The sequence below is a fragment of the Hemiscyllium ocellatum genome, chromosome 30 (assembly GCF_020745735.1).
Source record: "Hemiscyllium ocellatum isolate sHemOce1 chromosome 30, sHemOce1.pat.X.cur, whole genome shotgun sequence".
Lineage (NCBI taxonomy): Eukaryota > Metazoa > Chordata > Chondrichthyes > Orectolobiformes > Hemiscylliidae > Hemiscyllium > Hemiscyllium ocellatum.
Window position 1 is genome coordinate 52,620,154 of NC_083430.1, and position 72,089 is coordinate 52,692,242.

The 72,089-nt window shown below is 42.2% G+C and overlaps 2 protein-coding genes across 3 annotated transcripts; one reads left to right on the top strand and one right to left on the bottom strand.

The window, feature by feature from the left end:
• Positions 1-2,772: 2,772 nt before the first annotated feature.
• Positions 2,773-7,758, bottom strand: LOC132830055 (uncharacterized). Its single transcript, XM_060847521.1, has 3 exons — positions 7,697-7,758; positions 7,521-7,597; positions 2,773-6,592 (listed from the first exon to the last, which is right to left on the bottom strand). The coding sequence occupies exons 1-3, from the start codon at positions 7,756-7,758 to the stop codon at positions 4,173-4,175; spliced, it is 2,559 nt and encodes an 852-aa protein (XP_060703504.1). The 3' UTR covers positions 2,773-4,172.
• srsf10b (serine and arginine rich splicing factor 10b) lies at positions 7,728-28,899 on the top strand. 2 transcript variants are annotated; one of them, XM_060847459.1, is made up of 6 exons: positions 7,728-7,821; positions 12,234-12,338; positions 21,084-21,187; positions 21,646-21,817; positions 21,900-21,959; positions 27,116-28,899. In XM_060847459.1, exons 1-6 carry the CDS (start codon positions 7,757-7,759, stop codon positions 27,336-27,338), a joined length of 729 nt encoding a protein of 242 aa, XP_060703442.1. In that variant the 5' UTR covers positions 7,728-7,756; the 3' UTR covers positions 27,339-28,899. The 2 variants fall into 2 exon arrangements, with proteins under 2 accessions (XP_060703442.1, XP_060703443.1); XM_060847460.1 differs by lacking the exon at positions 21,900-21,959.
• The last annotated feature ends 43,190 nt before the right edge of the window (positions 28,900-72,089 follow it).

Consider the following 72,089-nt stretch of genomic DNA (forward strand, 5'->3'; position numbering starts at 1 on the left):
TATGCCCTCTAGTTTTAGACTCCCCTACCATGGGGAAAAGCTGTTAGCTATCTACCTTATCTATGCCTCTCGTGATTTTATAGACTTCCATAATGTCACATCTCAGTCTCCTACACTCCAAGGCAAAATATTCCAGCCTATCCAACCTCTCCTTATAACTTAAAACTTCCAATCCAGGTAACATCATGGTAAATCTTTTCTGCACTCTTTCTAGTTTAATAATACCCTTCTATAATCGGGCAACCAGAACTGCATGCAGTACTCTAAATATGGCCTTACTAACATCATGTACAGCTGCAACAGACGTCCTGACTCCCACACCCAATGCTCTGACTGTTGAAAACAAGCATACTGAAAGCCTTCTTCACCACTCTGTGTACCTGACTCCACTTTCAGAGCTATGAATCTTGTAGGTGAGAGATAATTAAGGACAATGCCATGCAGCAATTTTAAATACTTATTTTAAAATTGCAATCAATGCATGTCAGTTAGAACAAGGGTGCTCGGTGAATGAGAATTTGTCCAAGACACAAGCAAAATATTTTGAATGATTTGGATGAGAAGGCAAACATTGATACAATTGAGTTTGGAGATAACAAAAGCTTTGTTGAAGATTTCCACAGCAGATAGGCAGGGGTTTTGGTGAGTGATAGGTCAGAGTTGCAAGTAGATGATCTCTGAATATGGAGTTAAAATCTTGTTTCAGCTGAGGCTTTGATCACTCTGGTTCTGCCTAAAACACTGGCTCGGAGGGAGATGGAACCGACAGCCAAGTATCAGAATTTAAGATGAAGGAAACCAAAATCAATTGGTTTGGTCTTACAAAATACTTAATTACAGTAACGCTGCACCTGTAATCCTGACATTAAAACGCCTAGTTTAGATAGAGCACTGAGATTATCTCACACGGTATGAAGTGCAGGAAACTATTTTCTGCATTTTTTTTCATGGCTAACCAACTGTAAAAGCATAAATATGATTTGGTAAAAAATATATTAAGGCAAAAAAAAATGTATTGAAGTTCATATAATTTCCTGATACGAACAAAGTTTTCCATGATATTTTAAAAAGTCAAGTGACACCATGATCATCACATATTAAACATGGACTAGACACTAATGAAGAAATTATGTTTATTGTCGCACACGATAAATGAGTAAAGCGAGAAGTGTCAAAAGTCGCCATTTCCGGCGCCATTTTAGGTACAAAGATACCTGGGTGCAACATCTTAGGTATAAATTTTTAAAAATGAAAAAATAAAGTTAAAAGATCAGCATTATAAAAAGTTCATTTCAGTCCTAAAGTTCTAAAGCAGGGAATGCACACTCTGCTTCCTCATGGCCAAGAGTCCACTGAGTCCATAACCGGGCGTATTGAAATTATTGAATGATACTAAGTAATAATAGAAAACAAAACAGCAAGAACAATGTGATCCAAGGAGAGAAAAAAAACAAGCATCATGCAATTATGAGAAAACAAGGAAAAACAGTGGAAGCTGACAACACAGTAACAACTGCCTTTTTAAGAATTAAAAATAGGACATACATAATGTATATTGTTATTGAAAATATCACATTTGTGGGATATCTCATGCTTTGCTATCACAAATTTCAAATTTCTATATTAATAGTTCTGCAAATGATGTTTTAAAAATAATTTATTGTTCTCGTAACAGACACTAAAAAAAGTACCCAATCCAAATCTTTCAATGGATTTTGCCCTTACAAAATTTAAAATCAGCATGAGAACAAAAATAAGTTCTGCCTGTAGTAACTCTAGAATATCAGGCTGCATTTCAGTCCCAGCTCGGTGAACATACCCACAACAATTGCAACCGGTACTGAGCTACAAATCTTTACACAACCTTGAATACATAAAATTGCAGTATGAATTCAGCTAAAAAAAGGGAGAAATTAAAGTATGGGAGAAAACTTTACTCATAATATATATGAAATAACTTTCAACAGCTATTTGAAAAGGAAAACTGTAAGTAAAGAGAGTAATGATCCTCCAGAAAGAGTTTAAAAGAATGAGAAGTGTTCTCATTGAAACTAATAGGATTCTTAAGGGTAAATACTGAGAGGATGCTTCCCCTCATGGGAAAATCGAGGACCAGAGGACATTCTCAGAATAAAAAGGGCACCAAATTAAACTAGGAGGAGGAATTTCTTCTCTTGTTGTGGTTCTGCTCGCCGAGCTGGAAGTTTTTGCTGCAAACGTTTCGTTCCCTGGCTAGGGAACATCATCAGGTCTGTTGGAGCCTCGTGTGAAGCGCTGCTTTGATGTTTCTTCCGGTATTTATATTGGTTTGTTCTTGCCGCTTCCGGGTGTCAGTTTCAGCTGCAGTGATTTGTATGTGGGGTCCAGGTCGATGTGTCTGTTGATGGATGTTCTTGCCGTTTCCGGGTGTCAGTTTCAGCTGTAGTGGATTGTATATGGTGTCCAGGTCAATGTGTCTGTTGATGGAGTTTGGGGATGAATGCCATTCATCCCCAAACTCCATCAACAGACACATTGACCTGGACACCATATACAAACCACTACAGCTGAAACTGACACCCGGAAACGGCAAGAACATCCATCAACAGACACATCGACCTGGACCCCACATACAAATCACTGCAGCTGAAACTGACACCCGGAAGCGGCAAGAACAAACCAATATAAATACCGGAAGAAACATCAAAGCAGCGCTTCACACGAGGCTCCAACAGACCTGATGATGTTCCCTAGCCAGGGAACGAAACGTTTGCAGCAAAAACTTCCAGCTCGGCGAGCAGAACCACAACAACGGATACCCGAGCTACAAATCTTCAATCAGATTTTAAAAATTTCTTCTCTTTGGATCTCCTTGTCACAGACAGCTGTGGAGACAGAGACCTTGTGTATATTTAAGGCTGAGATAGATAGATTCTTGATCAGAAGGGGAATCAAGCAGTTCGCAAAAATGGCAGGAAAACGGCAGTGAGGAATGTTGAATCAGCCATGATCCTATTGAATGGCACAGCAGGCGCAAGGGATTGAACAGTCTACTCCTATTTCTCAATATCTCACAAACTGTGTTTTCTCTCCCCACAGATACTGCCAGACCTGCTGAGTTTCCAGTAATTTCTGTTTTTATTTAAGACCTTCAGCCTCAGCAGTTCCTTTTATTGTAAATTTCCCCCAGAGTCTGAGGTGGGACAGGTTGGATTATTTATTACTGTCATATGCACCGAGATACAGTGAGGGTATTATTTTGCGTGCTATTCAGACAGATCATACCATACATAAATAATCAGATAATTTAACAGAATACAGTATTACAGCTGCAGAGAGAAATGAATGTAAGTATTGCAGTGGTCCATTCAAAGGGCTGATAACAACAGGGAAGAAGTTATTTTTGAATCTGTTGGTACATGTTTTAAAACTTTTGTATTTTCTCTCTAACAGAAAAGGTGGAAGCAAATGTAACAAGGGTGGGACCGGTCTTTAATTATATTGGCTCCCTTCCAGATGCAGCAGCGTGTATAGATAGAGTCAATGGATGGAAGGCTGGTTTATGTAATGAACTGGGCTATGTTCACAACTCTAATTTCTTGTGGTCTTGGGGAAGAGTAGTTGCTGTACCACGTGGTGATGCAACCAGAAAGGATGCTTACTATGGCACATCTATAAAATTCAGAGTCCTTTCAGAGATGCTGAATTTCCTTAGCCTTCTGAGGAGGTCGAGGTGTTGTTGTGCCTTCAGACACAGTAAGATAGATTATTATTGATCAACACTCAGGAACGTGACACTCTCAACCATCTCCACCTGGGCTCCACTGACGCAGACAGGGGAGTATCTTCCACTCTGCTTCCTGAATTCAATGAGTAGCCCTTTCATTTTGTTAACATTGACAGACAGATTGCTGTCTTTAGACTAAGCCCTTGTTTTCCTGTACTCTGTCTCGTTATTTGAGATCGAACCTAAAATGATCATGTCATCAGCAAACTTGTAAATGGAGGTAAAACAGAATTTGGCCACACAGTCATGAGCGTATAAGAAGTATAGTAAGGGGCTGAGTACACAGCCTTGTGGGATACTGGTGTTGAAGATTATGAAAGAGAATCATTGCCTATCCTTTACTGATTGTGGTCTGTGGGTGAGGAAGTCGAGGATCCAATTAGAGGGAGGAACAGAGTGCTACGTCTCAGAGTTTAGACAGGAGTTTGATTGGAATTATGGTGTTGAAGGCTGGCCTGTAGTCAATAAGTCTGATATAGTTATCTAGACGTTCAAGGGGTGAGTGTAGGCCCAAGGGGGCGGCATCTGGCGTGGGCCTGTTGCGATGATAGATGAATTGTAAAGGATCAAGGCAATCTGGGAGGCTGGAGTTGATGTGAGCCATGACTAACCTCTCAAAGCACTTCATAACTACGGATGTCAGTGTCACCGGGTGGTAGTCATTGACACATGCTGCTTCATTTTCCTTTGGCATTGGGGTGACAGTGGTCTTCTTGAAGCAGGTGGGGATTTCAGATTGTAGCAAGGAAAGGTTAAAGATGTCTGCAAATACTCCCGCAAGTTGGTCTGCACAAGATGTGAGTGCACGGCCAGGGATTCCATCGGGGCCAGTCACTTTCTGTGGGTTCACTTTTAAAAAGGCTGATCTAACGTCTGCAGCAGTGATTGTGGGTACAGGTGCACCTGAGACTATCGGTGCAGTGGACAGTGTTTCACAGATCTTCTGTTCAGAACCAGCATAAAATGCATTATGTTCATTGGAAAGGGATGTATTGCTGCTAGCAATTCTATTTGACTTTGCTTTGTAGCCTATTAAGTCATGTAGGCCTTGCCACAAATTTGAAATGTTCATGTGGTTAGTTTGGGACTCTAGCTTAGTCTGATATTGTCTCTTGGCATCTCTGATGGCTTTACGAAGGTCATACCTTGATTTCTTGTATAGGTCAGGGTCACCAGATTTGAACGCCTCAGACCTGGACTTCAGTAGAGAGTGGATCTCCGAATTCATCCATGGTTTCTGATTGGGGAACACTCGGATTAACTTCTTTGGCACGCAGTCTTCTACACACTTACTGATGAAGTCTGTAACAGTAGTGGCATACTCATTAAGGCTGGTCGCTGAGTTCTTGAATATGGACCAGTCCACTGATTCGAAGCAGTCCTGTAAGAGCTCATCCGTCCCATCAGACCAGCACTGTACGACTTTCTGCACTGGGTCCTCACGCTTCAGTTTCTGCTTGTAAGCTGGGAGAAGGTACACAGCGGTACGGTCTGATTTTCCAAAATGTGGGCGGGGTATGGAACGGTAAGCATCTTTGATGTTTGTGTAGCAATGGTCAAGGATGTTTGGACCTTTGGTGGGACAGGAGACGTGTTGGTGGTATTTTGGTAGGACACTTTTGAGATTGGCCTGGTTGAAGTCACCAGCTATGATGAACAAGGCCTCGGGGTATTTCGTGCTAAGTCTATTTGTAACGGTGTATATTTCATGAAGTGCACTCTGCACTTCTGCATGGGGTGGGATGTAAACTGCTGTCAGGATAGCACAGGTGAACTCCCGTGGCAGGTAGTAGGGACGGCACTTCACCGTTAAATATTCCAGGTCTGGGGAGCAGTAACTCGCTAGGGTCGCCACGTCTGAGCACCAAGAATTATTAATTAGGAGGCAGACTCCTCCGCCCCTTGCCTTGCCAGAGGACATCTTGCGGTCCATCCGGTGAACTGAGAAACCCTCAGGTTGTAAGGCACAGTCAGATATAGCAGGACTGAGCCATGTCTCTGTGAAACAGAGCACACAGCAGTCTCTCAATTCTCTTTGGTAGATGAGTCTAGCTTTAAGTTCATCTAGCTTGCTTTCAATAGCTTGGATATTTGTCAGGAATATACTGGGGAGGGGAGACTTGAAACCACGTTGTTTCAGTCTCACCTGTAGACCAGCACGTTTTCCCCGTTTCCTGGGTTGGTGGCTGCTTCTGGTCAAGTCTGTGAATTGGTGAGGGCTGTCTACCATTCCAGAAGATAAGTGAGTGCATTTGGTGGGGTCTTGGGAATTGGTCGCAGCCGCTAGTGCTCCAGGGGGCCTTGCAGTTTGTCTGGTCGGGTTTCCTCCATGTCGGGTCTCTGTGAGGTCAAGTCTTGTTCCCGAAGTGGTCAGGCCTCGGTATCTGTCGAGTTGGTTGGGTCTCCGACAAGCCTGTAGATGTCTGGTCCCTCGAGTCACTGTGAGGTCAGGTCTTGCTCCCGGACTGGTCAGGCTTTGGTGATGGTTCTCTATGCGGTTGAGTTGGTTCAGCCTTTGAGAAGCAGGTAAGCATCTGGTCCCTCGGGTCACTGCAAGGTCAGATGTTGTTCCCAGGCTGGTCGGGTCTGCTTTATGTGGGGTCCTCGTGAGGTCAAGTCTTGACCCTGAACTGGTTGGGCCACCTTGAATTCGGCTTTCCGTGTCGCCAGGTCTTATTCCCAGTCTGGCTGGGCCTCGATGTCTGTTCTCCACGTGGTCCAGTAATTCGGATCTTCGAGAAGCCGGTAAATGTCTAGCCCCTCCAGGCTTGCGGTAACAGTTCCAATGTTGGCTGTTGGGCTCCATCAGTCGAAGGACCTCCAGACCTAAAAGGAGATTTAACAGAATATTGTTAGTAATTCTGACAAACTTAGAATTGCGGTTTTAAAAGGTTGAATGACTATAACAGAAGAAAGAACAAGATGTCATCCAACTGTATGGGGAGATGGTATGTGTACACTTGTTGAAGCACCACATGGAGTCCAGACTATGATTTCTAACAAACGGCTGCCTGAAAGTGCTCCCTCTAATCCTTTCCAATGCTCAGCTAGGATTTACGAACCGATATAGAAATAATTTGGAGTATAAAAACTAAAAGAACTGCAGATACTGTGAATCTGAAACAAAAATAGAAATTCCTGGAAAAGCTCGGCAGCATCTGTGGAGAGAAATGAGAGTTAATGTTTCTGGTCCAGAGACCCTTTCTTTGAACACGATTGCAGTATCACTGCCCAGAAGAGCAAATGGAAAGGTGTAATCACCAGTAAGGATCAACGGCCACCTGGAGTTGCCTGTTAAGAGGCTGGCGCCCACACTGGCCCAGGGCTATGACCCACTCCAGCTCGGACACGGAGGCTGCAGGGGAGGAGGCGACGTAACCCTGAACCAAAACTTTGGCCGATATCCAACAGCAGCAGCACCTGGAGGAGCATGAGGTGAGGCACGAGAGGAGGAAGAAGAAAAATAAATAAAAACAACTTGTCACAGAGAAGAAAAATAAAATGATGGACTGCTGGACCAAAAATACTAAAGTTATTGCAGTAATATAAACACATCCAAAATGGCGCCAGAGAATAACACGCAAAACAATATTTTTCACTGTACTTCAGTACATGTGACAATAATTAATATAATCTAGAACCTGCTGGAGACAACTCACAGAGTCACCTCATTTCACTTTGAAGCGGGTTGAATGTATGTTTTGATTCCTGGGTCTGAGGGGAAGAGAGCCGAGTAAAACCAAGGGTTAGTTACCGCTTTCTCTCAAACACTCGGCTTTCTCTGGAGCTCTCACCAAATGGCGGCCGCGCCGTCCAGCCCCATCCCCGCGCCTGCACCAACATGGCGGCAAGGAGCTGCGCCCTCATTGGTCAACGTGCCCTTGTGACGCGGCTTCTAGTGGGTTCTATGGGCGGGGTCCACATCCTCGCGCCTGCGCAGTGGTCGCGCGGCGTCGCAGCCCGCCTCTTTCTCTCGGTGCTGCCGCCGCCATGTCTCGGTACGCTCGCCCGCCCAACAGCTCTCTCTTCGTCAGGAATGTCGGCGATTGCACCAGGTGAGACAGTGTGGTGAGGATGCTAAACGAACCGAGGGCCGGACTCGGGGATTTATTTTGGTCGAGCGCGGGGTGGGGGGGAAGGGGTCTGCCTCCGCGTGAAGGCCGCGGGCCTCGGCCCCTGTCAGACAGCGCGCCAGCCTCGGGTGGTGCGGGGAGAGGGAGCCCGCGCCGACTTCGACCGGCGGGCCTCCTTGATTTCCACCACCTTCGCCGGACTCAGTAAGATTGCTGATGGCCGGGCCGGAGATCCGGGGGCAGCGTCTCACCGAGTGACTGCTTAGCCCCGGATCTTTCCCGCTTTTGGAAAAGTAACTGGGTCACGGAGGATGCTGAAGTTATTCCAGCCGTCGCTAGGGCTTAATGCGGTTTATATTTGCTTCAAGTAACGTGGGACAATTTAGGCCGCGCTTTTCTGAAAGCCTCCTCGCTCCACATTTGGGTAATTACAAGTAAAAGGCAAAGAAATTGCAAACGCTTAAAACAAAGAAGAAACACTTAAAAGTGCATTCAATGTGCCCGAATAAAGGTTTTTCATATTAGGATTATAAAGCAAAATTTGACACATTCAGGGGCATTAGGATAGTTGACGAAAACTTTGACTAATGAGGTGGATTTTAAAGCATGTATATTTTTTTTTAAGAAGGAAAGGGAGAGAGAAATTCTGCAGTTTACGGGTGAGGCGTAACACTAGACATGTCCGCCAATGCTGGAGCAAAGTCAATTGGGATTAGGAAGAGGCCAGGATTGGAGAGGAGTGCAGAAATCTTGCAGAGTTGCGGAGTCGGAAGAGTTTAATGAAACGGAAGGGGGTGAATTGAACATGATGAGAATTTTTATAGTTGAGCTTATGCAGGTCATCGAATACAAGGGGGCAGGACTTGATGTCAAAGTTAAGGACACAGCAGAATTTCAGATAGTTTAAAATTTGCAATGTAGAATGTGGGGGAAGTTCGAAAAATTGTGTATAGGTACTAAGTGAATGGATGAAGAATGCATCTTGAGATGCTTTGAAAAGTTATGATTTTTATGTTAAGCATTTGATGTTGCTCATTTAATTAAATCTGTCGTGTAATCTGAGGACTGATTTATCCATCAAAATATTTGCAATAGATTTGAGTTTACAGTACATGTAAACATTTTTGGCAGAGTGTCAGAGGCTGAGGAGTGACCTTATAAACGTCTATTAAACCATAGGGCACATGGGTAGGGTAATAGACAGTCTTTTACCTGGGCTGGGGGAGTCCAGAACTAGGGGCATAGGTTTAGGGTGAGAAGGGAAAGATTTAAAAGAAACCTTAGGGGCAGCTTTTTCATGCAAAGGATGGTGTGTGTATGGAATGAGCTGCTAGAGGAAGTGGTGGAGGCTGGTACAATTGTATTTAAAAGGCAATGGATGGTTATACAAATAAGGAAAGGTTTAGAAGGATATGGGCCAAATGGGACTAGATTAACTTAGGGCATCTGGTAGGCGTGGACGAGTTGAACTAACGGGTCTGTTTCTGTGCCGTACATCTCTTGACTCTATATACATCTATAACTCGAGCAAAAATTCCCAAGATCTCACGCTGTTGAAAAATTAAACTGATATGCTTCATGGGTTTTTAAAACTTTGCTTGGTTTGCGATACTTTTACAAAGTTCTTGAAAATAAACAATTTGTGCTCGAAGGTTTTGTCTTTTTTAGAAATTTAACGCAGTGAGTGTCAGTAAACTTGCTGAAAGTATCAGCCTATGGAAAGAGGAATGGATTTTTAGGCTTCTGATTAATGACTGGTGTTATTGATCATTACGATGGGGCTCTATCATTCAATGTTTTTTAATGTTGGGTTTTGGGTAATGTCTATTCTTTAAACACAAGTGTCTTCTGTTTATTGTCACAAAACAGAAGTATAAATCACTAATTACTGAGTTAGTAAGAGTCTGTTAAGTCTTCCATTCCACAGAATTATTGAACTTATTTGCGCCAAAAGTTATGTGATGTTGACTTAAGTTGAAATGTTAGAAAACACATTTTTAGATGCCAAGTGTGTAAATGCATAAATTTAGTGCTGTAAAGTCTGCAAGATCGACAAATTGAATAGTTATAATTAATATGTATTCATCTGTTTAAATAATTTCCAATGACTGAGGTTGAATTGTCTTCTCTGAATTTGTCGGAATATTCTATGTATTCACATCAAGCTAAATGTATCTGATGTCCAGTGCCACTGAACTATTTACATGTAATGTCATTTTGAAGTTGTAGAGGTCATGAGTGAGACCTCTTCTGGAGTATTTAGTTTAGTTCTGGTCACGCTGGTATAGGGGCAATATTATTAAATTAGGGGGTTCAGAAAAGATTTACCAGAATGTTGCCAGGAGTGGCAGGTTTGACTTATAGGCTGGGAATTTTTCACTGGAGCATAGGAGGTTGAAGGGGTGACTTTATAGAGGTTTATAAAATCATGAGGGACATAGATATGATGCAAAACAAGGTCTTTTCCCTAGGTGAGGGAATTCCAAACTATAGGACATGTTTTTAAGATGAGAAAGTTTTAAAAAGGACATGGGGGCCCATTTTTTTTTTAACAAGGTGGGCTTGTGTGTGAAATGAACTGCCAGAGGAAATTGGATGCAGGTACAGTTACAACATTTAAAGGGCATCTGAATGAGTACATTCCAAATGCAGGCAAGTGGGGCTAATTTAGTTTGAGCGTGGACTAGTTGGATGAAGAGTCGATTTGTATGCCATATGACTGATTCGAATTGCACAAATAATTCACACGAGGCTTTTAATATTATTTTTCTTATTGAGGGTTTGTGATTTTCATTTTAGTTGTATGACTTGACTTGTTAAATTGGTATTGTCTGCCAGTCTGTTTCTGAGAGCAAACTGTTCAGCTTCAACTGCTGTGACACAAATACTTAACTCTGTTAAGCCATTCCTGTATTTAGCTGACATTTGCACACGTGTTCTCCAGTGCAACCAGTAGTGGTGATTTGAGTTTAGCCATAGTCTGAAACATACCAGCTGCTTGCTTGCTGCCGAGCTAATGTTTATTGACTAAATGCAGATGTAAAGGTTAAACTAGCCTTTATAGTACTGCTCTGTGGCAGTTTTTGTATTGTTATTATGGGAGCTCTTTTGCGTTTGATTCAACCTGGAAACAGCATAGTACCATACTGAAATATAATGCAATAGTATTTCTACAAATAATTTCAGCCAGAAATGAATGTGTTGAATGTTGCTCCTAAAAACATAGAAATGCTTTGTAAAATAAAAATAATATTGGGTAAAATCATTTGGCATGTTCAGAGCAATTTGTACATTTATGTAATCTCTTAATAACTATTTATAATATGCGCAAGTATTATATCCCATTTCCAAAGAGCCTGACTAATGAGTGAGGAGCAATGTGTCAGCCTTTGAAAAACGCTGAATAGAACCCTAATATTGTAAAGTGAAGTCTTATTACTAAATCTTTGGCACAAAGGAATGCAATACAGTTTTAGAATGTTAGTTTTTTAAACTAAATATGTCACTTTCTACTTGGAAAATAGGGATAAGTAAGATGGTAAGCTAAATTATTCTGTTTAATAGTCAGTGTTATTGCTTTTTGATTTGAACTAAATTAGACCAAAGGCTATAATGAATTTAATTGTGAAACTTCTTAAATTTGCAGTAATGAATGATTTGGACTTCTTCAAATTTAGGGGCATTTACTTTGAATCAAATGGAGATGGTGCTAAATGCTCCTTAAATTGGGAATAGAAAATTGATTGAAATAAAATGGATATGGGTTTGAAGGGTCCAGGAAATGATATGTAGACTTAAAATTAATTAGTTTTATAGCAACTAATCTAATTCAGTTCAATTCTTTTAAAGTACGCATCAGTGACACAAGATGCTAAACTGTGGACAGGCTGGAAATTCTGGGAGAGGCAGCAGGAACCGAGTGGCTAGAAAGAGTCAATTGTACGATCTTGGTAAAACACTGAAGAGGCAATTTGAGAAACTTGTTTAGGTTACATTGGATGCATCTTCATATTTAGTTCAGAAGAATATGAAGCCAAATATTTTGGGTTATAAATTCATTTTCACTGGAATATTTATTCTGGATAATATTTTAAATAATTGGAGAGAGTTGAAGAACTGTAAATCTTTACTAAAATTGAGGCATAACTAAGTCTCCCATTTCTTAAAATGGGATGCATCTAGCCATTTCGCTCACCTGAGTACCACCAACTTGACTGATCCTATTCCTGACATCCTGTGGACAGTTTACAAGTTGATTTGATGTTCCAGAGCAAGATCTTGATGGTTATAGAATCTCCTTTTCAGATGGTTTAATGTCGATAATTTGGACTCTTCACATGCACAGTGGGAAGTTTGTGTTTCAAATCACCTGTATCGTTTTTATGGTACTTTAGGCCTGAGGATTTACGTCGTGAGTTTGGTCGCTATGGCCCAATAGTAGATGTTTACGTTCCCCTTGACTTCTACACTCGTCGTCCAAGAGGATTTGCATATATACAATATCCTTTCTTCAGCAGTTCTCCTAAACAAGTGAAGCAGACATACCAAGGTCTTTTCATCCTATGATTTGAATGTCAAGTTCAATCTGGTTCATTGTGGCTCTATATTTTTAGAAATTACTGCTTGGGGACAGGGATGATATTTAAGGTATAACTCCAAGTTTGTATGTTGCTAAATACAGTCCCCACTTCTTATAGTGGTCACACGTTTCCACATGATTTACCTGTTATACTCAGTGGCTATAACAGATGATGCGGTCATATGGTTGTAAAGGTCCCTTTTCGTTTGCTTGGTGACAATTTTAACTAAGCTCTCATTGAATTTTGGGTTGATGTTAATCTACTTAATTAGTTTAATTAAAGTATTAATATTGTAACACAGGAGCACTTGTCCGCTTTAATCCGTTATCCTGTTTGTGTAACAACAGTTGAGTGGTTTAGATCATGATTACACTCAAATTGATAAGCTCCTCCACCTTCATCACCCAAGTTCCATGATTAATAACTTCACAGATCAAATAGTTAAAGTTATTCTCACTGTAGAGAAACTGATTCAACACTGTTGTGGGAATTAATCAATCCCTTAAGACATGGAGTCTGCTTAAGTTAAATTGATGTAATCTGTTTTAGTGGAATAAAGTTCCACAATGATCATTATCCAAAAAAAGTCATTAGAGACCCTTTATACAGTGTCTGTGCATAAAGTAAATGGAGCACTTGATGCTGTGACCCACAACTTTAAAATTGACATTGGTGCAAATAAATAGTTTTCACGTTTTGAATCGTGTTTGAAATGTGGACATTTTAAGTGGTGGGGACTGTACTGGGGACTTGCATGTGTGAAAAATTGTATTGAAATTATAAGCTGAAAATGTGTTGCTGGAAAAGCGCAGCAGGTCAGGCAGCATCCAAGGAACAGGAGAAATCGACGTTTCGGGCATAAGCCCTTCTTCTTTCGGGCTTATGCCCAAAACGTCGATTCTCCTGTTCCTTGGATGCTGCCTGACCTGCTGCGCTTTTCCAGCAACACATTTTCAGCTCTGATCTCTAGCATCTGCAGTCCTCACTTTCTCTTTGAAATTATAAGCTTCAGCCTTACTGGATAAGATGACAGTTTGTTGAATATTACTGAAAAGATGCATAATAATCAAAGCTTCTCAGTTTGTACCCAGTTCAATCAGGCCAAATGCAAGATTGGCAAATCTAAAACAATCGCCATTTATACTACAGGAGAAAGGGTTACTGATTGCTTTCTCCACAGCAATGACTCAGCCAATGGGAATTTATGGCCTTCCAAACATTTCTGAAAATTCACAAAAAAGGCTAAGGTCTTCGATGTATTCCTTTTTGGCAGAGATTGGGCCCTTGTAGGTGATTGCTTTTAAAACCATGCTACAAGTTCAAATGGTTCTATTAAATTTGTTGTTAATGTCTCTCTTCAGCAATATTCAAAGTCTGTGCTACCAAACAACAATTACATCTGGAAAATCTGAAAGCTTTTGAGAATAGCAGTTTGAACTAAAGCCGAATGAAGCACTAGGGTGAATATACATAACTATTAGCATGTGAATACTGGCAAAAAATTTAGCACAAATTTGCAGCAGTGTAATATCATATGGCTGCTTAGCAATTGGAGTTTTAAATGCTGTACCACAGTGATGGAGTCGATTTTTCTTTTACATTACCAATTTATCAGGAGTAAATACCAAAAACTTAATTGCAAATAAAGTAATTTACTCAGGTTTGATTTCCATTGTAATTGTAATTAATTATAATATAGAAGAAAACTATTAATTAGAGTACATAACCAATCATTCTAATGTCTTTTCCATCAGCACATTTAATTTGTTTTTTAGTACATACCTAACATAACATCAAAATTAGTAATCAAAATGTCTTAAAGCAGACATTTGTAAATAAAAGTAAAACACCCTTCATAGCTTGCATCACCATTTGATCTAGCTTTTAAAAGTGTTTTATGGGAAAAACACATGCTACGTATTATGTGGTGTCCATGTAATTTTGATTTTTCAGCTTCGTGCCCTGAGATGTCAGATTGACATTCTGAATTTTAGCATTAAATGTTATTTGATCATGCAAAATTCATGGTATCATTATTTGTTCCTAATTTTCAAAATGTCCTACATTAAGTATAGAGTGCTACATTTCATTTGCCATCTGAGTAATTTCAGTACCCTGAAATGTCTGGAATTCAAGCAGGTTGTCAGAATAAAAGATACTTTGTAGAAATCTGGTATAATCAATACGTTAAAAAGACGTGACTTTTACCCTTCATAACCACCAAAGGTTATAAGCACTTCAGTTAATGATTCCTTTTTAAAATGTGGACACTTGTAGACAAGTGTGTTGTAGGAAATACAGCAATCGATTTGCAAAACACTTGCAGACAACAATGTGCTGATGACTAGATCAGGTTTTTGTTGTTTTGAGGGACAACATGGGCCACAACACCAAGGATATCTCCGTGCTCCTTGTCAAATAATGCCATGGGATGTTTTGTCAGTCTGAGGGGGCAGATAGAGTCTTGGTTTAACGACTCGATGGTAATATAGCACCCCTGACTGTGAAATACATGTAATGCTGCACTGTAATCGCTTAGGTTGTTTTATTCCGTTCTTAGGATGGACAGTGATCCACAATCATCTGACTCAGTGAGTGCTACAGACTGAATTAAAGAGAATGGTTGTTTGGACTTCCTCACTCTAAAAGCGTTGATGGACTTGATACGTCTTGCACTGAATACCAATGTAAATATCTCTCAAGACAGGTTGCTAGAGCAACTCAGATCTTCAGGGTCACCTGGGCTTGAAACACTAATTCTGCTTTCTGTCCACATGATGCTGCCAGACTGCTGAGTTCTCCAGCAATTTCTGTTTTCAAAATTTCAGCATCCGCTGTCCTTTGTTTTATATATACCTCAAAATCCTTGATGCATGCTGCTGATGAGGCCAGCATTTACTGCCCATCTCCAGTTACTCTTGAGTAAGATGGTGATCTGCCTAAAGGTTTGAATATAAAAAGTGAAAGTCAACCACATTGCTTGGGCCTGACTATCATAAGTAGGCCAGACCGGGTAAGGATAGCAGATTTGCTCCCCTGAAGGACATTAAGGCCAAGTGGATTTTTAATGATAATCTGCTGGTTTCATGATAATTGATTTTAAATTTCTCTACTTGGTTTATTGTGATTTTTAATTTGAGCCTCTGAGACATTAATCCTGGCTTCTGGATGTATGCTGGGTAATTTTATCACTATTCTGTGGTTCCCAGATTCTTTCAGTTAAAAACCTTTTCACATTTACTATTGCAGAAGCAAACTTTTATGGGTTTATCAGTTGTCAAGTGAAGAAAGCTGATTCTGCAGCACAAATATCAGGCTTTGGCACGTGGCTGTGATATCTGAATTAAAACCGCTTTACTTTTCTGGCTATATGAGAAAGCTAGGTTTCAGTAATGGGCTGCACACTTTTTAAAACATTAAAAATATGGTGATCTCTTTGCTTGAACAGCATTAATCCTGAAAATATTGTTTCCTGAATGTTGTTCACAAAATTGATTAGAATTAGATGTAATATGCTATGACAGCCAGCATGTGTACTATTGTAAACAAATTTCCTGAAGGAGCATTGCACATCTATTAGAGAACCTTTACCAAGTTTGGCTATATTGCATGTTTTATTGATTGGACATTGATGTGCTGAGTCTAACAGCAAATTTTCACTCAGTGACCTAAACTGAGCTAGCTTTAATAAATGCTTCTTTGGAAAGTTCATTTGACTGATACTGCATGGCTAGTTATATGCATATTTGTAATAATTTCCTAACATCTAAACATTTAAATTTAGAATGAGCAGAAAGTCTGAATATTTCAAATGGGGATTTAAAAACCAGTGAATGTCTAAGCAGTTGGAACCCAAATTTCCAGCAGTAGATGTCTAGTCACGGGGGTGTGCAAGTTAGCAGCAATATCTCCATGTACTGCACCTGTTGTCCTTGCCCTGAGTAGTGAAGTTAAAAGTGTTGGCATTAATCCACAGTTTTTTTTAGCACATCCTGTAGATAGAATACACTGCAGCCGATATTGCAAACAGTGAATGTTTAGGTTAGTTGATTAGGTGTCAATTAAACTGGAAGTTGTCAATGTTCTTGGCTTTTGCAGTTTAATCCTTCTGATGGGATCAGTGCATCACATTGATTCCTACCTTGTGATGATACTTCCCACAGTCCCCAGCATCAGACCTGAAGCAATCAACACTTCTGTGACTGATCACCCTTGGTTTAAACATGCATGATTTCCCCCAAGCATATGATTGCTAACTGGTAATTCAGCAGCATTCAGACCTTTACTCATTCACTATCTGAGGAATTTGGAGATGAGCATTGCAATTGTCAGGCCTGTTTCCTGTTGTTTTTTTTTAAATGGCACATTTTATGTAACAGTTCAATATGATAACATCTAATACACAGTTCCAAGGAACCTTGCAATGATTATCTGAAGCTGTTGATTGATCTCCAAACAAGTGCAACTACTTTTTGTGCCAGATATAACATTAGCCTTTGAAGAATTTTTCTCTGAGCCCATTAACTTGAATTTTTGTGAGGCAGCTTGGTTCCCTGCTTGTTTGAATAATGTTTAGATGTGATATTAGACTTTAGCTCATGTCCACTTTGGACCAAGGCTGCAATGAGCTCGAAGTCAGAAATCTCAACACCAGATTATAGTCCAACAGGTTTACTTGAAATCACATGCTTTTGGAGCGCTCTCTTTCATTAGGTGTCTGGAAAAAGACCTGACGAAGGAACAGCACGCAGAAAGTGTATGATATTCAAATAAACCTAAACTGAGCCCAAGTGAGTGTGTTATTGGTGAGCTTTTGCCAGTTGATAAAACTGATAATTATACTCAAGTGATTAAAAGATTTGCTGCATCTTAATTGGCTAGGTTTACTTGTCCTTTTTGTTGTGCTGGGGTCTTGTGCAATGGTACTATCCCTATTTCTCTCTGCACAAGTTTTATTTTCTTTCTGGGTACATTGTGCAAAAGTGCCAAAATAGTTTCAAATGAGGATTTTCAATAGATTTCCTTAATTGACTCCAGGGATGAAGGAGTTGTCTTATAACAAAAGGCTGGGCCTCTATTCATTGGAGTTTAGAAGAATGAGGTGATCTTATTGAAACATGAGGCAACTTAGCTGAGTTAATAATGAAAGGATGCTTCCTTCTCCACAAGAAATTAGAATTAGGGGCATAGTTTAAACAGAAGACATCTCCGATTTCATGCAGAGATGAGAGTTTATTCCTGTTGGGTCTGTGAAATTCTCTTCCTCAGAGGTGGTGGGATCATTGAATATTTTTAAGGTATGGGTAGATAGGTAGAATTAATGCTGCACTCATTGGGGAATAGTTAGAAATGAGTAGTTAAAGCCACAATCAGATCTTCTCAAAATAGTGGAACAGGTTTAAGGGCCGAATGGTTTATTCTTGCTCAATTCTGATATGATATTGTAAAATTAGTTTGGATGATCTGATACTGTATTGCATTACAGCTACTGGTCTGAATTAAATAGTCGCAACTCTTCTCATTACCTGGCTCAAACCTCTACGTTGCCCAGACGCAAGCTATCATCATTTTTTTATGGGTTTAGTTAATGTACACCAGTAATAAATGCTTGCATTGCCAATGAATTATATATAAGTGTTGCAAGCACTATCCCACTTTTGTGCGAAGTTGCGTTGAATTAAATTCGAACCTTAAATCATTAAGTTTTTGAGCTCATATTCCAACATATTTTTAGAATCTGTTATTTTATCCAGTGGTTTTTCTTTCCTAAAATTGGAAGGAAATCATTTCTGGCAGGTCCTTTTCATGCTAAGCAGGCATGAATACCAAAAGCAAATTGATTTTTTAACTCCACAGAAATCCACACCTATACTTTTAAATCAGTATATATTGTATGGCTAATTTGTGACCTAAAAGAAATCAAAATCAGAGTCCAGTTAAAAACATAAAGTTTGAATTTAGTTTGAAATTTAAACTGCACTTTTTTTTGTAATGACTTATCATACTTTCATACCTGTAAATATTTATATGCATTGGATGCAATAAATTAGCTACAAATGTAAAATAGACAAAGCAGATTCCTTTTCTATAACTTTATAGTCCTAATTTCATTTATGGAAATTCAGCTTTATCACTAAATTCCTGTTTAGTGTTTTATTTGCATTCATATTATTGAATAATTTAATGTTAAGCACCTGGCAGTAAATTGCATTGTAAGATGGGAGGTGATTTATCCTTTCACTACAATCCTTGGAAGAATCTGAAAATGATGCATACTGCACTATTGAAAATTATTAGTTTGCAATTCAAATTTGCACATAGCAAATTTTAAAATTCAAATTAAATACTTTTATCAATTTTACTTGTGCAGTTTAACTTTGGAATGCTGATCTTCTGCACATTTGGGTCACTTGAGGCTTGCGCAAATGCATATTTTGAGCTGGAAATTTAAATGTAGTTTTCATTCCTCCTTCCCCTCAATTTTTATTTAATTTGCTTATTTTTGAGACTTTTGATAGTCTGAGACCTGCATATTTGTCTAAGGAAAGCTACTATGGCAAATGTAATTTTCAGAAAATTTAGGTCCCACATTTAACCGAATTTGTGACCACAAGGTCATCTAATCTGAAATGAATTTTCATTTTACTTATGACTTCATGAACTGTGCACAATATTCCTTTATGTGAAAACTATAAGCTCAAGTTACATTAATATTTAAATTGAAGCTTGTATGCTCCATTGCACAACTAAATATGTGTGTCACCTGGTAAGTATTTTGGTATAATCTGGCTATTAACTGTAAACATTGACACAATCAGAGTTGGTGTACTCTCTAATATTCCTGTTAATACGAATGCATGTTGGCAGGACGAGGAAGCTTACTGAATAAAATGCTGCTCTTTGCTTCCAGTAGAAAAAAGACCTGCTCTGCTTTGTTTAATTAATGTGCTGTTTGAGTTGGTTGCTGCAGGGATTTGCTGGTTCTGGGTTCATATAGTGCACCCCACTGTTGCTTGTCTAACTTTTTTTTCCTTTTTATATTCTGCTCTAAGGTATGTATTTCTTGTCTGATCACAAGTTCATCTAAATGGAAAATGTGACACAATTTTTAGCTGTTTTTAAAAAAAAATACTTGCTGGTGTCTTTTTTGGCTAATTTTGGTGGTAGTCAAAAAAGTGATTTCAAACCCTGCATGTTTGTCTTTTTATACTCATCCCCTGACATAACCTTTTTGTTGTTGTTGCCTCAGAAAATTTAAAGCAATCCGCTGTAACTGGCGAACCCACAAAGAAAGTATGAAAGAGCCTTTTAGATAGAACCCAAGCATAAGACAAGCAGACAAGCCAAAGACCTCTTAAGGATCAGGCTTGAAGAAAAGAGAGGGAGGGTGAAAAAGATTAAAGCTTGAAGAGGGAAAAAGTCAAGGCTTCGATTTGTCTGCAATTGGAAAAAAGGTTGTTTTGTCAAAGTCAAAGCCAAGTGTCTTATTTGGGCCAGCGCCTCATGTCAAGTCCTTCTGGCAAGCACTTAAAGAGTTAAAGGTCAAGCTGACGGTGCAAGGTCAAGTTTACAGCCAAATTTAAGGTAACCAGCAAAGTCCTGATATTGTATCCTACCATAGTGAAACAGTTCATTTTGCTCTTAAATATTGTTATTAACTGTGATTTTGCAAACTTAAATGATCCATATTTAATACAAGTATATATTAAACCGTTTATGACTGAAATTGTAGTCTGTGCTGCAGATAAATTCATTCCTTTTATTTCTTTTCAAAAATTGGTTTTGAGTCTAGTGTTTTTGATGCGCTTTTGTTTCCAGTTGCTGACTCAACAGAAGACCAGTACAGAAATAGACTTTTTTTAAGGTTTAGAATACTTTTATATTTTATTCAACTTTTTTCTTGTCACTTCTGTCGAGGTCATCTGTCACTTTTTGCACAAAAAGTCCCATATTTGTCTTCCTTCATGATTTCAATTAGATGCTGCAGATTTATAGTTGCAGGCACTACTGGGTGTCTTATTTTAGTGAATTAAAACAGGGCTTGACATTCATTAAAGGATGCCTGCAAGCTGTGGGAAGGCACTTGCTAAATGAGCAGGCCTTTGTTCTGTCCTTGTCCAGTGGCTACAATTGTAGCACATTATTATAATTTACTCCTCCACGGTAGAATACATCCTACTGGAGTGATACACTTGAGTGTTATTTTGTTTTTTGACAAGCAATGTGACATTTATTTGTTAATTTACAAGTCACTATTGAATTGTTTGCAGCATTTTGTTAAATGTGATTTTATTAATGAATGGGACCAGACTGAGATCAGAAATAATTCTAGATTGAATTTCATGTGGTAATGGGGTAGTTACGACCTAATAATATTTTGCATCAGGATTTAATGCTGTCTTTATTGCTGTTCTGCATTTATTACTTGCATTATGATTCACTTAGAAAATTTGAATGAAAACCCTATTTTATTAATATTAAACCTGCATAGTTTTTGTAATAAGCTATTTGATGTATTTTTGACATCTTATGCAACTTAATATAACACACAAACAAATTTTCTAAGTTTTGGCAAAACAATGTTGTGGTTGAAAATGTGTATTGAAGATTGTAGGATGTGTTCGAAACCTGTGAAAGTGAAAAGCCCCCTTAACAGCTTAGCATGTTTGAAGATGTTCGTGATGCAGAAGATGCACTCCACAACCTGGACCGGAAATGGGTCTGTGGCCGCCAGATCGAAATCCAGTTCGCTCAAGGTGATCGCAAAAGTAAGTATAATTAATCTAAATTAAATTGTATACTTGTGGAAATGGTCTGTTTTGTGTATGAACAGTAGTGAATGTGATAGAAGCCAGTGCTTTTATACCTATTGAATCTGCACGTGCTGTTCTTTGTACTGAGGTATTAACCATGTTTAAGTTGAAGAATTTAATGACAAGACATTTATAGCTAAGCAAATATATTGAATGTGTAGTTTTCTCTGAGTGAAAGTTTCCATATGGGATTGATACATTCTAGAATATGTTTGAGGGGTGCTGGCTTTGGTGCAGGGGCAACATAAAACTAACAGTATGTGTTCACTGAAAGCTGCTAGAGTTTTTGCAGAATTGTTTGTTTTGTGTGAAGCTAAGTTTTGGAAGTCACTGATAGGGGGAAAAAAAGATATATTCAATAAACGATCGATGTTCTGGATGATGGTGTGATATTTTTGTCTTTGTAATTGCAGCACCTGGTCAGATGAAATCAAAGGAACGAAGATCTTCACGAAGTTCCCCACGATATGATCGGTATGATGACTATGATAGGAGGAGAAGGTCCAGGAGTCGAAGTTATGATCGGAGGAGATCAAGAAGTCGTTCTTACGATCGAAGTCGCAGGAGATCTGATAGCCCTAAAAAGTATGTAACACTGGCATCTACAATGCATTTTGTTCTCCAGTTCAGTGAATTTTATTTCACTGGTCTTTTATTTTTTGTGCAGTTCACGGAGCAGATCAAGTGGAAAGCGTAGACGTAGCCGTAGCAACTCTTTCAATGACAGGTAGGGCCAAGCAGAATGCATTGGCTGTCATTCATATTCAATCATCAGCGTGAAGTTTCTGAAATTGAAGGGAATGCTGTGGGAGTTTTCTAAGTAATAGGAAAATGTGCAGATAGCGTGATAGAATTGTTAACTTGGAATACCTAGTATAGGATGAATTTTTGATAAGTTGATGAGTTTGACTCTTTTTCACATGTCTACAGATTATGCTATCCAGCAAGGAAAGATATCCTCTGATTTTAGAGTTTGCATTCACTGAAACTGCAGTTCTGATTGTTGCCTTCCCCAGTTCAACTGTCGTTAAATGCCTATGAATGATGCTTTGAATTCTCTTTATAAACAACGGCATTCCACTTTGCTGCCTTTGTCATCTCATGTTATGGTTGCTAAATTTGCAATTAACACAGAATAGAAACATAAGGTATGAAGAGAATATAAGGGGTTATGGATAGATCGAGTGGGCAGCAGTCTAGTAAATGGAGTATATAGTGGGATATTGACCTCTTTGGTATGAAACTGAGTCTAAATGGTGAGAGATTGCAGAGGGATTTGAGGCATCAATCACAAAAGGCATTTTGGTACAAGAAGTGATTAGGAAAGCTAACTTTTTGCCTTTTAAAAATATTATCATCTGTTGCGAGGCCATGGAATACAAACTTCCGGAAGTATGTATGCTTTAGTTAAATAAGGTACTAGTAAGACCACATCTGGAATACCATGTACAGCATTGGTCAGCTTATTTAAGAAAGATTGTAAATGTGTTTGAGGCAGTTCAGAGAAGGTTTACTAGACTGCTGCTGAGAATGGACAGATTGCTTTTTAAGGAAATGTTGGACGTATTAGATTTGTATTCACTGGAGTTTAGAAGAGTAAGAGGTGATTTAATTGAAACACGGAAGATCCTGAGGGGTTTTGACAAGTTGCATGTGATCAGGATTTTTTTGTGGGAGAATCTAGCACTAACGGTCAAGATTTAAAAATAAAGGGTCACCTATTTAACTCTAGAAGCTATATTTTTTTGAGAGTCTAAGTATTTGGAGCTCTCTGTGGAAAAAGTGATTGAAGAAGAGTCTTTGAATACTTTTTTAAAGCAAAGTTAGATTCTTCATTACTTTGTAGCCCTGATAAGCAATGGGTGCAATAAGACACTAATTTAGTCAAACAATTTTAACATATACCAACCTAGATTCTATTCTACTAACTGTGACATGCCTTTATTAAAATACTATGTCCTTATTGCACTGGTTGCTCAGAGGGTCCTGAGGGTCCGGCTTTGTCTCAGGTAGTTAATCCTCTGAGGGAACACTGGCCTAGTAGTATTATTGCTGGACTGCTAATCCAGAGATCCAGGTAATGTTCTAAGGTGCTGGATTTGAAACTGCCCAGGCATAGAGTGAGAATTGAATTCAATAAAAGCCTGGAATTCAGAGTCTCATGACCATGAAACCATTAAGTGTCAGGAAAAATGCATTTGATTCAGTAATGTCCTTTAGGTAACAAAGCAGATCTTTACCTGGGCTGGATTACTTGTGACTGCAGACCCACAACATTGCGATTGACACTTAACTACTCTCTGGGATGGGCAATAAATGCTGGCCAGCCAGCAATGTCCTCATCCTTTAAATGAATGTTTTGTAAAACTCCCAGATTATCTTCGGAGGAGACCCAGTTGTTCTACTTTTCTGTAGCGAGTTGTCTCCATTTTCTTGTATACCTAATAAAAACCAAAAGAGTTGTACATGCTGTAAATCAGAAACAAACATAAAAACTGCTGGAAAAATGTAGCAGGTCTGGCAGTATCTTTGAAAGGAAATCGGTTCTGAAGGTCACTCGACCCAAAAGATTAACTCTGATTTCTCTCCACAGATGCTAACAGACCTGCTGAGCTTTTCTACTAATTTTTTTTCTCTTTTGTATACCTTTTTTTCCTTAATGACTGTTTGCCATTCCTACATTTGACCCATTTAGTTTTTTAAAATTACATCATCGCTTTCATAGCTGTTGTTGGATATATGTTCGCTGAGTCCCCCTCAAGGTTTTGTTTGAAGAAACATAAGCAATTGTCTAGGTTATTATCTTCAAAACTCATATCAGTTTCCAATGCTAGCGTGAATGAGATATTTTTATGGTTTCAGAAACAATGGGCTACAGTTTGCTTAGCTCCAGCACAGTTTAAACATTTACTTGGCAAACTTCAGTAAGATTTTCCTCAACAATGATTACCCATGCTGTCTTCCTATTCTGACCCCACATGCATTTCTTCAGCTAAAGTTACATTTCTTCACCGTTCATTTTCACCATCCTGGAAATAATTCAACACACAGACCTCCTCCACAACCCATTTATATTATTTATAAGAAAGAAATGAAAACACAAGTACATATTTGAGTTGATTAAGACATAGAAGCAGAGGTAGACCTTTTGGCTAATCAAGTCTTTGCCATTCATGGGGATCATAGCTGATGTAATAATTCTGAACATCACTTTCCGGCCTTTTCCTCGTAACCGTTGATTCCCTTGCTGATTAGAAGTTTCTCAGCCTTGAATAAACCTAATTGCCCAGCTGCTTCAACCCTTTGAGTAATGTCATAAGTCATCAACCTCAGAAGCAATTCCTACTCATGTCTGTTTTAAATAGCTGACCACATGTTCTCTGTTCTCAGGTTCTCCTCTTTGATTATGTACTCTTCCCACACACAAATTCTTGCTACCTACCCTGTCAAGCCATCTAACAATCTTGAATGTTTCAGTAAGGCCATCTCTCATTCTTCCAAATTCCAGTGAGTACAGGCCCAACCTACTTGACCTCTCACTAGAAAGTCAATCCATATCTGTGATCAGCCTAGTGAACCTTCTGTGGAATGCCTCCAATGTCTGTATATGTTTCCTTAGATGAAGTATCCAAACTATTCACTATATTTTCAAAGTGGGCTAACTAGTATCTTATATTATTTTAACAAGACTTACCTGTTGAACTTTGATACTAGCTCTTTTTAGCTGTGCAGAAGGAATCCATGTGTTGCAGTTTTTGGCAATGTTTCTCCATTTTCATAATAATCTCCTCCTCTTGCCAAATGCATGATCACCTATTTTTCCACATTATAGTCCATCTGCCAAGTTTTTGTCCATTCACAGAACCTAATAGTATTCTCTGTCATTCTTGCCACTCACTTTCCATGTATTTGTTTCCTGCGCAAAGTTGACAATAAAGCATTCACTTTCGTCACCAAAATCATTTTGAATATATTGCAAATGGTTGTGGCTGCAGCACTGATCCCTCTGCACTCCACTAGCTACAAGTTGCCATCCTGAAATTGCCCTGTAGTCCCAAATGTCTTCTTTGAGTTGAGCATTCCTCTCTTCATGCAAGCTCATAACCTCACTTCTCTTTTGGAAGCCCAGATATATTCCATCTAATATTTCCCTTTATATCCTGCTTGTTACCTCCTGAAAGAATTCTAATAAGTTTGTTGAGCATGGAGGTTTCCCTTTCGTGTAGCCATGTTGATTCTGCTTGATGATAATATTATGTATTTCTAAATGCTCTGTCAGTACATCCTTTTAGATTCTGGAGGATTTCTAGATTAAGATTTCTTGAAAGATTACTACCAATGGATCCACTATCTCTAGCTATTTATCCTAGAATTTATCCTAGAAGTCCATGGGAGTTATATGCCTTTAACCCCATTTGCTTTCCTAGTACTTTTATTCTAGTGATAGTTGTATTTATTTTCTCTACTCCTTTTGTCCCTTGATTCATTTAGTATTTTTGGATGCTACTAGTGTCTTGTGAAGATTAATGTGATTTTCTTGCTCCCGTTATTATATCTCTGGCTTCATTTGCTATGGGGCTTTTGTTCACTTTGGCCTCCCTCTGTCTTCCTTTTTAAACAGCCACATGCTGTCTGTTTTGATGCTACTTGTGAGCTTACCCTCCAAGTTTCTTTTCTCCCCATTTTAGTCATCTTTCAACTTCTCATCCTCTGGGTTACCACTAATATTTGCCACTTTGTATATGTTTTTTCATTCAATTTGATATCCTTAACCTCTTTGGTTAGCTATAGTTGGTTTACCTTCTTACAAGAATCCTTCCTTTATATAGCTTTGTGAGCCATGACCTATTTTCTTAACTGTCCGCTATTGTTCAACAGCTGCCTTTTCTGCTGAACTCTCTTCCAGGTCCTGTCCAGTTGACTCAGTCCTCATCTTTATGTAATTACCTTTAGTGTTGTTATTTCTGACCCAAATTTCTCGCAGTCAGGCTGAATGTTAAATTCTCCTATGTATGGTCACTGTTCCCAAAACAATCTTTTACTCTGTTTATTTTTGCTTCATTATGCAACCCCAATCCAAAATGGCCTGACACCGAGTTACTGTACCTATGTCACCTGAAATCTCACATTCCTGTCCTTGATCATGGCCAAATTTGAATTACCTAATATATAGACGTGAGTGCTCCCTGAAGTGTCCAGGTAACCCCCCCCCCCCCCCCATCCCCCTCCAAAACCTCCAGTGTACAGGAGGTCTATACCCAAGACTCTGGTGTCTCAACTCTGATCAGAAGTTTGAGCCGTGAATACACACTACAAATACATTCTCCCTGGATCACCTTGGTGTCCAGCAGCTCTGACATGCTGCAGCAGGAACATGCCATCTGTTCTGCCATACCTTGTTTTATTTAATTTGTTTGTTATTCTTGATTCCCTGCTCCTTACATGTTGTAATTAATACAAGGATAAGTGGCACATTGCCTTACAGTTGTTGAAGTTGTGGTTACAATTTGATCACCCATGACCTTATTCAATTATGATGCAGGTTTGAGGCACCAAGTGGCTTTATCTTGTTCCTGACTTGTACAGCTGTTTGTGTACTTAGTTAAGCTGTTTACCATACGTTCTGTGTCCCATATTCCTGCATGCTTTATTATATACTCTTGCCTCTTCCGCCATTCTTATTTTTCTCTGTCTCCTTGTTTTTTCCTGATTTGGTTTCTAAATACTCAGCTTTGTACAATGATAAATTATACACGAACCAGCAAAAGATAGACGGAAAGCAGAATCAAGAGATGCCTTTTTATTTCCTGCGAAATTGATTTGATTTGTTTTCCTTAAATGTAATCTCGTGCTTGTCTTAATTACATTTGCAATTATTTATAGGCACAGACGTCGCCATCGTTCCTATTCTAGATCAAGATCCAGGTCACGATCTCGATCCCGATCAAGATCCAGATCAAAATCCGTATCAAGATCAAAATCAGCATCCAGAAAGGATTCTAAGACACGTTCACAATCGAGGTCATGCAGCCATTCAAGGTCCAGATCTAGATCTAAATCCAGGTCACTGAGTGGCCACAAGTCTGATAGTCACCATGAGGACTGAAGCGATGGATGGTCGTTCATCAACTTGCAGCTTCCATTTGTGCTTTTCTTTTTGTTTTTGGGGTCTTGTAGTTAAGAGAAGGTGGGTACTGTTTTATGACTACAGGAAAACTTAGTGTGCAAGGATAATTTGTTGATGGTGCTTGAAAGATTTTAAACTGAATGATGCAGTAACTACAACTGACCAGTTAGTAAGGTTCAAAGTGCCATTAACATTAATGTTACTCATTGGTTCATTGAAAGTCAACTTGTTCACTATTGTTTTTAGGCAAATTTAGAAAGGTATATTTGATTCGCGGCTATGTTACTGTTAGTAATTCTTTTATAAAGCAGTGCCCTCTATACTAATTGTCCAAAAAGATACTAAATTGTTTTCCCAGTTTAATATTCTGATGGATTAATAAAGCTGCTGGTACAAATCAAAACTGTGTGAATTCAAACTTTGTATATTCTACTGTTAACAAAGAACATGTCATCAGTGCAGTGCTGTATTAACATAACTTCAGTGTGGGGTTTTACATAATTCATAATTGCCTGAAACACTCTGCTTGGGGGATTGGTTTATAGAAATTCTCCTTATTTTACCCAACTGGTCACATTAAGCACAATCAAAAAGTATTGGCAATTTGTTGCCCACAACCTTATGTTCTGTTCATGTGTGTTTATGCAATGCAGTAGTCTGGCATGCTTTCCGTAGTATTGATTTGTGCATTTTGCATGAATATTTCTTTTCATTCTTGGCTGTAAAGATATAATTTGCTAATGCTGTTAGACAAATTACCTGCATTTTTTTATTGTAAGATAAATGCAGGAACTTGTATCTTATGCGGAATTGGACGTTTTTCCAAAACAGATTTATCTCGTGCTGAAACATTTTTTCATGTAGAAGCTTGTAAAAACAAAAGGGATTTTTATACCACGTCTTTTTAATAAAAGCTGTTTGTAAAAGTTCATCTATATTAGAAATGTTTTCAGTTTAAGCTTCAAAATGCTAAGTTGTCTAGGTCTTTGCATGACTAGAAAAATGTGACGTTTGAAATCAAGTAATAATAGTATATTCTGAAGATTAAGAACATTGGCCCCTAGAGTGGTCATATTTAGCCATTCATCTTGTGAATTTGGATAAGCAGAACTGGGAATAAAATTGTCTGTAATCTGATGTAAGTGACTTAATTAACTGTGTTCAATCACATTAGGGTTATGTGACAAGTCTTGCTTAAACTTATTTTAATTCTTGCCAGTTTTAGGTCTTGCCTACTGTTTGAGCCAGGGTAGGTTCAGTGTGTCTTGGTTTTACAGTCCAGTTTGTTTCTTGCTTTTCCTCAAAAGTGATAAGATTCTTCACTTAACAATGTATACAGGGTATGCCTTTTCATAACTTTTGCAGGATTCAGTTCAAGATATGCAGTGCAAACAAACACTTGCAGACTTCGCACCAGTTATCACTAAATCTATATCATTTGGGTTTTTTCAGTCAGATATGGATGTTGTGTTCATCCTTTTTGTTCATGATAGCTGATTGTAACTTCATACTTGTAAATAAATCTGTGCTGTAAAATTAAGCATCTCAGGTGTGTTTTCTTAAAGGAATGACTTACTTTTCAGTCAGAACCCTATGTGCACTAACACCAAAATGTAAAAGCTGAATTGTATCTGTGCGTTATACGGAAGAAACCGATTATCTGAAAATGGGACCATCCGGCAAGATCACAATGATCTGATGTTTGGCTAGATTGTTATCCAGAATTCAATTAACCAAATAAAATACTCCCTCCCCATGTCCTTTAGATAATCGAGGTTCCTCTGCTGGTTAAAACTGCACAAAAGTCCCATGGCTGTTGAACCTGTATTGGTTTCTTCAAAGAACAATCTGCTTAATCTTGTTCCCCTGTATTTTTTTCCCATTTATCTAAATTCCTTTTGTAAGATATATTCTTCTGGGTCCTGCATAAGGTTGGGCAGCCTGTAAGTGACAGCATGCTTAGTGACTGATGACAGTATAATTTTTCTCCCACTCATTGACAAATTGTAGTTATGTGCAGTTTGTTCAGTGCTCATGGTATAAGTTACTTGCTAGTTTTCCCCTGATGTTGCTGAGTCAAGGTTTCAGGGATACTGTTGTTCTGGCTTTTAGTTATACTGATATGCCAATAATCAAATGACAACTGTTTTCATGTCAAGTACATTCTCAAAGAGTAGAAATTAGAGAAAAGCAACATTTATATTGCATGAGGAGACTGCTCATTGACGGGCAAGTGAACTCTGTACAAGACATTACCATGGAGAAGGTATCCATTAATGCTGACTGATATACAGCCAAGTTGTGCTCAATGTTAAATGAAATAGATTGATTCTGGACCTGAGAAATGAACAAGGAAGTAACTCAATGTATATGCTCTTTGTTTCTTTGATAATCCTAAATTAGTTGAAATAATTCCAAGATTATCCAGCAATTATTGTCCAATTCAGAATTACATCTAATAGAGATTTAGCAGGAAAAAAAACTACACATCTAAAAGATTTTGATCAGAAACCATCTCAATAAATCCCATGCTGTTTGTCTGCTACACAAATATACTATGCCATAGTAATGAGTGACATTTACCACCACCATATGCTGCTGTCAAGCCAAGAAGACACCCTATCTCAAATGTTACCTGATTTGTGCCATTGTGATACCAGTTGTGTAACTGAACTTTAAAAATGGCAGTTAGTATCAAGCTGTATTTCCTTCAACAAAAACAAATTGCTGGAAAATCTCCAACAGTTTGGCAGCATCAGTGGAGAAAAATCCATATTTTGGTGTAGCTCTTTCAGAACATAGTTAAAATATTTTTTTTGTACAGATGAGGGAGAAGTGTAAGGTGAAGATAGAGCCCAAAAAGAAACAGTTGAACAAAGTATGGGAAATGGTTAGTTTGGGGGATGACTAACTACTCTTGGGAACTATTAGAGATTGACAATGGGTAGTGTGTGGTAGCAGCCAGTGTGTTGACAAGTCCTGGGTTATGAGAGGGGGGAAAGGTACTTATGCCCTAAACAGTTGATATAGTTCAGAAGGTTGAGGGGTTCCTAAATGGACAATGATGTGTTCTAGCTTGTGCTGACTTTTGCCAGAGCACACTAGTAATAACTAAGACACAGATTTGGCCAGACAACACTGTTGAAGTGGCAAGCAACTAAAAGCTCACTTAGGCAGAATAGTGGGCGGCACAGTGGTTAGCACTGCTGCCTCACAGCGCCTGAGACCTGGGTTCAATTCCCGACTCAGGCGACTGACTGTGTGGAGTTTGCACGTTCTCCCCGTGTCTGCGTGGGTTTCCTCCGGGTGCTCCGGTTTCCTCCCACAGTCCAAAGATGTGCGGGTCAGGTGAATTGACCGTGCTAAATTGCCTGTAGTGTTAGGTAAGGGGTAAATGTAGGGGTATGGGTGGGTTGCGCTTCGGTGTGGACTTGTTGGGCCAAAGGGCCTGTTGCCACACTGTGTAATCTAATCTAAAGGTGTTCTGTGAAGCAGTCACCCATAAACTGTTTCTTAAACAAGATACTAACCATATTCAATCAATCAGTCTCAGCTTGCAAGTATCTTAAATGTGATTCTGTATTTGGACGTTTGCTTCTCATGAAAAGAATTACATTGACTACTAACTTCAGTGTGTCAGTTGGGCTTACTTGCATGTACTGGCAACATTTGTACCAATCAATGTGCACTTAAAAGATTAAGTATTGGGTTTGCCTTTTGAATTAGTATAATTACAAAACATGCAGATGAATGTAAGGTTTCCTACCCCAGTGATACTACATCTAAAAAAAAAAAGTCAGAACTAAATCATGGACACTCATTCACTTTTACCTGGGTAAAGACTAGGAGCTGAAAATGTGTTGCTGGTTAAAGCACAGCAGGTTAGGCAGCATCTCAGGAATAAGCCCTTCATCAGGAATGAGAGAGAGTAGCCAAGCAGGCTAAGATAAAAGGTAGGGAGGAGGGGCGATGGATGTGGGATAGGTGGAAGGAGGTCAAGGTGAGGGTGATAGGCCGGAGTGGGGTGGGGGCAGAGGGGTCAGTAAGGAGATTGCAGGTTAGGAGGGCGGTGCTGAGTTGAGGGAACCGACTGAGACAAGGTGGGGGGAGGGGAAATGAGGAAACTGGAGAAATCGGAATTCATACCTTGTGGTTGGAGGGTTCCCAGGCGGAAGATGAGGCGCTCCTCCTCCAGCCGTCATGTTGTTATGTTCTGGCGATGGAGGAGTCCAAGGACCTGCATGTCCTCGGTGGAGTGGGAGGGGGAGTTAAAGTGTTGAGCCATGGGTTGGTTGGTCCGAGCAGCCCAGAGGTGTTCTCTGAAGCGTTCCACGAGTAAGCGGCCTGTCTCCCCAATATAGAGGAGGCCACATCGGGTGCAGTGGATGCAATAGATGATGTGTGTGGAGGTACAGGTGAACTTGTGGCGGATATGGAAGGATCCCTTGGGGCCTTGGAGGGAAGCGAGTGTGGAGGTGTGGGCGCAAGTTTTACATTTCCTGCGGTTGCAGGGGAAGGTGCCGGGGTGGAGGTTGGGTTGGTGGGGGGGGGTGTGAATCTGACGAGGGAGTCACGAAGGGAGTGGTCCTTGCGGAACGCTGATAGGGGAGGGGAATATATCCTTGGTGGGGTCCGTTTGGAGGTGGCGGAAATGACGGCGGATGATACGTTGTATGCGGAGGTTGGTGGGGTGGTAGGTGAGAACCAGTGGGGTTCTGTCTTGGTGGCGGTTGGAGGAGCGGGGCTCAAGGGCGGAGGAGCGGGAAGTGGAGGAGATGCGGTGGAGGGCATCGTCGATCACGTCTGGGGGGAATCTGCAGTCCTTGAAGAAGGAGGCCATCTGGGCTGTGCGGTGTTGGAACTGGTCCTCCTGGGAGCAGATGCGGCAGAGATGAAGGAATTGGGAATATGGGATGGAGTTTTTGCAGGGGGCAGGGTGGGAGGATTAGGAGCACATCCCTAAAGGAAGTAGTCTAAATTTCAGCTTGTATCAGTATCGCATCGGACATTGAAGTGGTTAAAAGAAATGTGTCAACGGGAGTTAAATCTACAACTGAGCAAATGTTTTGGTTAATTCTTGAGCTCATTGTAGTTTCTCAGGCTGTCAAAAATCTCATCCATCAACTGAATGGCATCTTTGCAACAGGGTACTCAATTGATTCCGTTCCAATTTCAGTAAAAAAAAGGTGTGGGGAAAGTTAGGCAAGGGAAGTCAATACACTAATTGTGAATAGTCCAGAATGATTTCAGCACTGTAGCTCCTAAATGGAGCAACAGAAATAAAGCAAGTGTTCCTAGATGCAAATTACAACTTGGTCTATATTTAGCATCTATTGTCTGCACTGAAAAATGGGTGATAGGGCCTGTTTCCACACTTCGGCCCAACAAGTCCACACCGACCCGCCGAAGCGCAACCCACCCATACCCCCACACTTACCCCTTACCTAACACTATGGGCAATTTAGCATAGCCAATTCACCTGACCCGCACATCTTTGGACTGTGGGAGGAAACCGGAGCACCCGGAGGAAACCCACGCAGACACGGGGAGAACGTGCAAACTCCACACAGTCTGTCGCCTGAGTCGGGAATTGAACCCGGCTCTCAGGCACTGACAGATAGCAGTGCTAACCACTGTGCCGCCCATGTTTATCTATATCCAAAGTTCAACTTTCCTTGAAGTCGCATATTTTGCATTGGATTTCCAAATTCCTATGTATGAGTAGACATAGCAACAGCTGAAGGTTTATCACCAGCTAATCAAAAAAGGGTCTTGACAAATTAGAGGTTGTGTAGTTTACTTTTCATTTGAATTGTTCCACATCTCAGCTGCAACTGAAGTTATATTCTTAGAGGGACAAAGAATTGTAAAAGTGAAGAGGGGATAAAAATCAATTTACAACCCTGGAATGCAGATTTAAGTCAATTTATTTGGGAATTTGTTCCAAAAAACCAAGTAATTATTTCACAATTATTTTAGCTGTTAAACAATTCAAAGCCACAGTTGTATTAAGATGAATTTTGTTGAAAACATAGGGCTGCTAATTAAAAAGAGCACATATTTCTAGGGCAATACAACATTATAGATTTATGCAGGTGAATCTTACTCTTCAGATGTTACCTGAGACGAGAACAAAATTATAAACAAGAATGATATTTATTTGTTTCATTAGCTTGGTCAATTGAGGTCCAAATGGCTGTACACTCCTCCCCAACAAAATTGTGATCATATAGAAGTGATAGCCATAAGAATGCATAAGCCAATTCATAATTTATCATGATTGCTATTAACCAAGTCTGGTACATGAGGAGAAAAAAAATAGGAGACATTGGTAACAGAATAAACACCACTTTCTGGACCACCACTGCTGAAACAAACTTTACAGATGAGATGGTGTTCTTAAAGCAGGTTATACAGTGCAGTCAGTACAAGTGTGCCAACATCAGAATGCTGTCAGTCATCAGATTAGTCACACAATCCTAATATTACAAGGTTACAAGACATCAGTGGGGGGAAAACTGGATTAAGTGCAAATAGCAGTACTATTGGATTGCTCATTTCTGTTAATTTAAAATCAAATGGTATGACCATTTCAGGATATGCAGCAACCATAAAATTTTTCACATAGAAAATACACTTTCTATAACTTTTATCCCCTTACACCAAAGTGAAAATAGTCAGTCATTCCTTTTTAAAAACATGCAAGCTCACTGCAACACATGTAGCATCTTGAAATACTTGTGCTTTTTCTTATTCTTAAGAAAAAATATTCTTAGGTTTGACACACCAAGAAACAGGTGGTATTTATACATTTAGCTATTGTACTAAAATACTTTCTTCAGCAGGTATGTCCTGCTTTAATATACATATGCTACAAGTTTTACACTTGTGGCTCTTTCTACAGGTTAAAAAGGTTATTTTTTAAAAACTGGCCAAGAGTTCATAACTTGCACATCAATTTTAAATAGCTTAATTATATAATCTGAAATTCAACCAGACCTTTGTCTTCTGCATAAATTTTCTTCTTGAAGACAAAAATTAAGCCAACTGAGTTTTGTATTCCAGTTTTACATTAAAGCATGGTGAGTACAATGATTTAAAAAGTCTAATTTTAATCTCAGTAGCAGGCAATGTATGCTCAATTTTTAAATAAAACTGAGTATTAAATGGTTGCCTTTACAGTACACTTACCTTAAGTTGGTTTTGCTTCAAAGATTAAAACAAAGCCTCCTAACAATATGGTAGCATATGTACCACCAGCAGTTGTGATTTCATCTTTTAGAAAACATTCTTCATTGGGTATGGCATCATAAGAGTTGCCCTTTGTAACACAGGCAAAACCAATTTCATATCAGAAGTTCCAAAAAAAGTAATGAAATTTTTCTAAACAGGAAGAAACACACATTGGGCAAATGCAAGGTGGTCAACATAATTTCTGATTCAACATTTTTTGGGTAGAACCAAAGACATCTAAAGTCAGAAATATCCTGCACTCAAATACAGGTCTTTCTGCTATAATGCAGGTGTCATTAATGAGAATTTGGTACAACACAATTGACCAATTGGATACTTTCTAAAGCATATATTGATTATAGTGAGATTCTGGCCCCATTAGTTTAAATGGTGCTGCTATTAAGCAATTTTCTTATAACAGGATTTTATGAGAATGGAACTATCATGTTACAGCAGAACTGACTGTACACAATTATACTAGAATTGAACTTTTTCCTATTCACAGGAAAAGGACAAAGGCAAAACAGGAGAAGGAAACAAATTTCCAATAGGCAACTGCCAGTCACAAAACTGGGCCAATAAAAACCAAGCATACATCCGGCTTGGAAGGATATCAAAGGCAGTGCTTTTAAAAACAATTCAAAACTATTGTTTTATATAGTAGAATTAGAAACTTTGTTGTTTCCAGCAGTGTGGTCCTTTTATATTTTAAGCCTAAAGTCATCTATGCCTGCACTTTTAGCATGGTCTTCAACTGAAAGGCCATTTCACTGTGGTCAGAAGACTCTAGAGGCATATGTACCCAATGGCTTGGAGGCTTGGGTAGTACACTTGGTGATGGTGGCTCACTGAACTTGGCTCCAGCATAATTTTGATCAGACCTTAACAGTGTATTTGAGCTGCTCAGAACTGCCTCCCAACTCTGTTCGTTTGCAGTAAAGTGCATAACATTTTTTCCTTCTTTCTGTACAACCTGACACGTTTCAGAAATAAATGGATATCGTCCGTGTCCTTTCTCGCCTTTCTTGTATATTGTCTTCACATGAGAGAGATCACCCTCCTTGTTTCTTTGTCTGCTATTGTTTAAGTGCTGGTTCCTCTTTGGAGTTCCATGGCTTGGTTGGGATATTGGAATGTTTAATCTTTCCACACCTCCCATTTTTCTTTTCCAAATGGACTATCACCTGTACAAAGAAACAAAAAAAGGCCAATTTTAAATTCCAGCTGTTAAGTTCACCAAATAAGTTTAGAATTAAAATGGGGACCCTGGAGGGAAAAAAACATACCACAATATTTCAATGTGGGCCTAGACATAATTTTTGCATATTTTAAAATACTTGAAGCAATGCAGTTGTTTTTAGACTACAAACTGCATCTATTGTACATTAGCCACATACTGGGACACAACCTTGCATTGCTGCATTTGTGATCAGTAAAAATGGCACTATTATCCTTTCCTCAAAAAAAACTTTTCAATTAATTCTTAGTCACCCAGTGTTCAGATACAATTAAACTAAAGTCTCTGGATTTCAAAAGGGAGCTGTAACTTTATAAGTCGTGCATTGGAATGATGTTATTTAAACTGACAACGTAAAGCCCATGAAACAACTGAAGGTTTACAGCCACTGGACTGGAGACAATTAAGGCATCAAAATTGATTTTAAAACGTGTTGTAATGAATACACTACCAAGTCTAAAAGATTCCAACTGCAATTCCAAGGTAAGATTTTCCAGACAAAAACATTAGTACTGTTGGAACAATGATTTTCAATGAGAACAAATTGAAAAATACAAACTAATTTCTCCAGTTACTTCCATATCCTGTGAAAGATCGAAGGCCACTAACGAATGTAACCAACCATCTGATAGTTTCTATTCCATTTTTAACAACCATTCAAGCTAGAGAAAGGATTACTTTGATGAGTTAAACAGATTAACAACTTTTAACAGGAACGCTGAGTTTATTCAGTCCTTGTCTCTGTGCAGGCGTGTTTCCTCCCCTTCCCACCTACCTCAGACTCACACCTACCTCTTCGTTGAAAAATCCCAAAACTCGTCGATCTTGTCCAAAGTTTTCTGGGAACTTCGGCTCCAGGGTATCGGAAGCCTCTCACTTCTGGTGAATCTCGCTGATTTTTCCCAACCAGGAATTTGCATGAGCAGAACTCCGACAGAAGATGGTGCAGCCAAGCACAACATGGGTCTGCTCGGCACACAAGGCTCTGTGTAAGTCACACCCTTCGGAAGCAAGAAGAAAGCTTAGAAAACAAAGCACTGAACAAAAAAAATAACAAAGCTACAGGAAATATTCGACCACAGAAACAGATTTTTAAAAATACTGATAACTGCGTACAGGTTTCAACATTCCCCTCCCCCTTTTGCGGCGGAATTTCCTGATCACGGGACTAGAAAACGGCCATTTAACATCACCGAATTCTTTCCTACTTTTCAGGAGCATTTGAGCTCCTGACAAGTGGAGCAAGCAATACTCGCACTCCTAGTCAAGCCAGGCGACCTGAACAGAAGAAAATTTCCCCGATCGAGACAAACGGGTAGGTTGGACGAAAGAGAGAGAGGAAACAAAAGACAGAGCCTAGATCTGGGGCAGAGGGAGATAAAGAGGATCATTAACCCTCCCAGACACAGATTCTCACCCACTTGGTGCTCACACAACCCTCGGCACTGTCTGACTTGAAAATCCACACACAGAGCTGGGTCCCCGGTCACTCTGCCCATCAGTTGCCGACAGTGAAACTGCCCCAAGCTCCGCCCCCTCGATGTAGCAGAAAATGGAACCTGGCGACAAGCAGCCGCCTGGCAGCCAATCAGAACCGCTCCGGCTTCGATTCGCTTTACCGTCCCATCCAATCACCGCGCACGTAGCTGCCAACGGATACACCGCCCTAACCAATCAGCGCCCGAGCCAAGAACGGAGACATCACGGTGGCCAATCCGTTCCCGGGCTGGAGCGGCGGCCGCTGGTATTTGAGTTGTTTTTCTTGTATTTTATGATCGTTCCTACCATCAGGCTGCTCCTTAGGTCCTTTCGCGATATCATTTCCTTCCTTTTCACGATCCAAAATGGCTCTTCTCCTTATTGACCGAGCTGTTGAATTTATTTTAACCTGTTCAATCTCATTGGTTAGTTTAAAATAGGAACAGCATCTCATTAAACTGCCACCAATCAGCGGAAACCACAAACGTTAAGACTGTGTCAGACGTGAGCTGTAAGAGTGGAACATTCCCTGCAGGGCATTTCCTGTCAGTGAGAGGCTTTGCTGCATTACCAGGCAAATATAAACTTGCACTTTATTATCGTTTTCATATCCTCAGCATAGCCCACTACTTATTATTTATTGCTGAAAAGTCTGTTGCTGGAAAAGCGCAGCAGGCCAGGCAGCATCCAAGGAGCAGGAGAATCGACGTTTCGGGCATAAGTCCTTCTTCAGGAAGGGCTTATACCTGAACATTGATTCTCCTGTTCCTTGGATGCTGCCTGACCTGCTGCGCTTTTCCAGCAACACATTTTCAGCTCTGATCTCCAGCATCTGCAGTCCTCGCTTTCTCCTACTTATTATTTATTGCAGTGTACCAAGGTGGTTATGAAGTCAATTATTACAGCCTTATTAAAGAATGAGAATCCACAAACAAGATACTTGATTTATTCATAATATTGTTGCAAAATTACGCAAGCAGGGTCTTTTTTGGATTCCGTTATAGCTGTCTTTTTTTCACTTATAAACGAACCACCCAATTGCCACGATAAATGGCAATCGCATATTTAAAATAAATCAGTGCTCACTTCATTGATAACCTGTAACCAAAAATGTAAGTACTGTGTGCAGTTTTGGTCTCATTGACTCACTTCAAGAAACTGTCAGTGGTGTAGGGAGGAAAACAAAATAATTTCTTTTGAGTCTGCAGTTCAAACAACGAAACAATTTGCAGGCTGCAGCCTTTAGAATCCCTGACCCAACAAGTCTACACTGATCCATCCAGACCCTCGACCCTACATTTACCCCTAATGTACCTAACCTACACATCCCTGAACACTACAGGCAATGGCCAACTCACCTGACCTGCACATATTTGGACTGTGGGAGGAAACCGGAGGGAACCCACGTAGACACGGGGAGAGTAGTGATTCTATGATTCTATTCCTTCAGTTTGTTCATTTCCAGGTCATACTATCCAAAACATGCTGGACACAGGATCCGCTTAAAAACGCAACATTTCTTGTAGCTGTCAGCTGTCTGGATTGATTATTTATAGGAATCCCTGAAATAGCACGGGTCTAACACAGCCTTGTGTTTGAGTCAGGAAGCGATAGGACGAAGCGTTACAATCCATGTTGCTGCGCCAGCTTTTTTCAAAACATTTCCCATCGGTGTTTATTTATATATGCGTGTATTTTCTCATTTCTCCCTTTCCTGGGCTCATTAACTGGAGATCTTTTCCCCGTTTCCTAAATCCAGGCCGCTTGCTGCCTTCCTGTCAACCTGCAGAAAGATTTGCATCTGGTTCTGGTCTGAATTGGTAATACTGACATGGATTGGCCAGAAGCTTTTTGAAACAACGACAAGAACATATTTATACAGCACTTCTAACTAATTACATGAGGCAAATGTAAGAAATCAGAGGTAGGGAAGATTCTTTATATTGTCAACAAAGGCTGAGATCAAGAAAGACGGGAAGGTGTAAAAAAACAAACAGCAGCAAAAAAAATCAACAACTGTCCTGCAAATCCTTAAACAGAAATCCAATAAGATGCGTGCCAGATTTCTCTGAATGATGTCAATTATGCAGCAATTCCTTCCGACTTTATGCTGGTGTATGACATTGTGGATACACCCAGTCTGATGAATTCTTGATGAAGGGCTGAAATGTCAATTCTCCTGCTCCTCGGATGCTGCCTGACCTGCTGTGCTTTTCCAGCATCACACTCTCCACTCTACACCCAGCCTCAGTCTTTCATTCATTGATTGAGAACTCACCTTTTCAATTTCTCTGATAATGGTTTACCCTTTTCCTTTCAACTGGGGATTCCCAGACAGAGCAGCTGAAGAAGAATAGTTGGTTGCTAGGACTTTTATTTTCCATTCCCATAACAGAAGGAAGAGAAAGATAGTTGGAGGCTTTCTTTTTGCAGGTTAAATGTTCCTACTGTAGGTACATACACAAGGCCGGGAGTTTCCTGCCAGGGACCAATCATAGAACAGATATCAGTCCTCGATGTGGCGCCAAACTTTTATCCTATTCTAAGATCAGACTAACGATCGATTGCTGAGCTCTCTTAACCGCACCTCCCCCCCCCCCCCCTCATAACTAGTATCAATTCAGAAGCCACTCTAAAATTGTCCCTGGGCAGAATTGCCCAGAACATACAGTTGGTGTCAATCTATTTAGACCTCTGCCTCACAGCACTAATAAAGTAATATGATACATACAACCCACTACGCGAGTCATTTTTTTTCCAATCTTGCAAGCATCTTCCTACTTGGTTTAAAACAATATAGGAGTATAGAGACAACATTCAGTAAGACCTGTCGCCTAGCTTTGGGCCTCATATCTATTGTTGAATAAAATTTTATCTTCAAAGTTTTTGAGAAGATTTGTAGCTCGGGCGCTCGTTGCATGGGATTTTGTACACTACGTTGGTTTTGCTCATGCTGGGTATTGGGTCCTTTGTCCTGGTGAGTTATTGTCTGAGCGTGGCTGTTGATTTGTGTGCTGTTATGAGTCCTAGTGGTCGCAGTAGTCTGGCTGTCAGTTCAGAAATGCTCCTGATGTATGGGAGTGTGGCCAGTCCTTTGGGTTGCAGCATGTCCTCGTTCCGTTTCGTTGACAACTACACAGGACAAACAGGAAGACAGCTAACAACCCGCATCCATGAATACCAACTAGCCACGAAATGACACAACCAGCTATCCTTAGTAGCCATACATACAGACGACAAACAACATGAATTTGACTGGGACAACACTACTATTATAGCGCAAGCCAAACAGAGAACAGCTAGGGAATTCCTAGAGGCATGGCACTCATCCTCAAATTCTATCAACAAATACATCAACCTAGACCCAATATACCGGCCACTGCAGCGGACAGCAACTGACAACCGGAAGTGGCAGAGACAAACCACTATAAATGCCGGAGGAATCAGCACAGAAGCACTTCACAGGAGGCTCCCAAGCACTGAGGATGTCACCTAGAAAGGGGACAAAACGTTTGCACCAAAAACTCCCAGCTCGGCGAACAGAACCACAACAAAATTTTATCTATATCAGATTCAGATTTGCCAGTTGAATTAGTATTGATCGCGATTTGAGTGTTCTGAACCTCCATCACCCTGTGCATGTCAAAATGCTTTCTAACATCTCTCCAGAATGACTTGGCCCTAATTCTTAGACTCTGCCCTGGTTCTTTATCTAACCTGGAGACAGTGAAGTCTACAGATTCTGGAGGTCAGAGTTGAGAGCGTGGTGCTGGAAAGGCACAGCAGGTCAGGCAGCATCCGAGGAGCAGGAAAATCGACATTTCAGGCAGGAGCCCTTCATCAGGAATAAGCCTCGGGGGTGGAGAGATAAATGGGAGGGGGATGGGGCTTAGAAGAATGTAGCTGAGAGTGCATTGGCTGGGTGGAGGTGCGGGTAATGATAGGTCGGAGAGGAGGGTGGAGCAGACAGGTAAGAAGGAAGATTGGCAGGTAGGACAGGTCATGAGGACAGTGCTGAGCTGGAGAGTTGGGACTGGGGTAAGGTGGGGGGGAGGGGAAATGATTAAAGTGGTGAAGGCCACATTGATGCCCTGGAGTTGAAGGGTCCTGAGGCAGAAGATAAGGCGTTCTTCCTCCAGGCATCGGGTGGTGAGGGAGTGGTGTCTTTTTCTGTTAATATCCTGAGGACCTTGTTTAAATCATCCGTTAACTTTCTGCATTCTAGAGAAAAAAGGCCTAATTTGTCGAATCTCTCCTCATAGTTTAACCCCTGAAGTCCAGGCCTTATCTTTGTTGAACTCCGTCCAGGGCTAAAACATCCTTCCCAATGTGTGCACCCACATCTGCTCCTGGTACTCTAAGCGGGGGCTAACTAGGGTTTTGTACAACTGCAGCGTAATGTCTGCATCCCTGTTCTCCAGTCTTTCAAACATGAAGGCCAGCATTCCGTGAGCCTCTTGATTATTTTCTACACCTGGACAAGCTTACAGCCTGAAAACTGCCTATTCCACTATCTTAGCATAGAGAGAGAGAGAGAGAGAATCTGAGGATTACGACCAGTGCATGCACTATCTCTGTAGCTACATCTTTATCACATCCTAAGATGCAACCTATCAGGTCTCGGGGACTCATCAACCTTTAGTCCCATTAGTTCTCTGAATATTTTTTCTCCAGTGATCATTCTTGTACCTATTTCCTCTCTGCCTTTTGCTCTTTGATTTTATTTAGTAATTTCAGAATGTGATTAGTGTCTTCTTACTGTGAAAATCGACACAAAGTGTGTATTCACTTATCCCATTTCCTGGTTCCCCACTTTTATTTCCCTAGCTTTGTTCTCTCAGTAACCTATGTTCATTTTGACCCCTCTCTCTCTTTTTTATACATTTTAAAGGATCTGCACAATGGCTATGCTCCAGGGTAGAACTTGATTCCCAAATTTCAGTGGCTTGATTTATTATGTTTGGTTTTATCAACAAAAGGACCTTGGACTGCAGGTTCATAGTTCCTAGAAAGTGGAGTCACAGGTAGACAGGGTAGTAAAGAAGTTTGTTGTGGTTCTATTCGCCGAGCTGGGAATTTGTATTGCAGACATTTCGTCCCCTGTCTAGGTGACATCCTCAATGCTTGGGAGCCTCCTGTGAAGCACTTCTGTGATCTTTCCTCCAGCATTTATAGTGGTTTGTCTCTGCCGCTTCCGGCTGCCAGTTCCAGCTGTCTGCTGCAGTGGTCGGTATATTGGGTCCAGGTCAATGTGTTTGTTGATAGAGTGTGGATGAGTGCCATGCCTCTAGGAGTTCCCTGTCTGTTCTCTGTTTGGCTTGTCCTATAATAGTAGTGTTGTCCCAGTCAAACTCATGTAGCTTGTCATCTGCATGTGTGGTTACTAAGGATAGCTGGTTGTGTTGTTTCATGGCTAGTTGGTGTTCATGGATGCGGATCGTCAGCTGTCTTCCTGTTTGTCCTATGTAGTGTTTTGTGCAGTCCTTGCATGAGACTTTGTACACTACGTTGGTTTTGCTCATGCTGGGAACTGGTGAAGGCTGGTACAATTGCAACATTTAAGAGGCATTTGGATGGGTATATGAATAGGAAGGGTAAAAAATGAGGTCTGCAGATGCTGGAGATCACAGCTGAAAATGTGTTGCTGGTCAAAGCACAGCAGGCCAGGCAGCATCTCAGGAATAGATATGAATAGGAAGGGTTTGGAAGGATATGGGCCGGTTGCTGGCAGGTGGTACTAGATTGGGTTGGGATATCTGGTCGGCATGGACGGGTTGGACCGAAGGGTCTGTTTCCATGCTGCACATCTCTATGACTCTGTGACTCAATAATTACAGATTCAATCCCATTTGGATACAGCACAAATAACAAATGCTGTTTTTGTGCAGAATTTCAGTGTTGATGTGGTTTAACAGTATAACGAGTTAAAAGGGGGATCACTACTTCCCACATAATTGAAATTGTTTTTCAGTGTTTATTGCAAATGTTATCGACATTCAAACAATCCACTTAAACAGAAGAAGGCCACTTGATCCATTGAGTTTGTGCTGGCTCTTTGAAGGAGGCACTTCGTTCATCCCACATCCCTACTCTTCACCTATAACTCTGTGTACTTCTCCTGTGTGCGCCGAGCTCTCTCTGGAAGTTCGCAGTGGATCTGCTTCCAGCTGTTTTTCAGGCTGCATATTCCAGGTCATAGTCTGCTGCTTTCTCAACAGTTTTGTATATATTTCCCCGGGAAGAAGCACATGAACAGTTTACTGTTGGGGCTCTGTGGGGCACGCTCCAGGTAGAAGTAGCCCTCCTTTTAGTACAGTATTGAAGAATACTGCCCTGTTCAAGATTCTGTCCTTCAGATGAATTGTTAACCCAGAGTTCCTGGGTGAACAGGGATTAGATTTCCAAAAGTACTTCGTTACCTGCGATTGTAGTTTATATAAAATACAATGCACCGTGTGTATAAATGCATTTTTAGGCAAAGCTGATATGTATCACATTTAACACTGAGTGAGGATTAGTTTATGCCATGATTTTCTATCTATGAGTATGAATCAAAGAAATGACATAATTTATAATGGATGAGCTAGCTTCAGGGAAATGAGAGATTAATAACTAAGTGCTGCTACACACCAAGCAACGTGTCCTTAAAAATAAAAAAAGAGTCTCCCAGCTGGTGTTACTAGTTTCATCTCAAAACTCCGAGCAGGTGTCCCTAAGCCAGGCACCAGGCAGGCTACACAGCCATCTGGATTCTCTCCCGGCTGCAGAGAAACAAGGATGAGGATCATTATAGGGTGTCGAAATTGAGTACACTGGTGCAAATGTGTGCAGCTGGAATTCTGAATACTGCCTTAAGATTCCATTCACCAACCTGTTCATCTCCACACACTGACATGCAGAACATGTGTGCGTGTAACTAATGTGCGTGTAACATGTGTGCGTGTAACATGTGTGCGTGTAACATGTGTGCGTGTAACTAATGCATTTCAAGAAAAAGCAGGAGTGAAATATTGTTTTTCTTAAAATATTTTAATTATGAAATCCCATTAATGCAGAATGAGGTCATTTAGCTCATCAAGTCCACATTGAATCTTTGAAGACCACCTCATTCCTGCATTTTTCCATGGCTAATCCACCTCGCATGCACATTCCTCAACACTATGAGCAAATTAGCATGACCAATCCTCCTAACTTGTACATCTTTGCCCTGTGGGACACCCGGAAGAAACTCATGCAGATATGGGGAGAATGTGCAAGCTCCATACAGTCAGTGGAGGCTGGAATCAAACCAAGTCCTTTGTGCTGTAAGGCAGCAGTGCTAGGCCCCATGCCACCCCTTACTTTCACTTAAAACAGACTTCCTCCAGTTCTGACATTCTGTGGATCTGACCCACACTGCCACAGCCTTGACCATGAGTAGGACAAAGAGAATAGTTTGGAATTCACCATGCTGAATCAGTGATCAAACCCTGTGCAGTTGGCACCAATTGGACCCACAGCAACCGTCTAATCATCTGGCCCTGCCAAGGAATCCAATCTTCTGTGGCATCCTGTACTCGAGTATGCGCTCTGTGTAACCTGTAGTTATGGGTAGTGATGGTCGAGGCTCTCATTTATTTCCTTCACATGGCTGAACAGGAATCTGTCCTGCGTTTACCATCTGGCATTGTCTTTGGGATGTATTGAATGGAATTGATGGTCAATACTCAACCTGTTAGGCCCTGTTATGTATTCTCCATCCTTGGTCATCAAGACCTGGTTGAACCAGAGCATCTAGCCCCAGGCCAGGAATGGTATTCACTGCATTGTGGGATCTTGTTATCGACAGAACTACTAATTAATAACGTGGGTGGCACGGTGGCACAGTGGTTAGCATTGCTGCCTCACAGCGCTAGAGACCTGGGTTCAATTCCTGCCTCAGGCGACTCTGTGTGGAGTTTGCACATTCTCCCCGTGTCTGCGTGGGTTTCCTCCAGGTGCTCCGGTTTCCTCCCACAATCCAAAAATGTGCAGGTTAGGTGAATTGGCCATGCTAAATTGCCCACAGTGTTAGGTGAAGGGGTAAATGTAGGGGCTGGGTGGTATATGCTTCGGCGGGTCGGTGTGGACTTGTTGGGCCGAAGGACCTGTTTTCACACTAAATCTAATCTAATTTGTCAATGAACATATCTAATCAGAGTATCAGGTTTGGCTTTAGCTAATTTATTCCTGAGTTATCCCTCTGTGATCCATGGGCTTGTAAACATATCATTGAAGATAATGAAGGAAGTAACAATATGGCTGATCTAAACTGTTTTGTGAAACCGTGTTGTGCTGTGTTACTGCCTTCAAATGTATTGTTTATCAGTCTCTCCCCCACCCACCTGACATAGAGACAACAGGGATTTAAACTGAAATTTGTATTTTCAATATCTATTGATGAGTTTTTAAACATTCCTCAGCATACTACACCGAGCCCAGTCTAAAAATCAAACAAACATCAAATGGAATAAACTTCATCTTTGAGCCTCGTGGCTTCCCGAAACCTCCTGTTTCCTGGTTAAAAGATAAACTCCAGGACATCTCTGCACTATCTGTGACTCTATGCCAACTTGGTGAAGATGGACTGTATTCAATCCAGAACAGTCTGCTAATCAATGGCAGCGGCATGAATTCAAAGTTCACATTTACATTAATGAACAAGGTTTTACAGCAGTCCCTTCCTTGGACTTTTGAGCTATTTTCTGCTAAGTTAATTGATCTGAATGTTTATACACTGAATTTATTTTCACAAGTGAAAAATTAGGACAAATTAGCCCACATTTTCCTCCTTTGGTTTACAGAGAAACATTCTTTTACCGGCCCTACTCAAATCACTTCAAACACTTCCCTTTCCAGTTCCTTCTGCAGCATCACATTTTACAGAGTGGGGTGTTTATCATAAGCAAAACACTCTGGGTGATTGTTTTGAAGTATAAAGGGGCTGGTAGATTTTTAATACAGTTAAAAGTGAGTTTAAAAGCACCTGAACAGAAAACGAGGAGAAATTGAGGACTGCAGATGCTGGAGATTAGAGAAGAGTGTGGTGCTGGAAAAGCACAGCAGGTCAGGCAGCATCTGAGGAGCAGGAGAATCGACATTTCAAGCAAGATTCCTGATGAAGGGCTTATGCCCAAAACGTCGATTCTCTTGCTACTCAGATGTTCCCGGACCTGCTCTGCTTTTCCAGCACCACACTCTCGACTGAGAACAGAAACTGTTGCACCTTGGCATTTTTTTATTCACTCCTGGTATGTGGGTGTTGCTGACTGGGCCAGTGTTTATTGGATGTCCCTAGTTGCCATGGAGAAGGTGGTGGTGGGCTGCCCACTTCAACTGCTGCAGTCCGTGTGCTATAGGTAGACCCACAATGCCCTTGGGGAGGGCATTCCAGGATTTAGTCCAGTGATATATTCCAAGTTCGGATGGTGATATGACCTGGAGGGGAATTTGCAGTTGGTAATGTTCCCATGTATTTGCTGTCCTTGACCTTCTAGCTGGAAGTGGTTGTGGGTTTGGAATATCTTGTCTGAGGGATTTGGTAAATATCTGCAGTGCATCTTGTTGTTAGTAGCAGCAGTGTGTACTGAGCATCGATAGTGGAGTGACTGAATGGCACCACATCCACAATCAATAACGTGGACTGCTTTGCCCTGAATGGTTTCAAGCTTCAATGTAAGCCTTTTGAATTGCACCTGATTCATCAGCCTGCTGAATTGGCACCGAATTCACTCTTTCAAATCTCATTCCTTCCACTGTGGCAGCTGTGTAATATACAGATGCACTGCAGCAACTTGCTAAGGGTAAAGTCACCATTGTCTTTACCAGACCAGAAGTCTAAGTTCTCACGAGAGAGAGAGAGAGACAGCTGATGATGGTTTTAACCTGAGGGTGACCACCTCTCAGGTGAGGGGAGAGGTTGAGAATGAGAACTCTTCATCTGGCATGGTGATTGAACCCTTGCCGATGGCATTGATTTGAATCACACACCAGCTGTTGGTTTAGCTCAGTTAGCAACTCTCTAAATCTCTGTAAGGCTCCTTCAACAGCACCTTACAAACTCATGACCTCTGCCATCTAGCTGGTCAAGTGGAGAAAACTGCTGGAACCCCATAAACTGCAAGTCCCTCTCCAAGCCATTCCCCATCCTGTCCTGAAAGTCTATTATCATTCCTTCACTGAGATTGGGTCACAATCTTGTCCGTTTATCATCAGACATCAGCAGTTTGAAACGTTGTGTCACTTTCTCAAGGGCAGATGGGTGTGAGTAATAAATGCTGACCTTGTCAAGAGTAATTCACCGCTCGTAAATGAGATTTTGTAGAAAACCCAAGAGCATCATTACTCTAGCACCACGTCCAGGAGAATGCCAGAGGAACATATCTGGAACAGCAGTTGATTACCTCCATTTATAACTCCACTCCAGAGCAATAGGGCAAAACTCTCACCTAAATGTTTTGCACTTGACATGCAAATGAATATCCCACAAGTTACATTTGATGCTTTTCCAAATTTGTAACATTCTCGTTGATTGCACTGTGTTCATTGCCACATTTGGTGCATCACACAATGAGCATTCTGAAGTCTAATTGTTGATTTGAAATGTGTTGGCAAAAGAAATCCAAACTTCATTGAACTACGATATAAATATGTTTTCAATAGATACTGACAATGGAATTGAAAAAAGACACCAATGGATTTTACTTACTGTCCTTCTCATGGTAGCTGGATTTCTAATTATAGGAATTTTGATTAGCAAGAAATCCATTTCACCAACAAAATGACATTACACGAGGTGTCAGCCTTTGAGCAACTGTGTATGAAGGGACAGCACCTATTTCCACAAGCAAATACATTTCTGCCAGGTAGGAGTGAGTGGCTGTTAACACTCCTGTAAGCAGCTGAGATGATGAAAAATACTCGAAAGATCTCAGTTTGTTGAAAAGTGGAGTGTGAGAATTGTGACTAGTAAAAGGAAAAGTATACCGGTGAATTCATGAACAAAAATAAAACGAGCTAAAGAGGAGGTAATAAGTGAATAAAATCATCCATACCTGACAGTCCCAGAATCATGATGGAAAAGGTAGCAGTTGACTGGAAAATTCAAAGACTCTCAATCAACTTCAGCTCCACTATTCACCAACCTGTGTCACTGTTTACAGTGTGAGATGGTGTTCAATTAACGACCCAAGTCAGTGAGTGGTGAAAATCGCCTCTTTATTCAGCGATCGCAGCACAAGTCTGAGACAGCCATCGAATCCTGAAATACAGATCTTACAAAAGCCTCATTATACATAGTTCTTACATATCATTACTGTCGGGTTACAGTTTTTGTCTGTAGCACCGAAGGATTTGGAGGGCTTCTGTGCTTGGAGACAGGAGATGGGTTAAAAATGTGCTGCTGGCTGCTACTCCTGATGGGATGTCCATCTGGTCTGCTTGAATAATTGGAGGTGTTAGTTCATTGTCTTTTAAATTAGTAAATATTAATAAAAATACTGTCTATATGCTCTAAGTTAGAAATCATAATAAAAGAATAAAGGATATGAAACTGATAACTGCAGCAGTGTGATGAGATTTATTTACGAGGTGAAAACAATGCCTGCAGTTGCTGGAAACCAGATTCTGGTTTAGAGGTGCTGGAAAAGCACAGAGTTCAGGCAGTGTTTGAGGAGCAGTAAAATTTGCCGATATGAGGTTCATTCATGCAACTTCATGCAAACGCTGTTTATCAGTTAGTTTCTTAAAGGGATAATGGCCAATTCAAAGGTAGTGTTTAGTGGACACTCGATGGAGATGGTATTGTTCTGTATGCTGAGGGAAACACTGCTTGTAACAGGGGCTGAGAAGGTGTGGGAATGCAGTGATGGCTTTGAAAGGGTTGCTTTGAAATCTGGACACTACAGAACTGTAGTTTTATGAAGTAATGAAAGAAACCATGTTATTATACATAACAGGTTAGTAAAGGGTTATGAATGAATGAACAGGAACCTGGTATTAGTTAATATAGCAAGTTGGTGAGTCTCTTTATAAAGAGAGCTCATAACACAGTAGCTCACAGGTGACTATAATTGAAGTGGTGTACCTGCACTGCCGTCTCCAGTGCTGTTTACAGTATATGGGTCTCAAGTGGGTTTTAATGTGAGTATATAACGTAAAATCACCATAGTCTCAGAGGACTACCCTCTCATTAGAGAGAGATGATTGGTGGAGAGTTTAACCTGAGGTTACCATGCCTTGGTTGAGGAGGCAGGAGCTGGAAAGTGACCTCACCAGTACAGAATTAAACTAATGCTGTTACAATCACTCTGTATTACAACCAGCCCTCCAGCCAACTGAGCTAACTAACACCCAGTGAATATGTACGTGTTTATCACTTCTCTTTATTGCCCTTGTGAGTGTCCATAAACATTTCCATGTACCACTGAACTCGCATGCTTGAATTTGTTAAACGTTGTTTCTGAAACACTCATGTCATTCCATCCTGTTTCCAAAGTTGTTTGTTTTGTTTGCTGTATTTTATTTCATGTGTAGATCATTCCTTGTGAAGATGAACTTTCCCTAACTAGCTTGAACCTGTATCCTCTACATGTATTTCTGGAAATTAATTTGAAGCTGTATTCTGGACTCCTACCTGAACGATTGGAATGTGGATTGCTGCCTCCTGGTGGAAACTTTGAATTGATTTTTCCTCTTCCTGCTCTGAGGGAACTGGCATCAGAAACATTTAATGTGAAGGTGTGTAGGTACTGGGACCAGATCAACAATGTTGTGTTTCAATCTGACCCAGGCATTTTACCGCTTTTATTTTTAAGATACAATGGACAAGTGTGAGACCTCAGATATTTAATGCTTTAAAGCCGCAAGATTCCACATCTTGAACAAACCAAAATAAACTTTGTTCATTCTGAATATTACAGTATAAATATTGTTGAATAGATAGCGAGGTTAGAACAGTAAGACAATGAGGTAAAGATGCAGAGCCCATATGGTACTTCAATAGGAAATGTGGTCAAGACAAATCTCACACCTTGCAGCGTAAAATGGTGGTGGAGAATATCTCTTCAATTTGTGCTTGTTCACTCCATTTATTTAATTCCCTTGTTTTTATCTCTTTTGTATTTTTTTCCTCTTCTGTCTCTTCTTTCTTTCTACTGGGCCTCGGACTCCCAGCCTCAGCGTGTACTCGGCGAGTTGTCCTCTCAGCCCAGCGGAGTGGGTCTTTCACCCGGCTTGGCCTCAGCGTTGGTGTCTGGTCTCTTGTGATTCCAGAGTAGTCTCCCAACTTCAAGAGCCTTGAGGAGAAGCCTGGTGTGGTCTGGGGTCAAGGCCCAGTGTTGTCTGGAGGCTAGGTGTCAGCATGGACTGAGTTGGAAGGACTGTTGTTCTGAATCTTTTATTTCTCTATTTTCTAATTTATTCCTATGATCCATACTGCTGGGCTTTTTATTTCTTTTTTTTAATATTTTTTGTCCTAAGAACTTGTAGTGAAGAAGTTGTACCGAGGTACCTTGTACCTAAGATGAGGTTGTAAGTACTGACTTGTGATCCTTTCGCTGTACTCATGAGAATACATGGTGCGTGAATGGAATGAACTGCTGGAGGAAGTGGCATAGGATTGTAATTGTACTATGTTTAAAAGGCATCTGGATTGGTATATGAACAGGAAAGGTTTCCAGGAATATCAGCCAAAGCTGGCAGATGGGACTGGATTAATTTAGGATATCTGGTCGGCATGGCCCACTTGGACCAAAGGGTCTGTTTCCATGCTGTAATTCTCCATGACCCTATATGACAATAAAGCTAATTCAATTCATTTCAGTTCACAGCCATTCCTAACATCATGTCAGTCATACAAATACAATTTATTTCAAAGTTTCAATGGAAGTAATTTTAATTTTGTCAGGGATTCTAAATCTTCATTGGGAAAGACCTAGCTTCAGAACTCCATTGCTAACAAACAGCCTCTGTGTCACACACTACCTCTACAGCTGGTAGATCACACACTCTTTCCTGAATATGCCTTCTAGCACCTCCTCCTGGCCACAATTGCAGCTTGTCTGTAGAGAGCTTGCTTCAAGCTGGCACTGTCCTGGGTATCTCCAAACTCCAATCATTGTCATCATCAAGGTCAGGGACAAAAGAGGTCTTTGGATATTTGGCAGCAGACAGGGGAATGGCTGGGTAAAGGAATGTGACCAGCTCCTGATATCTGTATTACTGATATATTTGATTAAACACCCTGGTGTTCTGACCATTTCCTCAAGAGGTTCCAAAGTCCTGGTTTTCAGCTTTCCTGTTTACTCTGCAGGCGCAAATGAGTTTGAATTTTACTTTGGTTTCTGCTTATGTCCTTCATCAGCCACTTTTTGCGTCAACCGTCAATCAGAGCTCCTCCTAACTATCTGCTGCTATATCTTACAGTCTTATAAAGACAGAGAGAGATAGACAGGTTCTTCATTACTAAGGGGAATAAGGATGATGGGGAGAAGGCAGGAGAATGGGGTTGAGAAACACATCAGAAGAAAGTGAGGACTGCAGAGTCAAAGAGTGTGGTGCTGAAGGAATGAAGGGCTTATGCTTGAAATGTCGATTCTCCTGCTCCTCGAATGTGCCTGACCGGCTGTGATCTTCCAGCACCCTACTCTTCGTCGGCGATTGAGTAACAGCCATGATTGAATGGTGAAGCAAACACAGTGGGCTGAACAGCCTTATTCTGCTCCTATGTCTAATGATCTCGGAAGCTGCTTTCGGCCCTGTGCAGTTTGTGTCCATGGGGAATCAATAGTTTAAGTTTAAAATTGCAGCCCCAGTGATAGAACACAGAACACCAATGGATACAGAGTTGGCGGCTGTGGTGAGGAAGTCAGCTGGGGATATACAGTATAACATCCAGGGAACTTTGTGTTACAAGGGCAGCTACATGCATTCTGCCTCTACACATTGATGGGGCTTTCAACAAGGCTTTCAGTTGGTCATTCCACACAGTTCAAGAGTCACAGAGCAGAGAGTTTTTAGGTGGGCACAGACTAAGGTGAAGTTTACTCCCTTCAGGCTACACATCAGTCACCAACTGAGGAGTGGTTTATACACTCGTGCAGGGCACCGATAAGGTAAACAGCAAAGGTCTTTTCCCTTGGGTAGGGGAGTTCAGAACTAGATGGCAGAATTTTAGGGTGAGAGGGAAAAGACTTAAATGGGACATAAGGGACAACTTTTTCACACAGAGGATAGTTTGTGTGTGAAATGCACTGCCAAAGGATGTGGTCACTGCAGGTACAATCGCAACATTTAAAAGACATTTGGTCAAGTACTGGAATAGGAAAGGTTTAAAGGATATGGGTCAACTGCAGGCAAATGGGCCTGGTTTAATTTGGGATTATGGTCAGCATGGATGGGTTGGACTGAATGGTCTTTTTCCATTCTGTATGACTCGATGAGTAGGGATTGGAGAAGCAATCCCAAAAATGGTGCTGCTGTAGAAGGTCAGAGCAGTTGAGAGTCAGAAATCCTGGGAGCCAATATATGGATCTAAATGTTGTGGACAGGGCTCAGGAAAACAGTAATGTGGTCAGCCAGCGCTGGAGATCATAGAATACAAGTTCCCTGAGTGGGGCTGTTGACCTGGTCCCAACAGGGAGTCCTGGCTGACGGATAAAAAAGGGAGTGTCAGAGATACTGCCACTCTGAGAGCTGACTCTGAAGGAGACTGTACTGGAGACAAGGATTGTTCCTGTGACAGGATGCTGGCATCTGTGGAGTTATTTGACCACCAGCAGTATTTGCTTAATTATTCCACCAGTGGTGGCTGTGCCTTCAACTGCTGAGATTTTAAATTCAAAATTCTCTCCTTTTCAGTATGGCTCCATTTCCTCTTTGAAGACAATCCTAAAATCTCTCTCTGACCACCTTTCTGTTTTGATATCCAATGTGACAGGTTTCTATCCCAATGGTCTGGGATAGTTCATTGTGGTAATAATAATGTGACAGGTTTCTATCCCAATGGTCTGGGATCGTTCATTGTGATAACAATGCGAGATACACTAAGGTTGTTGTTCATCAAACATGGCAAGATGTAAGCTGAAAAATGTGTTGCTGGAAAAGCGCAGCAGGTCAGGCAGCATCCAAGGAGCAGGAGAATCCTGAAGAAGGGCTTATGCCCAAAACGTCGACTCTCCTGCTCCTTGGATGCTGCCTGACCTGCTGTGCTTTTCCAGCCACACATTTCCAGCTCTGATCTCTAGCATCTGCAGTCCTCACTTTCTCCATGGCAAGATGTAAAACAAACAAATTCACCAAAATGCTGAACTTCCTATCATTTTAATTATTTTCCATGACAAAGTCGATCTTCTTACATTGTCTTCAGTGAACTTTCCCTACATTTTCCATTTGTCACGCACAATAAAGAGATCTTGAATGTGATGGGTTGGTTTTAAAAGTAATTATGCAAATATGTGGGGATTAGTTCACGAGAATCAGTCAGTCATAGAGTCATAGAGATGTACAGCATGGAAACAGACCCTTCAGTCTAACCCGTCCAGGCCGACCAGATATCCCAACCCAATCTAGTCCCACCTGCCAGCACCCGGCCCATATCCCTCCAAACCCTTCCTATTCATATAGCCATCCAGATGCCTTTTAAATGCTACAATTGTACCAGTCTTCACCACTGCCTCTGGCAGTTCATTCCATACATATACCATCCTCTGAGTGAAAAAGTTGCCCCTTAGGTCTCTTTTAAATCTTTCCCCTCTCACCCTAAACCTTTGCCCTCTAGTTCTAGACTCTCTTACACTAGGGAAAAGACTTTACCTATTTACCCTGTCCATGCCCTCATGATTTTATAAACCTCTATAAGGTCCCCCTTCAGCCTCAGATGCTCCAAGGAAAACAGCCCCAGCCTGTTCAGCCTCTCCCTATAGCTCAAATCCTCCAACCCTGGCAACATCCTTGTAAATCTTTTCTCAACACTTTCAAGTTTCACAACATCTTTCCGATAGGAAGGAGACCAGAATTGCACACAATATTCCAAAAGTGGCCTAACCAATGTCCTGTACAGCTGCAACATGACCTCCCAACTCCTGTACTCAATACTCTAACCAATGAAGGAAAGCATACCAAACACCTTCTTCACTATCCTATCTATCTGTGACTCCACTTTCACCGAGCTATGAGCCTGCACTCCAAGGTCTATTTGTTCAGCAACACTCCCTAGGACCTTACCATTAAGTGTATAAGTCCTGTTAAAATTTGCTTTCCTAAGATGCAGCACTTTGCATTTATCTGAATTAAACTCCATCTGCCAATCCTCAGCCCATTGGCCCATCTGATCAAGATCCCATTGCATTCCAAGGTAACCTTCTTCGCTGTCCACTACACCTCCAATTTTGGTGTCATCTGCAAACTTACTAATTATACCTCTTATGCTCACATCCATATCATTTACATAAATGACAAAAAGTAATGGATCCAGCACCAATCCTTGTGGCACTCCACAGGTCACAGGCCTCCAGTCTGTAAAACAACCCTCCACCACCACCCTCTGTCTTCTACCTTTGAGCCAGTTCTGTATCCAAATGGCTAGTTCACCCTGTATTCCATGAGATAGTCACAGAGTCATAGTCATAGAGGTGTACAGCATGGAAACAGACCCTTCGGTCCAACCCGTCCATGCCGACCAGATATCCCAACCCAATCTAGTCCCACCTGCCAGCACCCGGCCCATATCCCTCCAAATCTTTCCTATTCATATATCCATCCAGATGACTTTTAAATGCTACAATTGTACCAGTCTCCACCACTGCCTCTGCCAGTTCATTCCATACATGTACCATCCTCTGTGTGAAAAAGTTGCCCCTTAGGTCTCTTTTATATCTTTCCCCTCTCACCCTAAACCTATGGCTCTAGTTCTGGCTTCCACGACCCCAGGGAAAAAAACGTTGCCTATTTACCCTATCCATGCCCTTCATAATTTTGTAAACCTCTATGGTCACCCCTCAGCCTCCAATGCTCCAGGGAAAACAGCCTCAGCCTGTTCAGCCTCTCTCTATAGTTCAAATCCTCCAGAGCTGAGGAGAGTTGGACCCAATTAATATAGTGCTTCCACTGTTATGCTTATATCTCCTGACCCATGAAAGGAAAACTGACCCATAACGTTTTCAGCTGCATTTGCTTTGTGTTGAAGATTGTTATTCTGTTATTTTCACAGCCTTTAAATGTATTAACAGTTGCTTTGAGTCCTTCTCTCGATGAATTAGAGTCATATTGTAGCATACAGATACAATACATTCCTTCAATCACATTCCAACTCAATACTTACATTTTTACGACTAGCAATGGCCTGTTGCAGCCACAAGAGTTCCATTGCGAGGCTGCTTCTGTACTTCTGTATCCCTTCGAGTGTTGTTGGCATTTCTTTCCTTTGCCACTTACACAAATGTTCTACAAATTCAGATATGTACATTTGTGAGTATGTAGCCTTTCACCAGTTTGTTCTTCTATTTAGTTAAAATTCAGTGTTAAAATGGAAAGGAGTGTCTTTATTCAAAACTTACACCCATTTAAAATAAACAATATACACTCATATCATATTAACATTTTTAAAAATCAATACAAGTGTAACTGAATCTGTGAAAGACACATGGTTCACAACAGCTTTCTAGTAGTGCAATCTAACCTTGCTAACCAGTCTCCCCTGGGGAACTTGTCAAACGCCTTACTGAAGTCCGTATGGATCACGTGTACTGCTCTGTCCTCCTCAATCCTCTTTGTTACTTCTTCAAAAAAACGCAAACAAGTTTGTGAGACATAATTTCCCATACACAAAGCCAAGTTGACTATCCCTAATCAGTCCTTGCCTTTCCAAATATATTTACATCCTGTCCCTCAGGATTCCCTCCAACAACTTGCCCACCACCGAAGTCAGGCTCATTGGTCTATAGTTCTCTGGCTTGTCCTTACCACCCTTCTTAAACAGTGGCACCATGTTAGCCAACCTCCAGTCTTCCGGCACTTCACCTGTGACTATCGATGATACAAATATCTCAGCAAGAGGCCCAGCAATCACTTCCCTAGCTTCCCACAGAGTTCTAGGGTACACCTGATCAGGTCCTGGGGTTTTATCCACTTTCATACATTTCAAGACATCCAGCACTTCCTCCTCTGTGATATGGACACTTTTCAAGATGTCACCATCTATTTCCCTACATTCTATATCTTCCATGTCCTTTTCCAGAGTAAACACTGATGCAAAATGCTCATTTAGTATCTCACCATCTCCTGCAGCTCCACATAAAGGTTGCCGCCTTGCTGATCTTTGAGCAGCCCTATTCTCTCCCTCACTACCCTTTTGTCCTTAATGTATTTGTAAAAACTTTTCGTCAGGTAACTAGCTACCTGATGAAGGAGCAGCACTCTGAAAGCTGTACTTCCAAAAAACTCTGTGGATTATAAGCTGGTGTTGCATGATTTTTAACTTTGTCCACTCCAGTTCAACACCAGCACCTCCATATCTTGTAAATGAGTGAAAGGAGAAAGGTCAGGATGATTTCACATGAATCTGAATCCACTAAGTCAGTTGTCAGTTGGTTGTGCACAGAATTCCCTTTTGTAACAACTCTTGCACGCTGGTGAAGGTGGACTAAGTGTAAACTGGGAATTGATTCATTTCACAACTGACATGTCTCTTCCCAGTTATCAGTTTTTTTATGGGGTTGCAGAATTTAGGTAAGGCTAGAGCCGCTTACTCTACAGATGTTTCCAGCAGATCAGTGAACAATACTCAAAAATGTACAGTTAGGGATAATTTAAATAAGAGTTATGCGACTGGAGTTTCAGGTTTAGCTAAAGAGTTAATGAGGTTCCCCATCTGGTGTGGAGGGCTGTGGACAAGTTACAGAATCCTCCTTGTCTGTCTGCTCCTGGACCTGCCCAATTTGTTTTTTAACAGGTCCATGCAGTGGGCTGCGGAAGGGGGTCATAGCTAATGACTGTCTGCCTTTCTTCCTATCTGGGGGTCCTTGGATTGGGAGCACGCAGTGTCCATTAATACACTGGTTGCCTTTAGAAAGAGGTGGGCACCATAGTGGGCAGAGTACTTGATCACCCGTTCCAACATCATTTTGATTTAATACCTCGCCCCCTCCATTCCTCTCTCTCACCTTTCATAGTTCCCATTGCCCTTATGGGGCTTTGCATGTAAATTAGCCAATTGGGAAGATGGGTGAGTTACTGGTGGTGGTTAATAGGTGGATAAAATACCAGGGATGGTTTGTTGATAGGGAACTAAAGACCTTTCAGTTGTGTGTAAGAGAACTTCTGGATAATAAAAAAAGAACAAGGTGGGTTTGCCATGCTGGCCTGTTTTAAAACAGAAAACAATAAATTCACCACGACCCAGTCCGGGCAAAATGGGGTTTTGACAGTTTCTTTTGTCTGTGGCTGAAGTTGACCTTTCACCTCCTTGTCCTTTGTGTGGCTTGAATTTCTATCCAATACAAGAGCTGTCACAATCCCTGAGGGTAACGTCCAAGTTTATCCTCTGGTCACAACTTCATAGAGATTATGGTGTACTGACATTTATGTCACCAGGCCAGTAAAGTGTCCATTTTTTAAGAAAATGTAAGAAATTTACAGCATATAGTTTAATAGGATCACTCTCCCACCTTGTTCTCTGAGTGTTGCACGTTTCAATTGTAATTTTTCATGGAGCTAATGGTTTTTCTGGTAATGCCTAGTCAGGATATGCCGGGATTCTGTCCCAACCCGGGAAGAGAAGCCAGTCTATTACCAGGATTTCTGAAATAAAAATGAAGAATGACAGAAAAACTCAGTAGATCTGTCAGCAGCTGTAGAGAGAGAGAAGTAGAGTTAACATGTTGAATCCAGAGCTGCTTAATCCATTGTGCTTTTCAGTGTTTTCAGTTTTTGTCCCAGAATTTGTTTCCTGCAGATGCTGTTTCACAGTTAACCAGCAGAGGGAACATTGCAATGAACTGCTTGTGTACACAGGCAGAAGGCTGGAAGAACACGGCAAGCTTTAAGAGGTGGAGACGTCAATATTTCAGGTGTAACCCTTCTTCAGAACTTCTTGTACTAAGTTTCATTGCTCTGCTTCTTATTGAGTTTTAAGAAGATTTGTAGCTCAGGTTGAGGTTCTGAGCTTATCATTTCCTGTTCTTTTTCTCAGAGAGTGGTAAATGGGGTCCAAGTTGATGTGTTTGTTGATAGAGTTCCGGTTGGAATGCCATGCTTCTAGGAATTCTTGTGCGTCTCTCTGTTTGGAGTCTCCTAGTAGGATGGATGCATTGTCCAGTCAAAGTGGAGTCCTTTCTCGTCTGTGTGTAAGGATACTAGCGAGAGTGGGACATGCCTTTTTGCGGCTAGTTGGTGTTCATATATCCTGGTGGCTAGTTTTCTGCCTGTTTATCCAATGTAGTGTTTGTTACAGTTCTTGCATGGTATTTTGTAAATGACATTAGTTTTGCTTGTTGTCTGTATAGGGTCTTTCAAGTTCATTAGCTGCTGTTTTAGTGTGTTGGTGGGTTTGTGGGCTACCGTGATACCAAGGGGTCTGAGTAGTCTGGCAGTCATTTCCAAGATGTCTTTGATGTAGGAGAGAGTGGCTAGGGTTTCTGGATGGGTTTTGTCTGCTTGTTTGGGTTTGTTGCCGAGAAATCAGTGGTTTGTGTTCATTGGGCACCCATTCTTTTTGAATTCGCAGTATAGATGGTTTTCTTCTGCTCTTTGTAGTTCCCCTGTGCTGCAGTGTGTGGTGGTTTGTTAACATAATGTCTGAATGCAGGTTCGTTTGTGGGTGTTGGGATGATTGCTTCTGTAGTTCAGTATTTGGTCTGTACGTGTTGTTTTCCTGTAGACGGTGGTTTGAAGTTCCCCGTTGGCTGTTTGCTCTACTGTAACATCTAGGAATGGCAATTTGTTATTGTTTTCCTCTTCTTTAGTGAATTTTATGCCAGCAAGGGTATTATTGATGGTCTTGAAGGTTTGTGATGGTTTGTTTAGTGATGACAAAGTTGTCATCCATGTAGCAGACCCAAAGTTTGGGTTGGGTGGTTGGCAGAGCTGTTTGCTCAAGTCTCTGCATTACTGTCTCTGCTAAGAACCCTGATATTGGAGATCCTCTGGGTGTTCCATTGGTGTGTCTGTGGGTTTTGTTGTTACAGCTTGATATTGCTATAACATGGAGTTGTGGGGGGGAGGGGTGGGTGGCAGTACTTCCTGAATAAGTGCTAATACTGGTAAGGTACAGTACCTTGCATCAAGCACAACCTCCTGAGAGACTTCCAGTGTTCCTCTCATTGCTTCCCTCCTCCCCTCTCTCTGACTGACAGTCACCAAGGGAGCACTGACAGAGCAAAGGCTGGCAGGTCATTGAGGGAAACAGCAAAGGAAACAGAGAGAGGGGCAAAGATTGTTAGGAGAAGGGTGAGGGAACTGGGGTGAAGGGAAAGGGCAATGAGAAGTGGGAGTGCAGGGACAGGAGAGCGATATCGAGAGGGGACAGCGAAAAGGTGAGAAGGGTATGTGGGTGACAAGAGGGTAGGTAGGCTGTGAGGGGAGTGGAGGGGGGGGTGGAAATGCAAGCAGTCAGAGCAATGCGGGGACTGGGTCAAGTGTGCTGTGAAGAAAAGGTGAGAGCAGTGGGAGGGAGAGGTTGTGTGAAGGGAGTGGGGAGGATAGTGAGGTGAGACTGCGTGAGGGGGTGGAGAGGATAGTGAGGTGGGACTGTGTGAGGAGGAAAGTGAGGTGAGACTGCATGAGGGGAGTGGGGACGATAGTGAGGTGAGACTGTGAGGGGCTGGGGAGGATAGTGAGGTGAGGCTGTGTGAGAGGGGTGGGGAGGATAGTGAGGTGAACTGTGTGAGGGAGTGTGGAGGATAGTGAGGTGAGACGGTGTGAGGGGAGTGGGGAGGATAGTGAGGTGAGACTGCGTGAGGGGGTGGAGAGGATAGTGAGGTGAGACTGCGTGAGGGGATGGGGAGGATAGTGAGGTGAGACTGTGTGAGGGGGGTGGGGAGGATAGTGAGGTGAGACTGTGTGAGGGGGTCGGGAGGATAGTGAGTTGAGACTGTGAGGGGGTGGGAGGATAGTGAGGTGAGACTGTGTGAGGGAGTGTGAGGGATAGTGAGGTGAGACTGTGTGAGAGAGTGTGGAGGTTAGTGAGGTGAGACTGTGTGAGGGGGGTGGGGAGGATAGTGAGGTGAGACTGTGTGAGGGAGTGTGAGGGATAGTGAGGTGAGACTGTGTAAGGGGTTGGGGAGGATAGTGAGGTGAGACTGTGTGAGGGGAGTGAGGGATAGTGAGGTGAGACTGTGTGAGGGGGTGGGGGAGTGGCGAGTTGAATGGGGAAAGCAATGAGAGTCTCCAGTAACTGGGGGTTTGGGATACACAATGTTGCTTGTGCTCTCAGGGAGGCTTTGAAGTGATTTGGAAGGGATGTGAGAACCAAGGGAGAGCAGTGTAGGAGAAGATCAGGGTTCACAAAACACTTGAGAGGTAACAGTAGGTTTCCGAGCTGGTAGATGAGGTGTGAGTACAGAAGAAGGAAATGGAGTCAAAACCAAAGTAATGACTGTGTTAGATGTGAATGCACAGAATCCCAGATGTGGATTCCCAGGTGGAACTTTGATTTTTAATGACAACAGAGAACTGACTGAAGGAAGTTCAAGATGGGGAGCTGGATATTCCTGGACCTAGGTATTCAGAAAAGATAGAAGAGTTTGGAAAGGAAATAGCATGGCAGAATTGGTTAAGGAGGGCATTGCAGTGGTGGAGAAAGAGGGTGTCTTTGAGAGTCCAGCCACACAATCAATGTGCATGGAACTAAGAAACAAAATAGGAACAATTACATTGCACGGTGTAGCTTATAGACCGTCAACTAGTGGGAAGGATATTAAAGAACAAATCAGGAAAAAAATGCGAACATTAAAGAGCAGATGTAATGGGAGCCTTCAATAGTCAAACATCATCCAAGCTCCTTATAGTGTACCAGGCAGTGAGGGTATGTGTTCCTGGGATGTGTGCAGGAGAGCTTCTGACAGCATTATGTTTCCAGGCTAGTGAGAAGGGATGGACTGTTGGACTTTGTTATTGGAAATGTGGAGGCCCAAGTAGATCAAGTGTCAATGGGGAGTATTTAAGAGACAGTGATCATTGGGTTTTAAGGTTCTGGATGGTGATGGGGAATGAAATGCACCAGTCAGAGTAAGAAAAATCACACGGCAGAGAGCTGACTTCAATGGAGCAAAACCAAAACTGGGTAGGATAGTCTGGAATGAGAGGTTGGCAGGAAAAACAGGATCTGAACAACAGGCCACCTTCACAGAGGAGATAAAGATAGAAGAATGGGGTTTAAAAATGTATCAGGTATGTAAAAACAATGACTGCAGGTGCTGGAAACCAGATTCTGGATCAGTGGTGCTGGAAGAGCACAGCAGTTCAGGCAGCATCCAAAGTGCAGCGAAATCGACGTTTCGGACAAAAGCCCTTCATCAGGAATAAAGGCAGTGAGCCTGAAGCGTGGAGAGATAAGCGAGAGGAGGGTGGGGCTGGGGAGAGAGTAGCATAGAGTACAATGGGTGAGTGGGGGAGGAGATGAAGGTGATAGGTCAGGGAGGAGAGGGTGGAGTGGATAGGTGGAAAAGAAGGTAGGCAGGTCAGCCAAGTCCGGACAAGTTATGGGGACAGTGCTGAGCTGGAAGTTTGGAACTAGGGTGAGGTGGGGGAAGGGGAAATGAGGAAACTGTTGACGTCCATATTGATGCCCTGGGGTTGAAGTGTTCCGAGGCGGAAAATGAGACGTTCTTCCTTCAGGCGTCTGGTGGTGAGGGAGCGGCGGTGAAGGAGGCCCAGGACCTCCATGTCCTCGGCAGAGTGGGAGGGGGAGTTGAAATGTTGGGCCACTGGACGGTGTGGTTGATTGGTGCGGGTGTCCCGGATATGTTCCCTAAAGCACTCTGCTAGGAGGCGCCCAGTCTCCCCAATGTAGAGGAGACCACATCGGGAGCAATAAATTATATTAGTGGATGTGCAGGTAAAACTTTGATGGATGTGGAAGGCTCCTTTAGGGCCTTGGATAGAGGTGAGGGAGGAGGTGTGGGCACAGGTTTTGCAGTTCCTGCGGTGGCAGGGGAAAGTGCCAGGATGGGAGGGTGGGTTGTAGGGGGGCGTGGACCTGACCAGATAGTCACAGAGGGAACGGAATTTCCGGAAGGCGGAAAGGGGTGGGGAGGGAAATATATCCCTGGTGGTGGGGTCTTTTTGGAGGTGGTGGAAATGTCGGCGGATGATTTGGTTTATGCGAAGGTTGGTAGGGTGGAAGGTGAGCACCAGGGGTGTTCTGTCCTTGTTACAGTTGGAGGGATGGGGTCTGAGGGCGGAGGTGCGGGATGTGGATGAGACGCATTGGAGGGCATCTTTAACCACGTGGAAAGGGAAATTGCGGTCTCTAAAGAAGGAGGCCATCTGGTGTGTTTTGTGGTAGAACTGGTCCTCCTGGGAGCAGATACGGCAGAGGCGGAGGAATTGGGAATACGGGATGGCATTTTTGCAAGAGCTAGGGTGGGAAGAGTTGTAATCCAGGTAGCTGTGGGAGTCGGTGGGTTTGTAAAAAATGTCAGTGTCAAGTCGGTCGTCATTAATGGAGATGGAGAGGTCCAGGAAGGGGAGGGAGGTGTCAAAGATGGTCCAGGTAAATTTAAGGTCAGGGTGGAATGTGTTGGTGAAGTTGATGAATTGCTCAACCTCCTCGCGGGAGCATGAGGTGGCGCTAATGCTGTCATCAACGTAGTGGAGGAAGAGGTGGGGAGTGGTGCCGGTGTAATTATGGAAGATTGACTGTTCTATGTAGCCAACAAAGAGACAGGCATAGCTGGGGCCCATACGGGTGCCCATGGCTACCCCTTTGGTCTGGAGGAAGTGGGAGGATTCGAAGGAGAAATTGTTAAGGGTGAGGGCCAGTTCGGCCAAACGGACGAGAGTGTCGGTGGAAGGGTACTGTTGGGGATGCCTGGAGAGGAAAAAACGGAGGGTTTGGAGGCCCTGGTCATGGCGGATGGAGGTGTAGAGGGATTGGATATCCATGGTGAAGATGAGGCATTGGGTGCCGGGCAAACGGAAGTCTTGGAGGAGGTGGAGGGCCTGGGTGGTGTCTTGAACGTATGTGGGGAGTTCCTGGACTATGGGGATAGGACAATGTCGCCATGATCAAATGGCAGAGCAGACTCAACGGGCCAAATGGCCTAGTCTGCTCCTATAGCTTATGGTCTTATGGTCTTAACATGTACTGCCCTGTCCTCATCAATCATCTTTGTCACTTCCTCCAAAAATTCAACCAAGTTTGTGAGACTGACATCCCCACACAAAACCATGCTGCCTATCACTAGAATGTCTATATTTTTCCAAATGTAAATGAATCCTATCCCTAACAAACTTCCCCAATAATTTCCCTACCACTGACATAAGGCTCAGCAGCCTGTAATTTCCTAGATTATCCCTGTTGCCCTTTTTAAACAAAGAAACATAGTGTGCTGCTGTCCAGTTCTCTGAGACCTTTCATGTAAGTACAGAGTGTGCAAAGATTTCATACAGACATGTTGTTGTGGTTCTGTTCGCCGAGCTGGGAATTTGTGTTGCAGACATTTCGTCCCCTGTCTAGGTGACATCCTCAGTGCTTGGGAGCCTCCTGTGAAGCGCTTCTGTGATGTTTCCTCCGGCATTTATAGTGGCTTGTCTCTGCCGCTCCCGGTTGTCAGTTGCTGTCCGCTGCAGTGTTCGGTATATTGGGTCCAGGTCGATGTGTTTGTTGATAGAATCTGTGGATGAGTGCCAATCCTCTAGGAATTCCTAAAATAGTAGTGTTGTCCCAGTCAAACTCATGTTGCGTGTCATCTGTGTGTGTGGCTACTAAGGATAAGACGGTTTGTTCTAATCTTTGCATTACCGCTTCTGCTATGAGTCCAGAGATGGGTGAGCCCATGGGTGTGCTGTTGATTTGTTCGTATATCTGGTTGTTGAATGTGAAGTGTGTTGTGAGGCACAGGTCCAGTAGTTTGAGTATGCCGTCTTTGTTGATAGGTTCACCGTCCTGTTGTCTGTTCTGTATGTCCAGCAGGTTGGCTATTGTTTCTCTGGCTAGGGTTTTGTCGATAGAGGTGAACAGTGCCGTTACATCGAATGAGACCATAGTTTCTTCCTTGTCTATGTGGATATTTCTGATGATAAAATATATGAACAAATCAACGGCACACCCATGGGCTCACCCATCTCTGGACTCATAGCAGAAGCTGTAATGCAAAGATTAGAACAAACTCTGGGTCAGAAATGTGGACGACACCTTTGTAATCATTAAAAACACAGAAATAGAGAACACACACCGGATCATCAACGCCACATTCACGAGAGAGGAAGAAAAGGACAACCAACTCCCATTCCTAGACGTGATGGGACAGAGAACACCTAATGGAGAATTCACCACAAAGGTATACAGGAAAGCCACACACACAGACCAAGTCCTGAACTATGAAAGCAACCACCCCAACACACACAAAAGAAGTTGCATCAAGACACTGTTCAAAAGGGCCACAACACACTGCAGTACACCAGAACTGCAAAAAGAGGAAGAACACCTATACAATGTATTCGCCAAAAACGGATACCCCCACAATTTCATCAACAGATGCCTAAGGGAAAGACAATGGAATGAGGACATGCCGCAACCCAAAGGACTAGCCACATTACCATACATCAAGAGCATTTCCGAACTGACAGCCAGACTACTACGACCACTAGGACTCATAACAGCACACAAACCAACAGCCACTCTCAGACAACTCACCAGGACAAAGGACCCGATACCCAGCATGAGCAAAGCCAACGTAGTGTACAAAATCCCATGCAAGGACTGCACAAAACACTACATAGGACAAACAGGAAGACAGCTAACAACCCGCATCCATGAACACCAACTAGCCACAAAACAACACGACCAGCTATCCTTAGTAGCCACACACGCAGATGACAAGCAACATGAATTCGACTGGGACAACACTACTATTATAGGACAAGCCAAACAGAGAACAGCTAGGGAATTCCTAGAGACATGGCGCTCATCCACACATTCTATCAACAAACACATCGACCTGGACCCAATATACCGGCCCCTGCAGCGGACAGCTGGAACTGAGAACCGGAAGCGGCAGAGACAAACCACTATAAATGCCAGAGAAAAAAACACAGAAGCGCTTCACAGGAGGCTCCCAAGCACTGAGGATGTCACCTAGACAGGGGATGAAACGTCTGCAACACAAATTCCCAGCTCGGCCAACAGAACCACAACAACAAGCACCCGAGCTACAAATCTTCTCACAAACTTTGAATACAAGACATGTTCTCACCTACCTCCCTCAGCATTCTGGGATATATCCCATCCGATGCTGGGACTCATCTACCTTCATGCTTTTCAAAACACACAACGCCTCCTTTTATTTCAATTTGACGTGTCCTAGAATATCAACATAGTCCTCCCCAGACTCACCATCCACCACGTCCCTCTCCTTAGTAAATACCAAGGCAAAGTATTCCTTCAGGACCTCATCCACTTTCTCCGGGGGTATCAAACATAAATACTCTCGTCTGTCCTTGAATGGAACTGCCCTTTCCTTCGCTACTCTCTTGCTCCTTAGATACATTTAAACACCTTGGGATTTTCCTGCTTGACAAAGATATTTCATGGAACCTTTTAGTCTTCCTAATTCCTTGCTTGAGTCCTTTCCTGCTACCTTTGTGTTCTTTGAGGGATCTGTCCACTTTCAGTTTCTTAACCTTATGCATGCCTCCTTTTTTTTGATTAAGATCTTAATTTCTCTTCTCATCCAGGGTTCCTGAAACTTGCCATACTTATCCTTCATTGTCACAGGAATATGCTGATCCTGAACTCTAACAAACTGGCTTTTAAAAGATTCCCACATGCCAGATATAGATTTACCCTCAAACAGCAGCTCCCAATCCACATTGTCCAGTTCCTGCCTAATATTGTCATAGTTAGATCTCCCCCAGTTCAGTACTTTCACCCCAGGACTACTCTGAACCTTATCCATAAGTATGATCACTCTTCCCAAAATGCTCCAGCACTGAAACATCAATCACTTGGCTTGGCTCATTCCCCAATACTAGCTCTAGAAAGGCCCTCGTTGGATTGCTTACCTATTGTTTAAAAAAAAAGGCCAGATGGCATGGATAGTTGAACCGAAGGGTCTATTTTCATGCTGTATGACTCAATGATACAGCTCTGAAATTCTTCCCAACCAAGCCCCTGGCACTAAGGGAGTCGCAGTCAATATAGGGGAAGTTAAAAACACCTACCATAAAAACCCTGTTGTTTTTACATTTTCAATAAGAGCCAACACTTAAAACAGAAATGAGGAGGAATTCCCTTTCTCAAAGGGCAGTGAATCTGTAGAATTTCTGACTGCAGCGGCCCGTAGAGGCTGAGTTGATAGGAACATGCGACGCAGGGACAGACAGGTTGTTAATCTGTATGGGAACGCAGAGTTATGGGCAAAAGGCAGGTAAGTGGAACAGAGAATTATCAGATCAACTTTGATTTCATTGAATGGCAGAGTAGATTTGAAGGGCTGAATGGCCTACATCTGCTCCTATGTCTTATGGTCAAGGGGGCATAGATTTAAAGCAATCTACAAAAGAAGAAGGGTAAAGTGTGGAAAACAGAGAGTTATGGAATGCATTGTTTGGAAGGTGATGGGGTGGGTTCAATTGACAGATTTGAGAGGGGATTGGATGGTTATTTTGGCAGAAATAACATGTCATGAGAAAACAGCAGGAGGTAGGCATGAGATAATGACTCACATTTAATGAGTCAGTGCAGTAACATTTCTGAGATTAATTGGGACAATAATTGAAGCTATTGCATGCATGTACTTACTGAGCTCAGTGAGGAATGATCCCAGACATTGATCCCGTGGCCATTGCATTGTGTAATATGACCAGGGACAAATAGAATTACATAAAAGGAACAGATGGTACATAAATTGAAAAATAATGAATTTATCAAGGAATCACAAGGGAGAATTGCTTCCCCTTCCTCATTCTGCCCTTTCCTGGAGATTTGTCCCCCACAGGAGTCACTTGGTTTTGTTTTGCTCTTTTAAACCAAAAGCAAAGCTCTCTCGACTCTTTTAAAGGGTCTGTTTCCGTGCTGTACATCTCTATGACTCTAACACTACCCAAGACACTGCTTTTAATTGTGAAAGTATTGCCTTTATCTGCTTTTCCTGAATGCAATACCTCATATTTATTCAAATTAAACTCCATCTGCTCATTGACCCAATTGATTAAGATCTCTTTGTAATCTGAGATAACCTTCTTCACTATCCACTATACCACCAACCTTGGTGTCTTTCACAAGTTTACTAGCCATTCTTTCTATATTCTCACGTAAGTTATTTATACAATGACAAATAAAAGAGGACTCAGAGCCAATCGTGGAACACCTCTGGTCATAGCCCTTCACCATCACTCTGTCTCCTGTGTATAAGCTAATTACCTATCCAATTGGCAATCTCACCCTGAATTCCACGTGATCTAACTTTACTAATTAGTCACACATGTGGAATCTTGTCAAAGGCTTTACTAAAGTCCAAGTAAACAATATCCGCTATTCTGCCCTCATCAATCTTCCTAGTTACTTCCTCAAAAACTCAATTAAGCTTGTGAGACAGGACTTCCCTCGCACAAACTATGCTGACTATCCCTAACCATTTCTTGCCTTTCCAATTCCTATCTTTCAGAATCACCTCCAACAATGTAGCCACCACCAAAGTCAAACTCACAGGTCTACAGTTCCCAGGCTTCTCCTTCTATCCCTTCTTAAGCAAAGGTACAACGTTAGTCACCCTCCAGTCCTCCAGTACCTCACCCCTGGTTACTGATGGTACAAATATTTTTGCAAGCAATACTGCAATTTCCTCCCCAACTTTCCACAAAGTCTTGGGATACACTAGATCTGGTCCCAAAGATTTTTCCACCTTCATATTTTCTAAGACCTCCAGCAATTCCTTTTCTCCAGTGTGAACTGTTTCAAAACATCAATATTTATTTCCCTGTGTACTCTAGCCTCCATATCGTTCTCCACAGTAAAAACTGACATGAAATATCCATTTAATATCTCCCCCACCTCCTGAGGTTCAACACAAAGATGAGCTTGTTGATCTTTAAGGTGCCCATTCTCTCTCTAGTTGCTCACTTGCTCTTGGTTTACTTGTAGAATCTCTGGATTATCCTTAACTTTATTTGCCAATACTATCTCATATCATCTGTTAGCCTTCCTGATCTCCCTCTTAAGAATGTCCTACACTCTTTCTACTGTACAAGTGATTCATTTAAACAGTTGTTTATAGCTATGATTCTTTTTGCTTCTTGACTAGAACCCTCAATATCTTTACTCATCCATTGTTCTCTAATCTACCAGCTTTACCTTTCATTCTAACAGGAACATAATGCCTCTCAACTCTTGTTATCTCACTTTTGAAAGCTTCCCACTAATCAGATGTCCCTTTACATGCAAACAGACAACTCCAATCAATTTTGAAAGTTAAAGAGTCATAGAGATGTACAGTACAGGAACAGACCCTTTGGTCCAACTCATCCATGCCGACCAGATATCCCAATAAATCTAGTCCCATTTGCCAGCACCCAGCCTATATCCCTCCAAACCCTTCCTATTCATATACCCATCCAGATGCCTTTTAAATGTAGCAATTGTACCAGCCTCACCACTTCCTCTGGCAGCTCATTCCAAGCACGCACCATCCTCTACATGAAAAAGGTGCCCCTTCAGAACCCTTTTAAAATTTTCCCTTCTCACCCGAAACCTATGCCGTCTAGTTCTGGACTCCCCCACCACAGGGGTCAGACCTGGGGATGTTCAATGATGATTGCATAATTTTCAGCACCATTCTCAACTCTTCAGATCCTGAAGCTTTCCATGTTCAAAGGCAGCAAGACGTGTACAATATCCAGGCTTGGGCTGGGAAGGGACAAATAACATTCCTGTCAAAATACGTATTATCCAGTGACCTTCCCCAACAAGAAAGAATCTCACTGTATTAATAGTGGGACGGGGTGATCATTCCAAATGGGGATAGCAGTATCTTTGAGCAGGTTGTGTGGGTGATAGAGACAGTGTGTTCGGAAGGTGCTGATTGAGGAGTTGAAAATGTGTTGCTGGTTAAAGCACAGCAGGTTAGGCAGCATCCAAGGAATAGGAAATTCGACATTTCGGGCATAAGCCCTTCATCAGGAATGAGGAGAGTGTGCCAAGCAGGCTAAGATATAAGGTAGGGAGGAGGGACTTGGGGGAGGGGCGATGGAGATGTGATAGGTGGAAGGAGGTCAAGGTGAGGGTGATAGGCCGGAGTGGGGTGGGGCGGAGAGGTCAGGAAGAAGATTGCAGGTTAGGAGGGCGGTGCTGAGTTGAGGGAACCGACTGAGACAAGGTGGGGGGAGGGGAAATGAGGAAACTGGAGAAATCTGAGTTCATTCCTTGTGGTTGGAGGGTTACCAGGCGGAAGATGAGGCGCTCCTCCTCCAGCCGTCGTGTTGTTATGTTCTGGCGATGGAGGAGTCCAAGGACCTGCATGTCCTCGGTGGAGTGGGAGGGAGAGTTAAAGTGTTGAGCCACGGGGTGGTTGGGTTGGTTGGTCCGGGCGTCCCTGAGGTGTTCTCTGAAGCGTTCCGCAAGTAAGCGGCCCGTCTCCCCAATATAGAGGAGGCCACATCGGGTGCAGCGGATGCAATAGATGATGTGTGTGGAGGTACAGGTGAACTTGTGGCGGATATGGAAGGATCCCTTGGGGCCTTGGAGGGAAGTGAGGGAGGAGGTGTGGGCGCAAGTTTTACATTTCCTGCGGTTGCAGGGGAAGGTGCCGGGAGTGGAGGTTGGGTTGGTGGGGGGTGTGGACCTGACGAGGGAGTCACGAAGGGAGTGGTCTTTGCGGAACGCTGATAGGGGAGGGGAGGGAAATATATCCCTGGTGGTGGGGTCCGTTTGGAGGTGGCGGAAATGACGGCGGATGATACGTTGTATACGGAGGTTGGTGGGGTGGTAGGTGAGAACCAGTGGGGTTCTGTCTTGGTGGCGGTTGGAGGAGCGGGGCTCAAGGGCGGAGAAGCAGGAAGTGGAGGAGATGCGGTGGAGGGCATCGTCGATCACGTTAGTGGGGAATCTGCGGTCCTTGAAGAAGGAGGCCATCTGGGCTGTGCGGTGTTGGAACTGGTCCTCCTGGGAGCAGATGCGGCGGAGACGAAGGAATTGGGAATATGGGATGGAGTTTTTACAGGGGGCAGGGTGGGAGGAGGTGTAGTCCAGATAGCTGTGGGAGTCAGTTGGTTTATAGTAGATGTCTGTGTTGAGTCGGTCGCATGAGATAGAAATGGAAAGGTCTAGGAAGGGGAGGGAGGAGTCTGAGACAGTCCAGGTGAATTTGAGGTCGGGATGGAAGGTGTTAGTCAAGTTGATGAACTGTTCAACCTCCTCGTGGGAGCACGAGGCAGCGCCGATACAGTCATCGATGTAGCGGAGGAAAAGGTGCGGGGTGGTGCCAGTGTAGCTGCGGAAGATGGACTGTTTCACATATCCTACGAAGAGACAGGCGTAGCTGGGGCCCATGCGGGTGCCCATGGCAACTCCTTTAGTTTGGAGGAAGTGGGAGGATTGAAAAGAGAAGTTATTCAGGGTGAGGACCAGTTCAGTCAATCGAAGGAGGGTGTCAGTGGAAGGGTACTGGTTGGTGCGGCGGGAAAGGAAGAAGCGGAGGGCTTTGAGTCCTTCGTGATGGGGGAAGGAGGTGTACAGGGACTGGATGTCCATCGTGAAAATAAGGCGTTGGGGACCAGGGAAGCGAAAATCCTGGAGGAGGTGGAGGGCGTGGGTGATGTCCCGAACGTAGGTGGGGAGTTCTTGGACTAAAGGGGACAGAACCGTGTCGAGGTATGCGGAGATGAGTTCGGTGGGGCAGGAGCAGGCTGAGACAATGGGTCGGCCGGGGTATTCAGGTTTGTGGATTTTGGGCAGGAGGTAGAAACGGGCGGTGCGGGGTTGTGGGACTATGAGATTGGAGGCGGTGGATGGGAGATCCCCTGAGGTGAAGAGGTTATGGATGGTCTGGGAGATGATGGTTTGGTGGTTGGAGGTGGGGTCGTGGTCAAGGGGGCGATAAGAGGAGGTGTCCGCGAGCTGGCGTTGAGCCTCAGAGGTGTAAAGGTCGGTGCGCCAAACTACCACCGTGCCTCCCTTGTCTGCTGGTTTGATGGTGAGGTTGGGATTGGAGCGGAGGGAGTGGAGGGCTGCACGTTCTGAGGGTGAGAGGTTGGAGTGGGTGAGAGGGGTGGACAGGTTGAAGCGGTTAATGTCGCGGCGGCAGTTGGCTATAAATAGATCGAGGGCGGGTAAGAGGCCAGCACGGGGTGTCCCGGTGGATGGGGTGTGTTGGAGGCAGGAGAAGGGGTCGTCAGAGGGTGGGCGGGAGTCTTGGTTGTGAAAGTAGGCACGGAGGCGAAGGCGGCGGAAGAATTGTTCAATATCTCGCCGCGTGTTGAACTCATTAATCCGAGGGCGTAGGGGAACGAAGGTGAGGCCCCTGCTGAGGACTGCTCTTTCATCCTCAGAGAGGGGGGGTCTGGAGGGATGGTGAAGATCCGGCAAGGCTGGGAGCTAGGACCTGGGGTGG

Excerpts from the sequence above, each read along its gene's own strand:
- srsf10b (XM_060847459.1), top strand. The coding sequence starts at position 7,757 with ATGTCTCGGTACGCTCGCCCGCCCAACAGCTCTCTCTTCGTCAGGAAT. Across the intron at positions 7,822-12,233 it reads AATGTCGGCGATTGCACCAG|GCCTGAGGATTTACGTCGTG; the intron begins GTGAGACAGTGT and ends ATGGTACTTTAG. Across the intron at positions 12,339-21,083 it reads AGAGGATTTGCATATATACA|GTTTGAAGATGTTCGTGATG; the intron begins ATATCCTTTCTT and ends ACAGCTTAGCAT.
- LOC132830055 (XM_060847521.1), bottom strand. The coding sequence starts at position 7,758 with ATGGCGGCGGCAGCACCGAGAGAAAGAGGCGGGCTGCGACGCCGCGCG. Across the intron at positions 7,598-7,696 it reads CGCGCGACCACTGCGCAGGC|GCGCGGGGATGGGGCTGGAC; the intron begins GCGAGGATGTGG and ends ATGTTGGTGCAG. Across the intron at positions 6,593-7,520 it reads CGAGTGTTTGAGAGAAAGCG|GTCTGGAGGTCCTTCGACTG; the intron begins GTAACTAACCCT and ends ATCTCCTTTTAG.